Consider the following 72,089-nt stretch of genomic DNA (forward strand, 5'->3'; position numbering starts at 1 on the left):
GTAACTCCTAATTTCAATACATTATCTTCATAATTCCTTGTGAAATGGTAGTTTAATGTCAACAATACATGAACACACACAGTCAACACTAATCTTTAGTTTTAGAAATTACATATTTCGTCTCGTGAAATCTTATATAATGAGAATGATTCTATTTGATAGAAAACAGTACTGTGAACCATGCATGTGCCTTTACAAATACATTTGTGTCAATGTTAGTGCTCTTGAACCTATAGAGATAATATGCAATGATGCGAATTCCCTCAAAATACGACTAAGTCCCAAGGTACATAATGAGGGCCTGGGACTTCCATGAGAACACTTAGCTCCGGAAAAGAATCCTCACTGTATGTCCTCAAACCCAACATTGCCTACTGTTCCATTCATAAATCAGTCATGTCTCTGTAGAGGAAGTTGGCTAAATTGAGGGTCACACTGCTCACAGAGGATCCAGGCCATACTCACTGAGTACTCGTAGTTTATATATGGGAGGACAGGAAGCATTATCCATTATAGAGACACACCAGAATAACAGTGGTTCCTGTTTTCCTCTCTCCAAAAAGCAGAAGGTCCCACCTATCATCTAAAGAAGCCTCCATGTTCTGAACTGAGGAATTTATTGAGTTGGAAAGAATGTGACAAATGTTCAGTGATCATTAAGCTTAGAAATTTTTAGTCTTACATACACTAGGATATGTTTTATTTTGTTTTGCTTTTCAGGAACTTTATTACGTAGTTTCTCCTTTGGAAAACTATTTGTTAAGAAGAGAGAGAGAGAAAAAGAGAGAGGGGGAGACAGAGAAAGAGAGAGAGAGAGAGAGAGAGAGAGAGAGATTCAAATGACTCTATATATCTTCCTTTACAAACATGAGATATACATATTCTAAGAACTTGATACATTCGTCCAAAATCCAGATTTTCAGGGGAACTGTTTAATGTAAACAAATAACTTCCATTGTTTAAATAAACTGCATTGCCAAATTTTCTCAACTTATAAGAAGTCAGCTGATTCATTTTCTTCTCTGCAAATCTCACTCTCTTTCAGGCAGCAGAGCATCTTGCCGTAACCATGTAATTTCCTTTCTTGCTTGGAGTGGCATTTATGGCTACTACCTAGATGTGGCCTCTCTAAGTTCAGCCCACCATTTCCATATTGATATCTTTGTGATTTAGAGTCTGTTTAGTTTTTTTTTCGTTAGAAACAGAAATTGCATTGAGGTGTATACATTTTTCTAGGCTCTTATCACTGACAATGAAATAAGAGACAGACAGATAGACCAGTGGAATAGAACTGAAGACACAGAAATGAACCCACACATTATGGTCACTTGATTTTTGACAAAGGAGCCAAAACCATCCAATGGAAAAAAAGATAACATTTTCAGCAAATGGTGCTGGTTCAACTGGAGGTCAACACGTAGAAGAATGCAGATTGAACCATGCTTATCACCCTATAAAAAGCTTAAGTCCATGTGGATCAAGGACCTACACATCAAACCAGATACACTCAAACTAATAGAAGAAAATGTGGGGAAGCATCTCAAACACATGGGCAATGGAGAAAATTTCCTGAACAAAACACCAATGGCTTATGCTCTAAGATCAAGAATCGACAAATGGGATCTCATAAAACTGCAAAGCTTCTGTAAGGCATAGGACACTGTTCTTAGGACAAAACGGCAACCAACAGATTTGGAAAAGTTCTTTACCAATCCTAAAGGAGACAGAGGGCTCATATCCAAAATATAAAAAGAACTCAAGAAGTTAGACCGCAGGAAGACAAATAACCCTATTCAGAAATGGGGTTCAGAGCTAAACAAAGAATTCACAGCTGAGGAATGCTGAATGGCTGAGAAACACCTAAATGTTCAACATCTTTAGTCATAAGGGAAATGCAAATCAAAGCAAACCTGAGATTTCACCTCACTCCACTGAGAATGGCTAGATCAAAAACTCAGGTGACAGCAAATGCTGGCAATGTGGAGAAAGAGGAACACTTCCCCATTGTTTTGTGGAATTGCAGACTGGTACAACCATTCTGGAAATCAGTCTGGAGGTTCCTCAGAAAATTGGACATTGAACTACCTGAGGACCCAGCTATACCTCTCTTAGGCATATACCCAAAAGATGCCCCAACATATAACAAAGACATATGCTCTACTATGTTCATAGCAGCCTTATTTATAATAGCCAGAAGCTGGAAATTACCCAGATGCCCTTCAACAGAGGAATTGATACTGAAAATGTGGTACATTTACACATTGGAATATTACTCAGCTATCAAAAACAATGACTTTAGGAAATTCATAGGCAAATGGATGGAACTGGAAAATATCATCCTGAGTGAGGTAACCCAATCACAGAAAAACACACATGGTATGCACTCATTGATAAGTAGCTATTAATCCAAATGCTTGAATTACCCTAGATGCACAGAACACATGAAACTCAAGAAGGATGACCAAAATGCGAATGCTTCACTCCTTTTTAAAAGGGGAACAAGAATACCCTTGGCAGGGAATAGGGAGGCAAAGTTTAGAACAGAGGCAGAACCCATTCAGAGCCTGCCCCACATGTGGCCCATAAATATACAGCCACCCAATTAGACAAGATGGATGAAGCAAAGAAGTGCAGGCCGACAGGAATCGGATGTAGATCTCTCCTGAGAGACACAGCCAGAATACAGCAAATACATTGGTGAATGCCATCAGCAAACCACTGAACTGAGAATGGGACCCCCGTTGAAGGAATCTTAGAAAGGACTAGAAGAGCTTGAAGGGGCTCGAGACCCCATATGAACAACAATGCCAAGCAACCAGAGCTTCCACGGACTAAGCCACTACCCAAAGACTGTACATGGACTGACTCTGGGCTCCAACCTCATAGGTAGCAATGAATAGCCTAGTAATAACACCAGTGGAATCGGAAGACCTTGGTCCTGCCAAGACTGAACACCTAGTGAACGTGATTGTTGTGGGGAGAGTGGTAATGGGGGCAGGATGGGGAGAGGATCACCCATATAGAAGGGGAGGGGGAGAGGTTAGGGGGATGTTGGCCTGGAAATCGGGAAGCAGAATAACAATCAAAATGTAAATAAGAAATATTCAAGTTATCAAAGATAAAAAATAAAAGAAATAAGTAACACCTTAGTTAGGGTTACTATTGCTGTGAAGAGAAACTAAGGCAAATCTTATAAAGAGCAACATTTATTGGGGCTAGATTGCAGATTCAGAGATTCACTACATCATCATTATGGTAGGAAGCATAGCAGTATCCAGGCAGGCATGAAACTATATGAGATGACAATTCTACATCTTTTTCCAAAAGCAACAGGTGAAAACTGGATTCCATGTGGCTAGCAGTAAGGTCTCAAAGCCACTCCCCCTACAGAAAAATGCTTTTTTTTTTTTAAACAGGCCACATCAATGTCAGCAATACTGTACCTCGTAACAGTGACATTCTCTGGACAAAGCATAGTCAAGTCAACCTAATCACAGAACAAACAAGTGGGAAATATCAAGGAAGTTTTATTGTACAATGAAAGTATAGTCATGAGGAAGGTCAACTATCTGAAGGTGAGTGGTACACTCCAGTATGATGGATAGATTATCTCAGTAATAAATTTTCAAGAAGTTATTCCCTTTCACAGTTATCCCCTTACACATTCTCCCTCCCCATGCTTCTGTAAGGATGATCCCCTTCCCACCCACCCACTCCCAACTCAACACCCTGTCATTCCCCTACCCTGGGACATCAAATCTTCAAAGTATTCAGGCCTCTCCTTCCACTGATGCCCTACAAGACAATCCTCTACTACATATGAGGCTGCAGCCATGGATTTCTTCCTGTGTACTAATTTGTTGGTGTTTTAGTCCCTGAGATCTCTGAGGTGTCTGTTTGGTGATATTGTTTTTCTTCCTTCAGCTCCTTCAGTCCTTTCTCCTACTCCTCCATTGGGAACACAATTCTCAGTCTAATGGTTGGCTCTGAGCATCAGCCTCTGTATTTGAGAGGCAGAGCCTCTCAGGAGACAACTATATCAGGCTCCTGTCAGAAAGTACTCCTTGGCATCAACCAAGTGACTAGGTTTGGTAACTGCATGCAGTATGGATGCCCAGGGAGGACAGTCTATGGATGTCCTTTCCTTCAATCTCTGCTCAACTATTTGTCCCTATATTTCCTGTTTGAGTATTTGGCTCCTTCTTCTAAGAAGAACTGAAGTATCCATACTTTGGTCTTTCTTCTTCTTGAACATTATATGGTATATGAGTTGTATCTTGTTTATTCTGAGCTTTTGGGCTAATATCCACTTATCAGTGAGTACATAACATGTGTTTTTCTTGTTGTTTTTGTTATTTGTGTGTGTGTGTGTGAGAGAGAGAGAGACAGAGAGAGAGACAGAGAGAGAGAGACAGACAGAGAGAGAGAGAGACAGAGAGAGAGAGAGAGAGAGAGAGAGAGAGAGAGAGAGAATGGGTTACCTCACTCAAAATGATATTTTCTAGTTCCATTCATTTGCCTAAGAATTTCATGTAGTCATTGTTGTTAACAGCTGAGTAGTACTCCATTGCATATATCACAATTTCTCTGTAATACAACTTGAGGTCAGGGATGAAGTTTCCCCAAGAAGTTCTTTTATTGTTGACAATATTTTTTTGCTTTCCTGTGTAATTTTTTTATACCAAATGAATTTTCACATAGTTCTTTCTAACTCTATGAAGAATTGAGTTGGAATTTAATGAGGATTGCATTGAATCTGTACATTGCTTTTAGTAAGAAGGCCGTTTTTACTATATTGACCCTGCCAATCCATGAGCATGGGAAGTCTTTTCCTCTTCCAAAATCTTCAGGTTCTTTGTTCAGATACTTGAAGATCTTGTCGCTTATTTCTTTCACTTGCTTGGCTAGTGACTTTTGTGACTTTTGTGAAGGATGTCCTTTCCCTAATTTCTTTTCAGCCTGTTTATTCTTTGAATAGAGGAAGGTTACTGATTTGTTTATGTTAATTTTATATCCAACCACTTTGCTGAATTTGTTTATCATGTTTAGGAGTTCTGTGGTGGAATTATTGGGCTCACTTAAGTATACTATCATAATCTGCAAATAGTGATATTTTGACTTCTCCCTTTGAACTCTATTTGTTGTGTAATTGCTCTGTCTAGGACTTCAATTGCTATATTGAATAGGTAGGAAGAGAGTGGGTAGCCTTGTCTAGTCTCTAATTTTACTGGGATTGCTTCAAGTTTCTCTCTATTTGGTTTGATTTTGGCTATTAGTTGACTGAATCCTGCTTTTGCTATGTTTAGGTGTAGGCCTTGAATTCCAAGACTTTTATCATGAAGGGGTGCTGAGTTTTTTTTTTTAAATGCTTTTTCATCCTCTAATGAAATGAGCATATGAATTTTTTGAGTTTGTTTATATAGTGGATTACCTTGATGGATTTCTGTTTATGAAACCAACCCTGCATCCCTGGGATGAAGCCTACTTGATCAATGTGGATGATTGCTTTGATGTGTACTTTCATTTGTTGCAAGAAATTTATTGAGTATTTTTGCATCAGTATTCATAAGGAAAATTGGTCTGAAGTTCTCTTTGTCCAGTTCAGGTATAAGCATAATTGTGGCTTCAAAGAATGAACTAAGTAGTGGTCCTTTAGTTTCTATTTTGTGTAATGGTTTGGACAGTATTGGTATGAGGTCTTCTCTGATGATCTTCTATGTAATCTTTGATGGTCGGCTAGAAACCAGCATTAAATAAATTTGTTCCTGGCCTTTCTTTTGGTTGGGAGAGATTTAATGAATGATTCTATTTCTTTAGAAATTATGGGACTATTTGGATGATTTATTTGATCTTGATTTGACTTTCATACCTGTTATCTGTTCAGAAAATTGTCCATTTTATCCACACTTTCCAGTTTTGTTGAGTGTAGGCTTTTGTAGTGGGATCTGATAATTTTTTTTATTTCCTCATTTTCTGTTGTTATGCCTACCTTTTCATTTCTGATTTTGTTAATTTGGATACTGTCTCTGTGTCCTCTGGTTAGTTTGTCTAAGGGTGTTTCTATCTAGTTGACTTTCTTAAAGAACCTGTACCTGGTTTTGTTGACACTTTGTATACTTCTTTTTGCTTTACATGGTTGATTTCATCTATGAGTTGGATTATGTCCTTTATTCTACTCCTTTTGTATGTCTTTCTTTTGTTTTGTTTTAGAGCTTCCAAGTGTTGTCAGGTTCTCACTGTATTCAATCACTAGTTTTTTTGTTTTGTTTGGTTTGGTTTTGGACGCACACACAGCTATGATTTTTCATTTTAGCAATGCTTTCATTGTGTCCCATTACTTTGGGTATGCTGTGCCTTCATTTTCATAAAATTCTAAAGTGTCTATAATTTCTTCCTTTATTTCTTCCTTGACCAAGTTATCAATGAGTAGATTGTTGTTCAGTTTCTAAGTGTATGTGGGCTTTTTGTCATTATTGTTATTATTGAAGACCAGCCTACATCCATGTTGATCCGATATTATGCATAGGATTATTTCAATCATCTTGTATCTGTTGAGGCATGTTTTGAGACCAATTTTATGGTTAACTTTGGAGAATGTATCATGAGGTGCTGAGAAGGTACATTCCTTAATTTTACGATGAAATATTCTATAGGTATTTATGAAAACCATTTGGTTCATAACTTCTGTTACTTTTATTGTGTCTCTGTTTACTTTCTATGTCCATGATCTAGCTGTCCATTAACGAGAGTGAGGTGTTGAAATTTCCCATTACTATTGTGTGAGGTATAATGTATGCTTTGAGTTTTAGTAAATTTTCTTTTATGAATTTTGGTGCTTTTGCATTTTGAGCATATGTGTTCAGAATTGATAGTTCATCTTGGTAAATATACCAATGAGAATTGAGTGTGCTTCCTTTTCTTTTATGAAAACTTTTGGTTGAAATTTGATTTTATTCAATATTAGAATGGCTAATCCAGCATGTTTCTTATGACCATTTGCTTGGAATATTTTTTCAGGCTTTTACTACATGGTAGTGTTTGTCTTTGTCACTGAGGTATGTTTCCTATATGCAGTAAAATGCAAAATGCTGGGTGCTGTTAAAATATCCAGTCTGTTAATCTATGTCTAATTGTTGGGCAGTTGATGCCATTGATTTTAAGTAATATTAAGAAATACTGTGGTTGGGGATTTAGCTCAGCGGTAGAGCGCTTGCCTAGCGAGCGCAAGGCCCTGGGTTCGCTCCCCAGCTCCGAAAAAAAAAAAAAAAAGAAAAAAGAAAAAAAAAAGGAAATACTGACTATTGTTTCCTGTTATTTTTGCTGATAGAGGTGGAATTATGTTTGTGTGGCTGACTTCTTTTGGATTTGTTGAAAGACAATTTTTTTTTTTTTTTTTTTGCTTTTCCTAGGGTATAGTTTCCTTCCTCTTGTTGCAGATTTCCATCTATTATTCTTTGTAGGGCTGGATTTATTGAAGATATTGTGTGTATTTGGTTTTGTCATAGAAAATCTTGGTCTCTCCATCTATAGTAATTAAGACTTTTGTTGGCTATAGTAGTCTCCTCTGGGATTTATGCTCTCAGGGTCTGTGTACAATCTGGTGAATCTTCTAACTTTCATAGTGTCTGTTGATAAGTCTCTTGTAATTGTGATAAGTCTGCCTTTTTATGTTACTTGACATTTTTCCCTTTCCGTTTTTAATATTCTTTCTTTGTTTTTGCTATCTGGTGTTCTGACTATTATGTGAGGGAAGGCATTTCTTTTAGGAAAAATTATTTGGAGATTTGTAAACAACTTGTATATTCATGGGCAGCTCTTTCTTTAGGTTAGGGAAGTTTACTTCTATAATTTTGTTGAAGATATTTAATTGGCCCTTTAAGTGGGGAAAATTGGGTCTCTTCTATACCAATTATTTTTCGATATATTATATTCTACATTATACATACATATATATATATATATATATATATATATATATATAATGTTTTCAATTGGGACCTTTTTGAATTTTGCATTTTCTCTGACTATTGAGTCAATGTTTTCTATGTTATGTTCTGCCCCAGATAATCTCTCTTCTATCTCTTGTATTCTGTTTGTGATGCTTTCATCTATGACTCCTGATCTCTTTCCTAGGTTTTCTATCTCCAAGGTTGTCTGCAACTTTGAATTCTTTATTGTTTCTATTTCCAGTTTATGATCCTGGATTGTTTTTTCAATTTCTTCAGCTGTTTGGTTGGGTTTTCCTGTAATCCTTTAAGGTATATTTGTGTTTCCTCTTTAATGTCTTCTATGTGTTTACCTGTTTTCTCTTGTATTTTTCTAAGGGAATTATTAAAGTCACTCATGACTATCATCATCGTTAGATGTGATTTTAAATCCAAATCTAGCTTTTCTGGTGTTTTAGGGTATCCAAGACTTGCTGTGTTGGCAGAACTGGGTTCTGATGATGCCAAATATCCTTGGTTCCTGTTGCTTAAGATTTTGCACTTGCCTCTTTCCATCTGGTGTTAGTTGGTCTTTCTGTTTTTGACCGGAGCTTGTCCCTCTTGTGGAGCTATGAGCCTATGAACTTAGGGGTAGCACTCCTGGGAGACCATCTTTCTCCAATTACGAATTTCTACAGAATACTGTGGAACAGCATTAGCTCCACGGTACAGATGCAGATGGGAATCTGAGTTATAATATTATTTTCATTTTTTATTGGATATTTTTAGTTTACATTTCAAATGATATCCCCCTTCCTAACCAAACTACCCACCCTTTCCTAACTCCCTGCTCTGACATTCTCCTACACTGGGAGATCCAGGCTTGGCAGGATCAAGGGCTTCTCTTCCCTTTGGTGCTCAAGAAGGCCATTCTCTGCTACATATGGAGTCATGGGTCTGTTCATGTGTACTCTTAGGATGGTGGTTTAATCCCTAGGAGTTCTGGTTGGTTGCTTTTCTTGTTCATATGGGGTTGCAAACTCCTTCAGCTCCTTCAATCCTTTCTCTAACTCCTCCATTGGAGACCCTATTCTCAGTTCACTGGTTGGCTGCAAGCATTTTGCCTCTGTATTTGTCAGGCACTTGCAAAAACTCTGAGAAGACAGTCCTATCAGGATTCTGTCAGCATGTACTTCTTGGCATTAGCACTATTGTATGGGTTTGGTGTCTATATATATATATATATGGGTTGGAAGTCCAAGTGGGGTAGTCCCACAGTCTCTGTTCCAAACTTTGTTTCCATATCTCCTCCTATGAATATTTCTGTTCCCTCTTATAGGAAGGACAGAACCAGCCACACATTGGTCTTCTTTTTCCTTGAGCTTTGTGTGATGTGGGTTTTATCTTGGGTAATTTGAGCTTTTAGGCTAATACACACATTTGAGTGAGTGCATATGTGTTTGTTAATTTTGTGATTGGGTTACCACACTCAAGAGGATATTTTGTGGTTCCATCCATTGTTTTTAATAGCTGAGTAGTACACTATTGTCTAAATATGCCATATTTTCTGTATCCATTTCTCTGTTGAAGGGTATCTAGGTTCTTTACACCTTCTGGCTATTATAAATAAGACTGCGATGGACATATTGGAGCATGTGTCTTTTTTGTATGTTGGAGCATGTTGGGTATATGCACAGGGGTAGTATAGCTGTGTCCCCAGGAAGTACAATGTCCAATTTTCTGAGGAATCTCCAGAATGTTTTCCAGAGTTGTTGTACTAGCTTGCAATCCCACCAACAATGGAGGAGTTCCTCTTTCTCCACATCCTTTCCAGCACCTGCTTTCACCTGAGATTTTTATCTTAGCCTGGTTTGAGGTGGAACCTCAGGGTTGTTTTGATTTGAATTTCCCTGATGACTAAGAATGTTGAACATTTGTTTAGGTACTTCTCAGCAATTCTATATTCCTCTGCTGAGACTTCTTTGTTTAGCTCTGTACCCATTTCTTAATAGGGTTATTTGACTCTCTAGAGTTTAACTTCTTGAATTCTTTTTATAGGTTAGATATTAGCCCTCTATTGGATGAAGGTTGATAAAGATTTTTTTCAAATATGTTGGCTGCTGTTTTGTCCTAATGACATTGTCCTTTGTCCTACAGAAGCTTTCTAATTTTATGAGGTCATATATGTAGATTCTTGATCTTAGAGCATAAGCCTTGGATGTTCTGTTCAGGAAATTTCCCACTGTGCCCATGTGTTCTAGTCTCTACGTCAGTTTTTCCTTCTATAATTTGAGTGTATCTGATTTTATGTGGACATACTTGATCCAATTGTACTTGACCTTTGTACAGTGCTATAAGAATGGATTGATTTGGATTCTTCTGCATGCTGACCTCCAGTTGAACCAGCACCATTTGTTGAAAATGCCATCTTTTTTTCTACTGGATGATTTAATCTCTATCATCAAAAATCAAGTTAAATAGGTGTGTGGGTTCATTTCTGGGTCTTCAATTCTATTCCATTGATCTACCTGTCTGTCTTTTTAACAATATCATACAGTTTTATCACTATTGCTCTGTAATACAGCTTGAGGTCAGACATGGTGACTACCACTGAAGTACATTAATTGTTGAGTATAGTTTTCGCTATCCTGTGTATTTCGTTATTCCAGATGAATTTGCAAATTGCTTTTTATAACACTATGAAGGATTGAGTCAAAATTTTGATGGGGATTACATTGACTCTGTAGATTGCTTTCATCAAGATGGACAGTTTTACTACATTAATCCTGCCAATCCATGAGCATGGGAAATCTTTCCATCTTCTGAGATCTTTTTCAATTTCTTTCCACAGAGACTGGAAGTTCTGGTCATTCAGATCTTTCACTTCTTTGAGTAGAGTCACACTGAAGTGCTTTATGTTATTTGGGACAATTGAGAAGGGCATCATTTCCCTAATTTCTTTCTTAGTCCTTTTATCTTTTGAATAGAGGAAAGCTACTAATATTTTTTGAGTTAATTTTAAATCCAGCCACTTGGCTGAAGTTGTTTATTAGGCTTTGTAGTTCTGTTGGAAATCTTGGTCCCAATTAAGTATACTATGGTATTATCTGCAGATAGTTATATTTTGACTTCTTCCTTTCCAATCTGTACCCCTTTGACTTCTTTTTGTTGTCTGATTGCTCTGGCTAGGACTTCCAGTACTATATTGAATAATAATGGAGAGGGGGTTAGCCGTGTCTAGTCCCTGACTTTAGTGAAATGGCTTCAAGTTTCTCTCCATTTAGTTTGAAGTTGACTACTGGTTTGCTGTATATTGCTTTTACTAAGTTTAGGTATGATCCTTGAATTCCTGATCTTTTTAGAACTTTTATCATGAAGAGTGTTGAATTTTGTCAAATGTTTTCTCAGAATCTAATGAGATGATCATGTGGGTTTTTTTGTTTGTTTGTTTGTTTACATTGTGGAGTACATTGATGGATTTCTGTATATTAAAAAAAATCACTGCATTCCTGCGATGAAGCCTACTTGATCATGATGGATGATCATTTCTATGTGTTCTTTATTCGGTTTGTGAGAATTTTATTAAGTATTTTTGCATTGATATGCATGAGGGAAATTAATTTGAAGTTCTCTCTCTTTTTTTTTTTTTTTTTGGTTGGGTCTTTGTGGTTTAGGTATAAGGCTAATAGTGGCTCATAGAAGGAATAGGGTAGTGCTCCGTCTGTTTCTATTTTGTGGAATAATTTGGACATTATTGGTATGAGGTCTTCTATGAAGGTCTGATAGAATTCGGCACTAAACCCATCTGGTCCTCTGATTTCTTTTGTTCGGAAACTTTTAATATGTGCTTTTATTTCTTTAGGAGTTACAAGATGGTTTATGTGGTTTATGTGATACTAATTTAACTTTGGTGCCTTGTATCTGTCTAGAAAATTGTCCAGTTCATCCAGATAAACTAGTTTTGTTCAATATAGGCTTTTGTGGTTGGATCTGATGATTTTTTGAATTTCCTCAGATTCTGTTGTTATGTCTCCCTTTTCATTTCTGGTTTCATTAATTTGGATACTTTCTCTGTACCCTCTGGTTATTGTGGCTAAGTGTTTGTCTATCTTGTTGATTTTCTCAAAACAAACAAACAAACATATAAAAAACAAAACAAACAAACAAACAAAAAACTGTTCCTGGTTTTGTTCGTTGTTTGTATAGTTCCTTTTGTTTCTACTTGGTTGGTTTCAGCTCTGAGTATGATTATTTCATGCTTCCTACTCCCCTTGAGTGTATCTGCTTCTTCTAGAACTTTTAGCTGTGCTAACAAGCTGCTAGTGTATTTTCTCTCCAGTTTCTTCTGGAGGAACTCACAGCTATGAATTTTCCTCTTTGTACTGCATTCATTGTGTCCCATAATTTGGGATATATTGTGCCTTCATTTTCAATAAATTCTGAAAAATCTTTAATTTCTTTATTTCTTCCTTGACCAAGTTCTTATTAATTTCACATGTGTATGGAAATTCTGTCATTTTACCAGCGTAAGTACGTGGTGATCTTAAAGGATGCATGGGATAATTCCATTCTTCTTGTATCTATTGTGGCCTGTTTTGGAACCGATTACATAATTCATTTTGGAGAAGGTACCATGAACTGCTAAGAAGAAGGTATATTCTTTTGTTTTAGGATATCTATATCTATAGGGTATAGATATAAATATAGATATAGATATAGATATTTATTAAATCCGTTTGGTTCACACTTCTGTTACTTTCTCTGTGCCTCTGTTTAGTTTCTTTTACCATGATCTGTCCATTTATGAGAGTGGGATGTTGAAGTCTCCCACCATTATTGTATGGTTTGCAATGTTTGCTTTGAACTTATTAAGGTGTCTTTTATGAGTGTAGGTGTCCTTGCCTTTGGAGCATGATATTCAGGATTGTGAATTCATTGTGTTGAATTTTTCCTTTGAAAAATATGAAGTGTCCTTCATTATCTTTTCTGATAACTGTTGGTTAAAAGTCAATTTTATTTGATATTAGAATGGCTACTTCTGCTTTTTTCTTAGGACCATTTGTTTGGAAAATGGTTTCCAACCTTTTGCTCTGAGGTAGTGATTGCCTTTATCACTGAGGTGTGTTTCCTCCATGCAGCAAAATCATGGTCCTCTTTAAATATTCCTTCTCTTAGTATATGTCTTTTTATTGGGGAATTGAGTCCATTGATGTTAAGAAATATTAAGGAATAGTGACTGTTGTTTCCTGCTTTTCGGTATTAGACGTGGAATTATGTTTCGGTGGTTCTCTTCTTTGGGTTTGTTGCAAGAAGGTGACATTTTTGCTTTATCTAAAGTGTAGTTTCCCTCCTTGTGTTGGAGTTTTCCATCTATTATCCTTTTTAGGTCTGGATATGTGGAAAGATGTTGTGTAAATTTGGTTTTGTCATGAATATCTTGAGAGTATTGCTGAATATATTAGTCAGGGCTGGCATTTGTGTTCACTTAGGATCTGTGTGACGCCTGCCTAGGATCTTCTGGCTTTCATAGCCTTTGGTGAGAAGTCTGGTGTAATTCTGATAGGTCTACCTTCATATGTTACTTGACCTTTTCCCTTACTGCTTTTAATATTCTTTGTTTTGTGCATTTGCTATTTTGACCATTATGTATTGGGAAGAATTTCTTTTCTGCTCCAATATATTTAGAGTACTGTAGGCTTCTTCTATGTTCATAGGCTCGCTACTTTAGGTTATGTAAGTTTTCTTCTATAAATTTGCTGAAGATATTTACTGGCCTTTTACATTGGGAATCTTGACTCTCTTCTATACCTATTATCCTTAGGTTTGTTCTTCTCATTGTATCCTGGATTTGCTGTATGTTCTGGGTTAGGATCTTTTTGTGTTTTACATTTTATTTCATGGTTATGTCAATGTTTTTGTAATGATCTCTTCTGCACCCGAGAATCTCTCTTCTATATCTTGTATTCTGTTTGTGACACTTGGTTCTATGCCTCCTGATCTCTTTTCCTAGGATTTCTATATCTAGGTTTATCTCCCTTTGTGATTTCTTTATTGTTCCTGTCTCCAATTTTTGATGCTGGATGAATTTGTTCAATTTCTTTACCTGTCTGGTTGTGCTTTCCTGTAATCCTTTAAGGGATTTTTGTGTTTCCTATGTATTTTTTCCTTGTGTTCTCCTGTATTTCTTTAAGGGAGCTATTTATATCCTGCTTAAAATCATCTATCATCATTATCAGATATGATTTTAAGACCAAATCTTGCTTTTCTGGTATGTTAGGATATTCAGTATTTACTTTGGTGTGAGAACTGGGCTCCAATGATGCCAAGCATTCTTGGTTTCCTCTTGACATCTGCTTCCCTCTTGGCATCTGGTGTTAAGTGGTCTTGCTGTCTCTGACAGTGGCTTGACCCTCCTGTAAGCCTGTGTGTCAGGTTTTCACCATGCAGCATCTATGTATAGAGAACTGTGTCACAGGTTCAGCTCCATGCATAGTTGGATACTAGAAGCATCCTGTCCCTGACTGCTCCTTGAACCCTGTGTCCCCAAGGCTCCAGGAGCCCTCCTCTTTGGCCAGGAGTGTGAGAAGAAGTGATCTCCCCTGAGCCAGGATTGCCTGCACTTCTAAGAATCTAGTTCTTTCCCCCACAGGATTGGGAAACAGAGATCTGTAGGACCTGGTAAGTTCCAGCACAGGCAGTAACAGGAATAATGAATTATATTTTTTAACCAAACAGTCCAGAAATTATCTGTGATTTTCATTTAACAGGACATACTTTTATTTACATGTTGTTTTAAATGTCTCATGACATTAGCTGCATAATAAGGACAATTCTGCAGGTTAATGGCGAGCAGAAGACATAATGTATCAATGAGAAGTTTGCTCTTCTTATCAATTTTGGAGTGTTTTTGGATTGTACTTAGTGGTCATATGACAATTGTTTTACTGCAGACTTCTGATTGCCTCAGTCTACACACATTGTATGTTTTCCTCTTTCTTTATTCACTTTTCCTATTTCTGTATGGTCTATGCCAGAAACCATGAATTAATATACTCGACATTACCTTTTCACTGAAAATTTGATGTGCTCATTGTTGAATATGTTTCATGATGCATAGTTATTTGCCCTAAATTGAAACATTTCCTCCTGGAAGAAGATTTAAGGCTCGTAAATCTTGGCATACTAATGAAACTCTTGAGACTCAGGAAGTAAATAAACTAATTAAAAAAGATCTTAAACAATTTCCATTTTCTAAAAGCAGGAAATTATACTGAGACTATCAAGTCTTCATTTTTATTTAAAAAAGAATTCAAAAATTTAAATTGCATGCTTTTTGCATCTTAAACTGTATCACAAGAGAAATTTCTATTTATTAATCAATTTTGACATAGTAATAAGTTTGCTATTCCCCCAAAAAAGAATTTTTCTACATTAATTTTTTTCTTTTCAAAATTAATTTTATTTTATTTACTCTCTTTTCTTTTTAATAGGTTATTTTACTTATTTATATTTCAAATATTATCCCTCTTTTCATTTCCCCTCAGCAACCACCCATCACAACCCCTCTTCCCCTGTTGGGTATTCTACCACCTACCCACACACTGACACAGGACTTAAGACCATAGCATTCCCATATGCTGGGGCATCAAGATTCCACAACATCTAGGGCCTCCCCTCCCACTGATGTCATATAAGGCAGTTCTCTGCTACATATGCAGCTGGAGCCATGGGTCCCTCTATGTGTACTCTTTGGTTGGTGGTTTAATATCTTGGAGCTCAAGGTGAGTCTCCTTGTTAATATTATTGTTCTTCCTATGGGGTTACAAAAAGAGTTCTGGTCCTTCAGTGCTTCCCCTAACTCTTCCATTGTGGTCCTTGTGCTTAGTACCATGATTGGCTGCAAGCATTCACATCTGTATTGGTTACGCTCTAGCAAAACCCCTCAGGGGACAGCTATACCTGGCTCCTGTCAGAAATTCCTTCTTGTCATCAACAAAAAGATGAGGACGGGCAATTCATACTCATCAAAAGCAAAATGTACAAAGATGAACTCTCTTTTATGAACATCTATGCCCCAAAGGCAAGGCATCTACATTTGTAAAATAAACATTACTAAAGCTCAAAGCCAACACTGAACATCACAATAATAGTGAGAGACTTCAGCACCCCACTCTCACCAGTGAACAGATCATGGAAACAGAAAATAAACAGAGATACAGGTAAACAAACAGAGATTATGAACCAAATTAACTTAGCATATTTTATAGCTCATTTCACCCAAAAAACAAAAGAATATAACGTCTTCGCAGCATCTCATGGTACTGTCTCCAAAATTGATCACATCACATGTCAAAAATCAAGTCTCAATGGATAAATGATGAAATGGATGGTTTACTAGAAATAAAACAGGTACCAAAGTTAAATCACGATCAAATAACCAATCTAAACAATCCCATATTTCCTAAAGAAAAAGAAGCAGTCTTGACAAGTCTCACAACAAAAAAAGCAGAGAGAAAAACTTGAAGAAATCCAACTAAAATCAGGGACTAGATACGGCTGCCCACATTCTCCCTACCTATTGAATATAGTACTTGAAGTCCTAGCCAGAGCAATTAGACAGCAAATAGAGGTCAAAGGGATACAAACTTGAAAAGAAGATGTCAATATATCACCATTTGCAGTTGATATGACAGTATATTTGTTTCCCCAAAAAATTATACCAGAGAACTCTTAAACCTAATAAACAACTTCAGCAAAGTAGCTTGATATAAAATTAACTCAAACAAATCAGTAGCTTTCTCTATTTGTGGGATAAACTGGCTGAAAAGAAATTAGGGAAAGGACACCCTTCACAACAGTCACAAATAATGTAAAATATCTTGGTGTGACTCTAACCAAGCAAGGAAAAGATCTATATAACAAGAACTTCAAGTCTCTGAAGAAAGAAATTGAAGAAGATAGAAAGATCTTTCATGCTCATGAATCAGCAGGATTAACAGCAAAAATTGCCATCTTACCAAAAGCAATCTACAGATACGATGCAATCCCCATCCAATTTTCAATGCAGTTATTCATAGAGATTGAAAGAACAATTCTTAAATTCAGCTGGAATGTATTTTTATTTCTTTGTATGAGGATGGTATGTGTATGTGGTCATGAGGACAGAAGATGATATCAGAATCGCTTCAGTTGAGTTACAGGCAGATCCTGATATAGTTTCCTGATATAGGTATGACGATCAGAATTACGGGGACAGAGGGATTCTGGAACAGCAAAAGAATCTCTTCTTCACTGAATCCTCACTGCACCTCCATTAATTTTTTTCTTAAGGTGCTGAGACCTAATTTTTCAGTTTGATTATGAACTAAGCAATTCAATGACATCAAATCTTTGAAATATAATTAAAAAAAAAAAACAGTAATTCCCCTTCTCCTATTTCTCTGGGAGTTCAGCATCCTCGGTAATCAGTCACTCTTCAATACACCCAATGCTGTGACAAATTGGGAAACTTCCTGCTCCTAAGGTATGGTGCATTAAAGGATTCAGGTGTCAAAATTACAACTGACAACTCACAGAGACATTTCAAAGTTCTGCTTGAATTGAGCTTTTACAGAGTGGTACTTGGTGTGTGTCACTCTTGCGTTGAGAAGAGAATTTAAATGAAATCACATCTGTCTGTCTAACCTTGTTGTTTATGTAGCTTGGACAAAAACATAATTCATAAAAAGTGATTGTTTTATATTGTGTTTTCATTCCACTAAAATAAGATTACTCAGAGAAAGTCTTAATGAAAATTTAGATTTCAATAAAAAACTAAAAATTAAGTTTTAATTAAATTATAGACAAATATAAGAGGTATTTGAATTATACTTTCACTACAATAATATCACAACGTTCCTTAAAGCAAAGTAGAAAAAAGTATTCAGCTGAATGTGGTGGTGAAAGTTAACCTTAGCACTGAAATGGAAGGTAGAGGAGGATCTATGTGAAACTGAGGCTAGTCTAATATTTATGTACAAGCTATGGTTCCAGCTAATGAGAGCTACATAAAAGCTCAACAAAGCAAAGAAACAAAGACTTAGTATTTATGTCTTCATTTTTCATCATTCTTCCAATTCTGAAAACTGAGTCACTTTCCTGCTTGACTTTGTCTGCAAGCATGCCAATATCTCAAATTGTCTTAAGCCCAGAGACATTTGCAGTATAAGCCTGATGACCATGAGGTAATACTAATTCAGACCTCTTGTTACCAGCTTTTCCTTTGCCCTGATGGCTATCTTTAAAATGTTCCACAAAATTTCCCATCATTGAGTTTAACCTTTGGTCACAGCCTCTTACTCTAGATAGAATAGAAACTTGTAGACATATAGGTTTTTGAAGAGTTGGCCGACAACCGCAACGATCAATCCACTTGAATCTGTTCAATAATTTTTAGAACTACCTGTAGAAACAGAACAAACCACATTTTAGCACACTCTTTTAAGTATGAATACCTTTTTTCCCTTGCCCCAATTAGTTTTCTTCCACTTAAACTTAAACCTGCTGTCAGTTCCCTAATATTGGCAAGGTGTTCAAATGCCTTTCTCTCTCAACAAAATTATGCTCATTAAAACTTTTTCTTGTTCTTCCTCATTATTTTTCTTTGAGGTGAATGGACAGATTTAGTGTGATTGGATATATACAGTAGGACTTCTTGCTTAATACTTCAGTTATACTGACACAAAATTGTGAGGAACCATTTTTCAAAAGGTTCGAAACCTTAAAATAAATCTAACTGGTATGCAAGGTATAAAGAAAATATAAGCACTAATCATAAAACTGAAACATTATTATGACTAACATTACGTGACATTTTTATGTGACTTGTTGTAAATGGGGATGGAGACATACATTAGTTGATAGTCTGCCTAGCATGTAAAAAATCCTAGGCTTTGATATTTCATACTACATATATTGTGTGTGGTAAGCAGAATGTATTATTCAGTATTCAGGAAGTCAGGGCAAGGTTTCAGAAATTTAAGACCATTCTCAGCTACAATGGAAATTCAATCTGGCGTATATATGTAATGGTAGCTTGACTATGTCTAAATCAAAATAAAACAAAAGAGAAAATTAAAATATGATCCTGTCAGTCATGGCCAAAAGAACTCCTTTTTGTTTTTTTCTAAATTATCAGACTTATAGCATCTGTTTGCCATGATTTTTCATATGCTTTCTATATTGTCATAATGTAGTATACAATGTGATTTCTTAGCCTTCATTTTACACACTACACCTGCATTATAAAATTGAACTCTATTGTTGGTCTATATAATGCATATGAAGCATTGTGATTTAACAGAAAGAAATACAGTAGAAAATCCACTATTTTAATTCTATGATAGTTCTTAGAAATAGCTTAGCCAAAGAACTAAAAGCATTAATAGCTATATATGCAAGTCTTTATTTCTGTACAGTTTATATATTTTCTAAATATATACCCACCCAACTTTCATCTATCTATAATTTATCTATTTATATTTTCTATTAACTTTTGTACCATGCTTCTATATCTGTACATAATACAGATATAAAATCATTGCATGAATCATCAATGTATTTACATTATTATTGAGAAGTATGGTTTTGCTAGTTTCCTTGGATAATGATAAATATGAACTACATTTTTAAATTTGGTAATATGTGAGGCAAATTTGCTGCATCTCTTGTCCAATAATATTCATATATAGAGGAATAAATATTGATTATAAATGCATATATATGCATATATAAATATATACCCTGAAATGGGACAGAAAAGATTAAATAATTTCTTAGAGAATAAAAACTGAATTCTCAAATCCAATATAAAGAAATACTAAAAAAAATTTTCCTGAATTTTTCATTTAAGAAAAAGAATTAAGGACATGTTTGTCCTGTTGTTTATATGTGTCTAATTATCTGCACATTTCCAGGATATTTGTTACTAATATAAATATTTTTATTGATTAATATTTATTCAGACTAGTATATAAATCATAATAATCCCTGATAATTTTCATAAACTGATCTCATTTGTATATTCAGTCTAGAGAAAAAAAAAACAGACCACTATAAGGCTCAACAGAGCTTACTGGTATATAAATATGTTTTCTATCAACATCTGAGGAGGTCGTACTATAAGTAATTCTTTAACAGGCATTGATCCATATACTAACATGTACATTTAATATAAGAAAGCATACATTATACAGCTGATTTACTATATTCTATATTAATACTTCTTCAGAAAATTGTGTAATTTTTTGCTTCTCACTGTTCAGTTATATCTATAAAGTATTTATTTCCTGTTAGTTTAGTTGTCCAGTCCATATATTATAAGGATATGTTTACTTACCTTTGGGCATTTGTGTAACTTTCTTCTGAAGATTAGTCTTTCAGTGGGTTATCAATGTTTAATTTATTTTTCTTTTATTATAATGTCATATATGCCTATCACATTTACATTTTTCTCTGCACTCTACTCCTCATATTTCTGCCATGTGCCTTGACTCTTTCTTAAATTTCTGAATATTTCTTTTATTCTATGGATAGAAAAATATATATCATATATGATGGATATATAGATAATTAAGAAAATACATAAACAAATAGATCTGTAGACAGACAGACAGAAACTACGGAGTCAATTTGACATTGTTTTTATGCACATGGGTTTAGGGCTTAACACTTGGCAGTAGAAAAAGTTTCAGGGGCTTTCCTTTTTGCTTTCTATGAATATGGTATTTGAAAAAAAGATAAAATTTCTAATAAAAGCTTCAGAAATTATTTGTTCTGACCTTTATTGAGATACATATCTATATGACAGGTTTATAAACTGCAGTAATTCCTAATGTATTTCAATGTCTTTTGTTGCCATTTTTTAACCCTTTGTTTTCTCTCTTTTTCCATTTTAGTATTGGTGATTGTAGTCAGGGTCTTGTGTATGCTAGGTAAACTATGTGCACTTAAGTTCAACCAGAATTTCCAAATTTTCTCTGTTATAGTCACTAATAACTTAGTTTCTTTGATAATTAGTTCTGCCATTCATGATTGGATCATGATTATTCTTCTGATAAATTGAATTTCCTAAAAAGATTTGCATCAATACAAAAATAATATACTGAAATGTATCAATTTTTACAACTAATTGAAGCTTATTCTGTATCTTAGCAAAATTCATTTTTTAAAGATATCTTAAATGATGTTAAAGCAAATTGTGTCTGATCATTGGGTGCGATGTTTGACACATGTCAGTAACATCATGTGTGCTGATTTTAGCCTTCTGCTGTTTATCCCAATGTGTATTATGTGAGTTTAGGAGATATTATTTCTCAGTATTTTGTAGAAAAATGCTAAAAATACGTTTGACAATTGTCTTCATTGTTAGTACCAAATATGTCATGATTTTGAGAATGATTATTTCTTCCCTTATCTATTAGAATAATAAATGATAATAACACCATTTAGCTCAGTTTCATGTAGTGACGTCATTGATGAAATTCATTATTTACCTTTAGGTCTTTTCTGTCCTTTCAAAGAATAAATTTTCCATAATTTTATTATTTAACATTTTGTGGATTGGAGAGTTTTAACCAAATTCGTTTCAATATAATTTCTGATAGATTTAACATTAGACTAATTTTAAAAAAGAAAACAATATTAAACATAATTAGACTCTTAAGAACTGTGTGTGTGTGTGTGTGTGTGTGTGTGTGTGTGTGTGACCACAAAGGCTAGAAGATGACATGGGTGGCATCTGAAGCTAGAGTTACAGGTGCCTGTGAGACACGTGATAGTGTTGGGGTAACTGAACATGTGTTCTCTGCAAGACCAGCATATATATTTTAATCAGTGAGCTACCTCCGCAGTCTCTTAATTAAGGTAATATTTCTTATAACATTTTTATTTATTTATTTTATTATTGGATATTTTTATTTACATTTCAAATATTATTCCCTTTCCCAGTTTTCTGGCCATAAGCCCCCTATCTCATCCTCCTCCCCTTCTTCTATAAGGATGCTCCCCCTCCCCAAACATCCCCTCTTCCTGCCTACCCACCCTGACATTTTCCTACACTGAGGAGTCCAGTTTTGGCAGGACCAAGGGCTTCTCCCCCCATTGGTGCCCAACAAGGTCATCCTCTGCTAAATATGGAACTGGAACCATGGGTCAGTCCATGTGTACTCTTCGGGTAGTGGTTGAGGACCTAGGAGCTCTGGTTGGTTGGCATTGTTGTTCTTATGGGGTTGCAAGTTCCTTCAGCTCTTTCAGTCCTTTCTCTAATTCCTCCAACAGTGATCCTGTTCTCAGTTCAATGGTTTGCTGCTAGCATTCGCCTCTGTATTTGACATGCTCTGACTGAGCCTCTCAGGAGACAGTTATATAATGCTCCTGTCAGTCTGCACTTCCTGGCTTCATCAATATTATCTAGTTTTGGTGGCTGTATATATATATGGCCTGTATCTCCAGGTAGGGGAGGCCCTGAATGTCCATACCTTCTGTCTCTGCTCCAAACTTTGTCTCCATATCCCCTCCTATGAATATTTTTGTTTCCCTTTTTAAAAAGGACTGAGGCATTCAACTTTGATTGTCCTTCTTGAACTTATAATTTTTGAGGTCAAAATATAATTACATAGTTTAATTGTTCTCTTTACTCTTTGTAAATACGACTGTGTAACTTTCATTGCTTTCTTTCATACCTATATTGTTTTGTCATTTGTTCTTATATATAAATAAATATATTTCTAAACACTCAAAACAGAACATTTTCAGTCCTTATATTATTATTTGTATGTGTGTTATCAGTGCTAATTTTTTGGTATTGGATGACCAATTCATTTGCTCTTGCTTGGAGAGACTATTTTTACACTCCAAGAATTCATTAGTTACTTATAGTTCTTTCTGTAGGATTAAGGCCTTTGTGATTTCCCTATCTGACAAATATTTCATGGTAGGTCTATCAGTACTGTAGTGTCACATATGCATTGACAATAATAATTCTGAAAATTTATTTAACAACTTATTTAACAAGGAGGTTGTGCCTGCTGAAGGAACAATAGTCAGCAACCCAGGATTAGTGAAGTCATGGATCATTTAAGAGAATCTACAACCATGATTTTATTAATCTAGCATAATTTCTCAATACATTCTAAATATTTCTCTGTATACCAATAGGTAAGTATGGTCTGTGTTCCTCATCAGGGAAACTTCTCATTTTAATATAACGAAACCATTACAGAAAAATATGATCAGAGATGTGGAGCTATCATATACCCATAAAATAACATCTACATTTAAGTCTCCAGAAACATAGCAGAAGAGGAAAACAGAGGTCCTAGGACCATGTTGGTGTTTGGTTAGTTATTTCATTCTGCTTCTTCCATAGTTATGCTCTCAAGGATACATAGTTAAATTATGTCACAGATTAGTTAGTTACAGTTTTTTTTAATATTTATCCTACACATTAAATTTAAATATTTAGCACATTCTTGAGATTTTATTTTTATACAAATTAATCACTTTTTAAAAGTACTTTTGTGTTTAAACTAAAATATCTAAACTTAAAATTTGCATGTTCTAATTCTTATAAGAATACACGATTGATATTTTACATATACAATAGTGACTAGAAATGTAAATATAACTTTTATTTGCTCAGTAAAGGGGATGAGATAAGAGTTTGATCCAATCATTATGAATACATGGCTTGATCTGTGTCCAGAGTATTATAGGCTGCATCATATAGATCTAGACCATCTTTGGATATGTCACTTTGCCAGAAGAGCAATGTTTCTGGTTTAAAATTTATCTATGTGTGACCTTCTTAGAGGGTGGTCCTGTGAAGAAAACATTGTACTGTCTTTATCAATTGCTATAGTTTCACCTTTACTTTCCCAAGAATATTATATTATGTTAGAGAATTTTTCTTCATCCTTTAAAAGTGCAGTATGCCATTTTTTATATGTGAATAGTGTCGTTTTACAGATGCTTTAGTTATTCTTTCCATTAATATTTATACTCCAACCTGGGAGTCATTCAAAATCCTGGCTATTTTGTTCTAATTTTATTAAAATATTCCTCAGTAGGTATTTCCTTTTCTGATACTACTTTGGCTTTAATACATTTTTCTACCTGTTTGGGTTTGTATTACAGATCATCTCAATATTTACTGCTCAAATTAATACAAATTAATAACTATTACGTGTTGCCTGTCAATAGGTTGATTACAATGAAATACAGATATTTTATAGCAGTATTACCTAGGACTTCTGACTTTAATTCACCTAAGGAGGAAGTACAGATTCTACTCCAGTAAGACATCTAATAGCTCAGCTGTTCACAAGTAAGAAGTCTTGTTGTCCTCTGTGAATTCCTTTTCTACCCATGATTAATTGGCTCCCAATGCCTCTTTCCAGGTGGATATCAGGGATTCTTTCATGGTCTCTCATTTATCATTTCATAATGCTGTGAAGAGCTCAATCTCTAAGAATCCTATGACATTTTGGATATGTCTGATTACTGCCCCCCCCCCCGTTATATTCTGAGGCATTAGGAATGGCACTGCTATAGCTCACGGTAAAGTCAGGATAGGTCTATACAGAAAACTAATAGAATATGTGAATTTTCAGTTTTAGATTTGGGGATTGTGATGATAAAGCCCTTCTTCATTTCAACTGTTTCTTGGCCATCATCTCTGTAAGGAAATATATCCTTGTTTCACTCATTGGTTTGGAATAGCTATTAATTCTTTTTCTTAAATTTCTTATATTAGATTGTATATATAGAGTTGACTTTCTAGCTATTTTTAATTTTGGTTATTTTATATTGACATATTCCATACCATTTTTCTGCTGTTGTTCCATTGGCTCCCATATACAACAATTTCTAGATCTTTCCTTTATTTCATTTCATTATACAAATTTTAAGGGTCATAAATGCACTTATCATTTTGTCCTAATTTCATTGCAAGTTATAACTATTTTTATGTAATTCTCTTACTTCCTATCTTTCAAATCTGAAGGTGTTATATGTTTTTCATTTTCTCTGGGGTATGAGAGATATAATTCATTATTACTGTAGTGCAGCATATTTATACTGCAGTCAGACGTAAATCATTCCTACAGCAGTGTAGCACACGTTCTCTACAGGCTAATACATTCATTATCACTGTGGTACAACACAGTTATTCCTTACTGGTTGAGAATTATCCTGTTCTACCATTTTGCCTCCTTTACTGTTATGTTGCCTGCAAAGGAAAATAACTATATTCAAGAATCATCACATCCTCATTTTCTTTTACCAGTCCCAAAAGTCCAAAACAAGCTCTGCTTATTTTTCTCTGCCTATAAGCAGTCCCTTGTAGAGGCATAACCTACATTGTGAGCCTCTTCCTCAAAGGCAGTCAGCAAGTCCCCTCGGGGAAAACATTTCTTGAAGTGTCAGCTTTTTGTTCAGAGGTTGCCTCTCTCTGGAGTTCCTTGGACTCTCATTATTTTCTCGGCTAGTCTCTGATGCTTTGGATTCACTTTTTATATCTTATCAAAATATTCAAATTGATTAATGTAAAGACACGAATCTGGCCCCAATTAGCGCTTTGATCACAAGACTTAAGTGTTACATACTACTGATTGTGTCCCTCAATGAGGTTATAATTGCATGCCCTATAATATAGTAATTACATTGGATAAGATTGATTTCTCCATGCATATTAATAAGAAATGGTTTTAGATTTACTAAATACTTTGCTATTTATATTTGTGTTCATATTGATGTTATTCAATATAAGAATGAGTGATGTATTTTTCTTTAATATATATTTTGCTTAACTTCAATGATTATGAATATATATGAGCTGATAAAACTAAACATAGAAACCACTCTCTCTCTCTCTCTCTCTCTCTCTGTATATATATATATATATATATATATATATATATATATCCTTATAAGCCATGCATTCAAACAAAGTAGATAGATGAAAATTAATAGAATTTTCACAGTGCCTCACAATGTATCTCAAGTTTAGGTTGGACTCACTGTGTATGTCTGGTTATACCCACACGTGTAGATTTTCTGCTGTAGATTCAGGGATGATTTTTGTGCTAGGCTGAGCTATTAGCCCTTCTCAGTAACCCTTGCAATATTGAATATCAAAATCAGGGCAATGTACAGGCTATGCAAATTTTGGCTATTGAGCTACATATCTCTAGTCCTTAAAACCTTAAAACAAATTATAAAAGAAAAAAACCAAGGAAGCATTTCTTCTTTATATTCCCAAATAACTGTGTGGTAATATTTGGTGTCTCCTGAATATTTCCACATACAAGAAGAATTCAAACCTTGTGAGATATTTGATTTGATTTGATTGAAGATACATACAGATTTATAACATACAAAATTATAAACAACATGAATATATTCATGTAAATATGGTATTGATATATGTATCAAATTATTTGTTGTATTGCACAAACAAAAGTATATGTAAGCATTTAGTAATTGTCAGAACACATCCATAAGCCTATAAAAAATAATATACAAATAATGCAATTATTAAACCCAAGCATTTTTACTTATGAATCTTGGAGAAGAGTTTCAAAACTGATTTTAGTTGTTCAATTAGAGTACTTAATCCATATGTAGAAAATAATAAGCAAATGAAGATGCATTTCCAAATATTCTTCAATTTTTAATACAATGTCTTTTTTTTCTGCCTTTCTGAAATAAAACAAGGATCAACTTTATAACGGATGGAAGAAACATTTTTGTTAGATAGGTATGGCCACAGCTTTTAAGACTTACCTAGCTGGAAACTTTATATTTATGAGTGCATTATTACCCTTTATATAACATGTCTTATGGAGTGGAAGAACAGTGCTTTTTACTTCCTCATAAACCTTTAGATATTGATTTAGGATTTATTATGTTAAGCTTTTATCTAGCTGTTTGCATCAGGTCTTATTTCACATATTTCTTGTAAGTGTACTACTAGGTACATGTTCTCTGTAAGAGCATACACTTTTCAAATACACAAATAAAATGTCGTTATCTTTTCATCTTTATTTGTTGGGTAATATTGCTTCAATTCCTATGTAAGCTTGTAAAGAATTAGCTAATGTTTAACTCATCTGCCTCTAAGTTCTGCTAAAATACATTCAAAGTTAATATGACAGATATGATTTAGTGAAAAAACCTAAGACAATGAAGCAAACATTGCTTGAAACATGCCTTACACCTCTAGTTTTCAAATGAGAATAAAAGTACAGGATTTGTCCTCCAAAGCTTGCATTTTATCTTTTTATATTAAAAATATTTTGCTCTTGCTTTATATGAATGTGAATAATTTCTATCAGGTTGGGAAAAACTATCTTTACATACAATGTTTGACAATCAGACTATGGCAAGTGTTTGAATGTTGATAAATTAAAAGCAGGAAGTGTTTAAAAACAGGCTAGTATGCCTTAGATTGTAAAGCCCAACTATTATTGTATGTTCATAATTAGTTCTAATTTGAAATGTGCAGCATATTCCTTACCTTAAAATTGTCTGTTTCAGACTCAGAAGAATTTCAAATTTAATAGAAATTTAACATTTAACACTTCGTTCAATCAAAGACTTAGCAGAAAAGAAATTTAGTACTAGGGATATTAATTTTTACATATTCATGAACCAAAGGCAGAGGCTCACATTCTCATCCCTGCTCTTGCAACTTAACTTCTGCTTCATTGAGTTTTGTGCACATCTTTTTTTCAAGGACAGTCAAATAGAGAGGATAATTATGATGATCTGCTCATTTGTCTATACAGTGCTGCTCAGGACAACTTGTAACTAAACAGCCATGTCCTCAAATCATTTTCACAAAGGTCATCTAATCACTCTAGAGCAAAATTATCAGCCGTATGTATAAGAACTGCGCTGCCACATTACAGCTTTGAATATATCACCCTGAGCAAATGTGTAGACTTGGAATCACTCTCTGTTTTCAGGGAATATACTGGTCCCTCAAGAGGGCGCCAATTTAACTAACGATAGCACTCTGAAATTTCTAGTGATTTATTACTTCCAAGTCTGAGTACGTTCTCTCACATTGCCAAGGAAGTTCTTTAAAAAACCTTAGGTGTAATGTATGATTAGCTGCTTCAAAGGCAACCCATTGCCCCAAGACAAAAAAAAATCGTATTTGTACATTTTTGTTTCTTTTAATATGTTTTAAAATATGAATTTAAACTTAATTAAATCATATATTGAGGCATGTATGACTAAAATTTTGTATTATCACATTCCTTGTTCAATTACTTAACTTTTTAGTTATATTATCAGCAGCCTTACTTTTATCAATAAATTATAACCCTATAAATGATCATTAGACATGCAATAAATTTCTCCATGTGTACATATAACTGCACATGTGTGCAGTAAGTGGAACCATGTCAACAGACAGAAAACCTTGTAAAGTCAAGTAGATTAATGAACTCCAGAAACTCTCATATTTAAGAACTTTCTATGTTAGGGATTTCTGCTATGACAGACACCATTACAAAGGCAGCTTTATAAGGATAACATTTAATTTAGGCTAGCTTATGTGTTCAAAGTTCCAGTTCATTATCATCAAGGTGGGAGAATAGGAGGGTTCAGGCAGACATAGTTCAGGAAGACCTAATAGTTCTGTATCTTCATCTGAAGGCAGTAAGGCAAAGACTGGCTCCAAAGGGGTTAAGATCAGTTTCTTAAAACCTACACCTTATTTATAATAGCCAGAAGCTGGAAAGAACCCAGATGTTCCTCAATAGAGGAATGGCTACAGGAAATGTGAAACATTTATACAATGGAGTACTACTCAGTTAAAAAAAATAACAATAACTTCATGAAATTTTTAGGCAAATGGATGGAACTACAAAATATCATCCAGAGTGAGGTAACACAATCCCCCCAAAACACATATTGCATGCAGTCACTGGTAAGTGAGCACATAACCACAATATGTCACAAAGGTGAACCTGTCAACCAGTCATGTAGCTCTTACAGTCTAGAGTTCTCCATGTTAATGAGGTATCTAGATGGGTCTTGCAGGTTAGCCAATAAGCTTCCAGTCCCACGAATCCCTTCCGGCAAATGATATTTAACCTCTGGTCCACCCCGAGTTATTCATATGCATCAAATTCTACCATGAGAAAAAAATTTACAAGGACTGCCTACTTTTGTCAAGTGCCATTGTGGGGAAAGGCCTTCTTCATACAGAGCTGCGCCTATGTCTCCAAGAGAAGGCATCTCCACACTTCTGGCATGCACCCTGTGCTAAGGCAGATAAATACACTCCCTGTCCCAGGCTCATCCAAAACCTACTGTTTCCCACTCACAACTCTTTGAGTCTTCATACCTAGGAGTTTGAGAACCACAGCCTCGGTCTCAGCCACTGTTTTTTCTCACCTGGAGAAGTACAGACCGGGACCCATACTTTAGGCTGTGTTTCAGGTCCCCTGAGCAGTTTGTTGATGTCTCAAGAGCTCAGCATCCCAACCAAAGAATGGAATGTAGCCAGGTGCTCTCTACTCCCCATCTCAAGTTGTGTCTTGAAGGCAGTGAAGCAAAATACAGAACCACAAACAAGTGTACTCATGTACAAATATACACACACTTTATTTAGCTATGCTTTTTGGAGTATATGGGAATATCCCACATGCTTTTTTCTTTATCTTCTTTCACCTGGGAGTATTATGGTTGATTTTTATGATACAACATGTGTAGTGTCAGTTATTTCTACTTAGCACATGGAAATGTTGACTCTCTTTCCAGTGGGCTCAGGGACAAATGCATTGTACCAGATTGAGTTTTTTCTCTGTGTGTTATTTATTTATTTATTTATTTTGGTTCTTTTTTTCGGAGCTGGGGACCGAACCCCGGGCCTTGCGCTTCCTAGGCAAGCGCTCTACCACTGAGCTAAATCCCAACCCCTGTGTGTGTTATTTTATATCAAAGTTTGTCTTTCATGTTAGAAATTTGAGTGTAATGTATGTCACATTGGGCTTTTTTGTCAATTCCTGGTTGTGTTTTTCTCAGTTTCTTTAATGTATATTTTATTGTATTTCAACAGCTTTTTGTCATTATCTGTGGGAAGCTTCCTCTAGTTATAGGTTTGAGCATGTGTGTGTAAACATACATACATACACACACACACACACACATCTCTTTATTTATGTGTATGCTAAGGTGAGGGGGATACATGTCTGTAGGCAATCATAGATATCAAAAGCAGAGAGCCATAGCTATTGACAGTTGCAAGATCTGTCACAACTGATATTGGTTCTTGAAATTAGGCATAACGGTTTCTCTATAAAAGCCATATACATTCAAGCATTGAGCCATTTCTGCAGCCTCTATCTGAGTACTTTTATAGTTAGTGTCTTTCATATCTTCTTTCTGAACAGTACCATCTTTTTTTTTATTATAGCTTGCCAACCTAATTTAGTTTATGTTTGTTCAAACTAAATAATTTCAAATTTTATATATTTGGCATATTATATTCAACTGATTGTATATATTCACAAATGTTCTGTTCAATACTTCTCATTGTTTCTACATGCATCTATTAGTTTCTAAATTTAATCTTTCTCTTCTCTGTCTCTCTCCCTGTCTCTCTCTGTCTCTCTCTGTCTCTCTCTGTCTCTCTGACTCTCTGTCTCTCTCTCTGTCTGTGTCTCTGTGTCTCTGTGTCTCTGTGTCTCTGTGTCTCTGTGTCTCTGTGCCTGTCTCTGTCTCTGTCTCTCTCTCTCTCTCTCTCTCTCTCTCTCTCTCTCTCTCTCTCTCTCTGTGCGTTATGTATATGCAGGAGCATTCACCTTTGTGTTTGCACTGAGGCTAGAGAAGGATGCATGTGCTCTATTGTGTTCAGTCTTTTTCCTTGAGACAAAGATTCTCACTGAACTCAGACTTCCCAGCTTGCTCCCGTGATCTTCCTGTTTCCACTGGGATGACAGGCATGTAGTCACACCCAACTATTCCTGTGGATATTGGAAGCTCAACCCACTGTATCTTGGGATTCTAAATCTTTCATTTGATTTTTTTATATCTTTCATTTTCTTATTAAGATTTTGTATTTGTTACTAAGACATTCTGTACTTTTACTCATCTGTTATGTTTTGATTCTTGAGACAGTTTTCTTTATAAAGTTTGTTTTAAAATTTGTCAGATGATTCTAACATTTTCATTATCTCAGAGTAGACGATCATCAACTATCTCCTCTGCATTCAAGTAGAAGTTATAAAACAAAAATACGTTTTTAAAGGAAATAGTGATGTTTTAGTCATTATGTTATGTAAATAATATTTAAACCTGTCATTTAAAATATATTCCTTTAACTCAGTCTGAACAGGATATGGGGAGATTTAGCCTCAATAGATAAAAGTTCCGACTTCTCTAGCCTTCATCAAAACTGGGAGGTGCCCGCCTCTCTTAGAGATACATTCACGATTACAGCTTATAAAGAGGGGTGCACATTTTCATGACGTATCATTCTTTGAGGTCACTGCTACATTAAATAACCCTTCAACTATACGCTTATTCACACGTTCAATAAACTCACAGGTTCTCAAATTTCTACATGAGTAGTTGGATGTGTGCATACATGTATCTGTGAATATGTGTGTGTGTGTGTGTGTGTGTGTGTGTGTGTGTTCCTCTTTATAAATTTCGTGGTTACATGATGGCAGGTTAGAAAAAAATCCTTCTGAAGCAGAGAGCATATTCCATGAAACCTCTTTCCTACTACTCTTGTTTGAAAGATTGTGAAAGAAATATGCCAAAAAATTACCTAAAGTGACTCTAAAGTACAGAATTAATTCAGAAAAATCCATAACCTAATGCCACTATTTTAAAAAGTTCAATATTGTAATTATTGAGAAATTAAATATTTATCTTTAGTTTCTAAGCTATGCCATGTATGGGTACATGGTTATGTATACACTCATGTACCTGTAGGTTTAATGGTTATATGGGATATAAGTGTGTATTATAAAAACAAAAATTCCTGTGATAAAGTCAGTTTTGTATGTTCACTCTGTCACATTTCTTAAATTGATTTCGACATAGTAAATATACATATTTTAATTAAATCTAACCTTAAATCTTTATGCCTGGGTGATAACATTTCTTTTAAAATGATCTTGACATATGACTTCTTCAAATTAGTGATTAAGTGTTTTAAAATATACTAATTAATGTAATCTTAATATTTTAATTTACATAATTACATTACAGAAATAAATCCTTTATGAAAAATCATAAGATGTGTTATAATACTGTTTATTTACAGTAGTCAGTTTTACTGAAGCATCCTAATTAACTCAGAATTTGTCATACATAGCTAGAATTACATGTAGTAATTACCTCACATTGTCACATAACCATGGGCATAGATGATGTACACTTAAATATTTAACTCTTAATAAAATAAACTCATCATTTTGTTGACTTTCAATAGCATGTGGATATAAAAAATTCTAATCAGAATGCATTAAATGTTTGAGACATTTTGAAATTATTCAGTCATCAAGAAAAGACTCTATTTTATAAATACTATGTTTTATAATATTCTGTGACCAGAAATGCTACCCAAATATTTATGTATCTAAACATCCTGAATGAAAACCAATTTAATGCAGAGTGGCTCTCAACTTTTCTCCTGCCATTTTCCTGTTGGATTGATGTCTTACCTTGTTGAACCCTTGACTGCTTTGCTATAATGGGTTGTTAACAGAGACAGATTATGGAGTAAAAGGAGTTCTCCTATTGCAGGCCAGTGTGTAATACAGAGCAATCACACTGCAGATACAAGAGGAATCCTTACATAAGGAGAGAGGAGATATATTTGCCATTTTCACATTCATACCAAAAGGACAATAGCTTTTGAATTTCAGAGAAACAGTTTGGAGTTAGTATTTTTGACATATCATACATCAATGTAAGGTACCATTAACTGTTGCTATTACACAGTTTACTGAAATATAAAACATCTTAAAGACATGCTGATTAGAAGACAAATACCTTCTGTTTTCACAGATGCTAAGCACCTACTAATTTAGTTATACCTGCTAATGGTCATTACGTACTAAAAAATTGTGCCCACAACACCATAAATCATTCTGATGCTGAAGCATTGATAAAGCACCTATGAGCACAGAAAAGCATTTATTGCAAGCAGATGAGGTAAATCCTGTACAATTATGAACATGTGGAGGTTGTGGGGACACAGTGCTAATGGGATGCAGAGATAGATGATGGCCTGCTACAGTTTCCACCTTTCCCCACCGTTAGTGAAAGAAGGCCTCATATGTTCTATTCCTTTAACATTGTCTCTATTCTCTGCATTTCATAACTCATATGATTAATTATATCTGTTTCACCTCTGCTGTGCTTTCTTATCTCTTCAACCACAGAAAACATTGCTTTACCCCCTAAAGTCTGCTTGCTTTTTTCTCACTCTACCTAAAGAAGTAACACCTTCCTCACCAATAATTAAAGTGATTTGATCCCCAAAGATGGGAAGAAGGAAAGCTCTCATGACATTTCTTCTTTGTGATGAACTGTTGAAAACTCTTGTCCAGAAAAATAACATATTTGTGTGTGTGTGTGTGTGTGTGTGTGTATGTTTTCATATATTTGTGAGTACATCAGCCATGTCATGTCTGTTGTTTTGTTCTTGCTGTGTTGTTACTGCTGTTGCCCTTGTTGCTGTTTTGTCTTTTGAATTGGCTTTGCTTTGTTTTTGTTGGTTATGTTTTTGTTTTAACAAAGATCTTCATGATTTACCTCTTCAACTCTTACCCTCTCCTTTATGAAGTTCTCTGGGTCTTGGAAGCGGTGATATGGATGAAGTAGTTAGAACCAAGCTACTTGCTCCTCTTGTTACCAGCTCTTCAATCAGTTCTATAAGACTCTTAATTAACTGATGACCACCGCAATCAAAACCTTCTCTCGTGAAGGCTGGGAGAAGAAGTAATCCATGAATATAATCATCAGTGTTTAAAGGGCGGTTTTATTGTCTCTACCTTTAGCAAAATTATAGTAATGGGCTCCTATTTGTTATGAGTCTGTTGGCCAAAAGTTATTCACCACATTGATAGTACCATGTATAATTCTTTCCGAAAAAATCTACTCAAATCAATTAGAAAATCAGTAGTTAAACTCATGACATTTATGACATTATTGCCCTAATTATGAAAATCTTGTCAAGACAAGATTATTGTGGCAGGTTATAAATATAATGATCTCTGATATAGAATTATCCTAATGTACCTTCTGTATGGTGTCACATCAAAGTTTTATATGTTTTTAACCATCTTGCATATCCAAAGAGAACAGTTTAGATATAAATACATTTTATTTTTGACCTTTTTAATAATCTAGAAAAAAATGGACTGAGCTCTGAAAGTAAAACATGAATTTCATTTTTTTACTTTAATATTTTAATTTTATTACTTTACATCTCAACCTCAGTTTCCTTTCTCCTTCCCTTCTCTCCCCTGTGGGGCGCTGAGTTGCAAAAGGTAACTTGATTCCTAGTCAAGACAGGTTGAATCCTGCGGAGACCGTAAAAGGGATGGCAGACACATTCCCAGCCTTCCAGATCAGGGCCTCATAGCTGCAGCCACTACCCTCCCACACAAACACACAAACTCCTATACAGGTTTGAGACAGGCCAGTCATATACAGTCATGCCCCGAGCCCCTCCTCCATAGGTGAGGACATGAACCCAGGTCAGTCATAAAAACAGGACCATGCCCCCATATATGTAGATGAGGTCTGACCCATCCAAAAAATCTATCTTGTTCAGAATTAAAGGTGTGCAGGAATTATTCCATCTGCGGGCTTCTGTCCTAAGAGCTGTAACACCACTGCTTGGAGCAGAGATCTGCTCTCCCTGACAGCTAGTAAGTTTTCTACTGGCTCAGCCTGGTCAAGCAACCGAAGTTGCAGGCAGCAGGCACACAGGAGAAGGACCAGCAGCAGGGAGCAGTGAAAGCTGTTCCCACTCCCTGTTCGAGTTCTTTCCACCTCACTGGAACCTGAGCCCCTAGCGAAGCGAGAGATCTCCTTGGGAGAGCACCCCAGAGCTAGAGACTTACACTTCCCCACCCCTTCTCTTGAATCTAGAAACCACTACTCTTCTGATTCTCTTCAGATAAGGCCCAGCCTCAGTAGATATTAACCACTCCTGCAATAACGAGTTGCACAAGACTTGCTATCTCCTTCAGAAAAGGCTAAACACTTCAAATTGACTGTCAACTGACGATTAAAGCAAATTATATGATAGAATATTATGCTCTTTCTTCTTCATCTTAAAATAAAAAACAATACCAGCAATAAATGTTCCATGTTCATTCATTTAAATGTTGACTTAACTGTAAAGTGTTTTGACATTTTAAGGACCAGTTTTCTGAAATGAAGAAGTGTATATTCTTAGAGAAGCATTAACATAAATTGATAATGTGACAGTAATCAGCAAGTTGTACTAATAAGTATACTTATTTACCAGATTATCAGGTATAAGCATTGAACATTATTCCTGAGGACTTGGGTTTCCTTCTTTTTTTTTTTTTCCGGAGCTGGGGACCGAACCCAGGGCCTTGCATTTGCTAGGCAAGCGCTCTACCTCTGAGCTAAATCCCCAACCCCCTTGGGTTTCCTTCTTATCACTTAAAATTACATATAACTACTGTTTCATAGGACCTGATGTTCTATTTTGGCCGCCATTTGTATCAGGCACTAAGGTAGAATACAACCCTACATGCAAGTATATGCATGTATAAAAATATAATAAAACAAATTTAAAATCTATAGGATTCTAAGATACTTTCTATACAGAATGTGGAATGTGCTGAATTGTAAAATGGTTATAATGAGTTTATGGAGTTGCTTGATCATTTGTTTGACATTATCTTGAGAGAGATATCTAAATTTACAATGCAGACATAGAGGTCTACAGAATAGATGGGAATGTTTTACTTGGTAGTAAGATACCCATAAAAAGCATATTATTTTTAAGGCAAGTGCTTGTGTGTGTGTGTGTGTGTGTGTGTGTGTGTGTGTGTGTGTTTGTGTGTCAATATGAGTCTGCATCTGTTTAGTAAATGTTTGTTCTTTGTAGTTTGTATTGCTGAGGACTGACGAAAAGGACCCTTGAATTTTCAACACTGTGGCACATCTCCAGTACAAATAATCTATTTTATATAGATATGTTTATGTGACCAATATATTCATTTTCAGAATCCCAAACAATAGACAAGCTGGTTTCTTTTCATTAAAAAATGAACATAAGATAAGTTTTTGATATATTCCTCTCTTGAAAGAAAAGGAGTTTCAGATATTTATATAAAAAATGTTATAACACATACCTATATACAGGTATATAAGTAAATTTTGAGTGATCACATCTGAAGTAAATTAGAAATATTTACAAAAAGGTACTAATCTTATCACAAAATATTACCACAAATCAAGTAATTTATAATTCTTTTTTGATAAAACCAATTAAGTTTACTGGATACGCCATTTTTGTCCTTTGTGCCCTCTCTTAAAGTGTACTGTTTCTATTGAAATGCCCTTTTTAAACATTACCAGGTTAGTGTGAGGTCATGTTTTCCAATGTGCTTCCTCAATAAGGGGAACATCAACATCTATTTTATTAGCTTCAAAATAAAAAATTATATTATTGAGACACATTTGAAATAGATTTTGAAGTATTTCAAGGTATTATTTGAATTTATATGTGTCAATAATGCTTCAGAGTCTTGTTTATTTTCCATAACCTCAATCCTTGCAATTTCACGCAATTTATCACAATTTATCTTTATAACAGCAAATTTACTGTAATTTTTTTGGTCATTCATTAATTACACTCAATTTTCTCTCTGGGAATCTTGTAGATATTTTATTTGGATTCTGTATATCTCCTTACTCTATGTGCCTTGTTTCCAATTGAAATTATTGTCCTTTTACTAGGATAAGATCCTGTTTCTCTTCTTGTCTTGTTGCAAAATTTATTTTGCAATTAATGCTTCCTTGAAATGAGTATATTGACATCTATCCTCCTTATTTCTTCTTCTTTCAGTCACTTTGTTTTACAATCTGTCTAATTGAGCTTGCATTTTGACAATATGCTGTCTTGGAAGCATTGCTCTGTTTATGCCCCCGTTTAAAATTTCACAGAAATTATCCCCTGTTTACCCAGAATTGCTCCCTAAATATATCACAATGCATTATAACTATATATTACTGCTTTACAGCGTTCTTCTCGTCTTAGTCCAAGTGCCCAAATTCTGTCATCTGAGGCCTCTATATTACTGATCATGGTACCTCACTTTATTCTTATCTCTGCCAGAATATGTGATGAGTTGGCTCAATGTAGATAAATGGATATATTTTAAATAATTTGAGAATTTGACAAATAGTAGACTTTTCAATAAGTTTTTCAATATATATATATACATATATATATATATATATATATAATAACTCTGCCTATATGCCCATCCTACTCTTAACTATAAATCCATCCATACTTCACGTTGAAAAAATGATTTATAAGCAAATGTTTTCAACCTCAGTATGAAACAATGGTCAAGTGAATTATAAGTACACCGAGTGTATTTCAATGATGAAATACATTTTAAAACAAAAGGCAAAATTTTAGAGAAATTGTCCCAAAACAAATGATGAAAAAAACAAGCTAGTGGAAATATATGATACTTGGTTTTTAAAAGGAAAATGGCGAAAATTGTAGGAAAATGAGAGGGTTATCTCAAATGTTCAGAAAGATATTGTATAATTTAGGTCACATGAAAAATAATATTTCTTCCTATTTTTATTTTTAACTATTTAAATTTAACCACTTTAAATTATATTCAAATTTAAATATATATTTGATCATCTTCACCTCCACAACGCTTGTCCTTATCTTGTCCTCCTTCCTAAGCACTCAACTTTATGTGCTTCCTCAAAAAAGGGAATAAAAAAACCCATCACAAGGGTTAAAAGAGAAAACAAAGAAACAAAGATATCTGCCAAACTTTAAAGAGATAAAAACACATCACCAGAAAAAAACAAACCAAATCAAACTAAAACCAAACAACAACAACAACAACAACAGCAGCAACAACACAAAATAAAAAAGCAAAAGAAAATAAAAATCCCTGCAAACCAAATCAAACAAACACACAAACAAACAAACAAATAAACATGGAGTCTGTTATTTGCCTTGCTTAACTATTCTTCAACAAGAAGTCTGCTCTGAAATGGTTTATATACCCAGTGTCATTCCATGGAAAAAACTGATTATCCTACACCCATAGGATATAACAACAGGTTTTTTTTTAAATAAACTTCTTTAAATTTTTTTATGAAAAATTAAGTCACAAGAAACCAAGAAAAACAAAAAATCATTTAAAAGAAAATAAAACTGAAAAACATTCACAACCCTTATAGGGATTTTCAGAGCTGAGAAAATGAGATATAAGGAATCATAAAAATCTGGTTTTGTTCGGATCTCAAATAGAGGAGTTAAACTATAACAATTTTAACATTTAATATGTAATTATTTAATTTTGAAGATTTTCTTAGGTCTGGAGAAGGAAAATCTAATCATTATTTGGTATTGTTGGATGTTGTCATATAATATAGGAATTTAGACATTATCTAGTCCATATATGTCAAAAAATGTGGATAATTACTGATTAACATTTCATAAATTAATTGGGTAGTGCTAAATCCCAAATCATTTACTGATGATTGCACAAAGCAAAATAAAATGTAACTATACAATCTAATACAATATAACAATATCTGTCAATGAAAGTTAAAAATTGATCTAAAAATCATGATGACTTTTAACCAAAATCCCGATGTTAAAAGAATACAATTAAGGTGAATTTTTCCAGATCTATATATATATCATATGGATATGATATATATTCATATATATACATGAATTTGACATTGAAATAATTGCAGAATACCAGGAATAAACTAAAGAAACTTTTTGTGACAGTTAAGTATTTATATTATAGGTTTTGAATGCTATGTCACTTAGTAGAAAAGTGTTCAAATTTATTATGTTCTCGCCTTCCACAAGCAAACTTTAAGCAAATTAAGGACAGCTAAGTTACACAGAACACTTTAAGCATTTCTTGGGAATGAAAGTTTGATTTCCAAATATTTACTGTCATCACATCACATGCTGCATGAGATGTATTACAGGATGCATTAACTGAATTAGTTCAAGCTTAACACTATGTAATTACCTCGCTAGTATTTTATTGTTATTTTCAACATACATGTCTATATCTAACTATTTCTGTATTTGCTAGCATTACATCTGGTTGGCAATGTTCATACCTTGTGTTATTCTATGTGTTATTCATATGTGCCAGTATGAGATTATATCCTGTTGATATTTCTTCAAATTTCTCCCAAATACAAACTTGGGTCCTACTATACCTGTTTTACATGTAATGGTGCCACATTTTATTGATAGTTACTATTTTTAAAATACAATATTCGTTAAGTTATTTTCTAAACATTTATTTTTACTTATATTCATATAGGTATATCTGTGTAAATGTATGATACACATGCACAATGTATGTGGAAGAAACAAGTGGGTGTAAGATCCCTAGACATTCAGTTACAGGAAGTTATAAGCTGCATATCAGAGGTTCTGGAAACTTATGTGCGTCCTCTGAAAGTGCAGCAGGCATTCTTAACCACTGAACCATTAGTCCAGGCTTATTTTTGTTGGTTTTTTGGCTTTATTAATATCAAATCTTGAATGTTTCAGTAATTAACACTTTAATCGTTAGAATTCATGTAAAAATATTATCATGTATTGTTACCAATAATGTTAATAAAGGACATTGATTCTACTTTGCTTAGAATATCTTAGTTCTAGATTCAGAAAACTCATTTGACCTTGGAAATGGATTCCTTCTTGTGTGCCTCTTTGCAGAATAGGATAACATCAAGTTCCCAGGAAGTAATGGTAATGTCAAAAATTACAGCCTCATAAAAGCTTTAATTCTCACCATAAAAATAATATATATGAAGTAGGGAACTATAAGGTGCTTCACAGCTTGCAATGTCAGGTTTAGGAGCAGCCCTATAAAATTTATAACACCTATCTATTTGATTGTGGATAAAACACAGGAAAGTGTTGCTTAAATGTAGCTAGGTTATAAACAAGTGAATGCTCTCGGAAGAAAGATCGGGTCAACATTTAATCAAATAAATGTTAAAGACTGATGTTTTGAGGGTTTTCTTTAGATGTACCTGTAAAGCATTTCCTTAATAAAGCACAGCGAGTGGAAGTTAAGTAAAGATTAAGCTGCATTGTATGACTATATGAAGTTGTGAGAGTTGTAATTAAATGAAGACAAAATACTGAAAAACAGAAAAATCACAAACTAAATATCCATGAGGACCACAATAAAAACCCAAAGACTGGACAATTCAACATCTGGAATCTCAGCGTGTACATCCTAAATTAGCCCTGCTTAGCCAGCGTTTATGCCTAAAATGTCAGGATGCTATACATTCTGTTACACAAGGGTAACTTTTCAACTGTAGGAATTCGTATCTGGTGTATATTTTTGAGATATTATTTGAATTACCAAAACATGAGCCTAGAATTTGAAATAGAAAATATGAGTAAGTCAAATTGTATTTTCCTCTTATTGCCTTTAGATGGTCTCATTTCCTTCAAGTGGAACTTGAAACTTCTAAAAACTTTTTGGTAGTTTTTTTCCCTAAGGACAAAATATTTGTCAAATGCAGGGAAATATTTGTCATTGATTTTTGTCACACTAATATATTTTTTCCTACACAAAATACAAAACTTAATTTTTTCTTTAGGTCATTTATATGGAGTTTCTTTTTATGTTCAAAACTTATTAAACCTCTTTCCTTTTTCTTATGGTTTTTGAAAGCCATGTTTCAGTGTATGGCCCATTCAGACCTTTAATATACAGTTATTCTCCTGAGACCATCACACCAGTATCAGAACTGTATATGTCAAGCTACAACACTAAATTTCACTTTGTTTTTATTCATAACACAAATTGTAAATTTTTCTATACCTCTGAATCTATATTATTGTGTATGCTACTATGAAATTACTCATGATTTACTAATGTACTCATTTGACCTGTATGCCTTAGTATACCTTAGTATACCCATAACTTTTATCTGAGAAGCAGTATGTGTACAACAATGAATTGACTATAGCATGTGAAATCTGTTGCAGAAAAGGGTGAATTTTTGAACACAAACATAAAACAAAAGTCTTATGTTCTTTATTCCTCCAGAGCTCTAAGAACTAAACAAAAGAGCACACAGGGCTCCACCTGCTTATGAAGCAGAGGATTGTCTTTTCTAGCATCAGTGGGAGGGGAGGCCCTTGCTCCTGTGAAGGCTTGATGCCCTAATGTAAGGAATGCCAGGGCAGTGAGATAGAAGTGGGTGGGTAGGTAGAGGAGCACCTGCAAAGAAGAAGGGAGAAAGGGATTAGGTAAGGGTTGTGGAAGAGAAACCAGGAAGGAGGATAAGATTTAAGATGTAAATAAATAAAACAACCGATAAAATATTTTTAAAAATATTTTAAATCTTCAAAAATTATTTTAAGGATGAAAATCTGTGTTCCCAGGGAGGTTTGCTAGTGTTTCTCAAACGTTTTGGGGTTATTTTTCACCATTTTTTCAAGAATGTCTTGTCATTTCTTCCTTCATCCAACAGAGGGGTACTTGAATTTCAGGTTGCTTGAGTTTAACATACAACTAATACACTAAACATTGGCTAAAGATGAAACCAATGTATAGAAACAAATGTTCTCCCACAAGCAACTGAGTCCTTATGTCTTCCACTGGGCCACTTGATCAATGGTGACTCATGTCTCCTTTAGTGCTCTAGGTTCTGCTATGCAAAAAAATTGACCTTCTCATTTAAATCTACTTTTAATGTGAATGTGTTACTTGTTTTGAAAGTATATTATTTGACAGATATATGTTCATTTTACCTTCAATTTCATCACTAATTAACTAAATATTTTTTCTGTTTTTTTAGTTGCCTATTTCATTTACATTTCAAATGTTGTGCCCCTTCCTGGTTTCCGATGCACAAAACACTTACCCCATCTCCCCTCTCCTCTGCCCCTATGATCCCCACCTACTCACCCACTCCTACATCAAGTCTCAACAAGACCAAGGACCTCTCCTTCCATTGATGCCCAACAAGGCCATCCTCTGCTACATGTATATCTGGAGCCATGAGTGCCTCCATGTATTCTCTTTGGTTGGTGGTTTATTTCCTGGGAGCTCTGAGTGGTCTGGTTAATTGCTATTGTTCTTCCTATGGTGTTGCAATTCCTGTCAGCTCCTTCAGTCTTTTCCTTAGCTCTTCCATTTGGGTCCCTAAGCTTAGTCCTGTAGTTGGCTGTGAGAATCTGCATCTACATTGGTCATGCACTGGCAGGGCCTCTCAGAGGACAGGTAGAACTAATAATTAAATCATCATACATATCTTTCATTAAAAAGAAACTTTATGGGGTTGGAGATTTAGCTCAGTGGTATAGCGCTTGCCTAGCAAGCACAAGGCCCTGGGTTCGGTCCCCAGTTCCAAAAAAAAAAAAAAAAGAGAAACTTTACTTCAAACACTTCAATGGCTTTTCTTTCATATGATCGATTTTCTGGGCTAGGTTTTGATATTTATGCTGTTTTGATGCTATAAACTGTACTAACATGGGGTTATGTTGTTGTTATATTCTGTTATCTAGCATCCTAGTATTAATACTTTCTCAATATATCATGTTGACATTGACTGGGTATTTAATTCAGTGAAAATATTTTTCACGTTTTTAAATATATTTTACTTCAGGTATTTGTAAAAATTTTCTACGTGGACCAGAGCTCATTGAGGTATAGCAGTTCTTTCTCCTATAAGCTTAGAGTTTAAAAAAATGATGTCAGAATTTCTGAATGTCACCATCATCATAAAGTTGGAATACAAGCTTATTGGTTGCCAGAGTAACACAGCATTAAAAATATTTCACAGAAAATTTTGAATGAATAAATAATTAAATAATTAAATAAATATTTTAACCAATTAATAGTACTACTATGCAATAAGAAAAAGATCTTCAATGCAAAACTTAGTGCATATAAAAAAAAGTGAGAGAAATGCTAACATGCTGGTCTACTCAAATATCTAGGTAATCTACTTGCTTGGTCAAAAGCCGTGATGGGCATGTAAAGTAGCCCCTTTCCATGTGCACCATGCATAGGTATAGTGTGTCATCAAATCACGTTTTGCACAGGAAAGCGTTCATGAAATGCATGCTATAAGGAACATCTGCTTTCTAACCACATGAATATTTTTGAACATTGCAAAAATAGGCGACGAGTAGGTGCAGATACAATTATTGCTTCAGATTTATAATTTTCAAAGCAAAATTGCAGCTATCATTACTGCTCTCTAAATTTAGACAAATGAATGCAAAATCAGCAAGTGAATTTTTGATGTTATATGTGTATAAATTAAGAGTTTGCATCAGAATCTGTGCCTCCAGTTTTGTGCCTTTTTTTGTCTATTTTAAATAACCTTTCCAGAGGATGGAGATTAAATAATGAGTTCTGAAAGTTTGTAACTTATACTTTGTTCCTGTGATATAGTTTATTTTGTTATTTTATATCTAAAAAGTAAAATAATTATGTACTAGCTATGGAAGCAGTTCAGAAATTAGAAACCATAATAAGAACAAATTGTATAAAAAAATCTATTTGTATTTAAATTTCTCTGCTGGAACAGGTGCTCTCATGTGACCATGAGAAGATTATAAGTACCAAAGAAGCTCTTACTCAAAACGAAACATGCATACACTATCTTGAATACAATTTTAATGTGTTATGGGTTGTTTATACGTCCCTCCAAATTACAAAGCCAGTAAAAGTAAAGATGTATATTAATCAATTCAATGATCCTGATTACTGAAGAACATTTTGTTACTTTATCAAAAAAGTCCACTTTGTTTTAAAACTAATTTATGGCTTATGTAAATGTTTGGTAGAAAAGATAGTGTTCCCTTACGTCACTTATATCTTCCAATTAGATGTTTTATTATTAATGTCTCATTAATGTGATACATTTATTTTATATTGTATTCTTTTTAGTTAGTTTAATTTTTGAGATTGTAATAATTTCATTCCTACCTTCCCTTTCTCTTTGTTTATGTTTACTCATTTTACCCTACACGGGTGTGTCTATCATCAATCAGTCTATAATCTCCTGATTCTAAGGAGAAACAAGTATTCAGATAAGTAAAGACCCAAGAAGCCTCATCTATCAAGAAGGTAGGCAGGATTTTAATGATTTGATCTTACTACCCATACTAAAACCATTTTATGTCACAAAATTTTGCATTAATAAATGTGTAGTTAAATATGTAGTTGATAGAAAGAGGGATATAAGTAATTCAGTGTAGCATCAAGAAGTGTGGGGTGAGATTGAAAGGCAATCCAGAGACTTCCCTTCATGGGGATGCATCCCATATACAGCCACCAAACCCAGACAATATTGTGGATGACAAGAAGTGCATGCTGACTGGAGCCTGATAGAACTGACTGCTGAGAAGCTCTGCCAGAGCCTGAAAAATACAGAGGCGGATGCTTGCAGCCAGCCATTGAACTGGTAGCAGGGACTCCAATGGAGGAGTTTGAGAAAAAGACTGAAGTAGCTGAAGGGGTTTGCAACCCCCTAAGAAGAACACAGTATCAACCAACCAGAATCCCCAGAGATCCCAGGGACAAAACCACCATCCAAAGAGAACACAGGAATGGACCTATGGCTCCATCCACATATGTAGCAGAGGATGGCTTTGTCGGGGATCAATGGAAGGAGAGGCCCTTGGTCCTGTCAAGGCTAGATATCCCAGTATAGGGGAATGTTAGGGAGGGGAGGTAGGAGGAAATCGGTGGGTGGGTAAGGGAGCACCCTCATAGCAGCAAGGAAGGGGTGGGATAGTAGGTTTCTGGAGGGAAAACCAGGAAACGTGATAACATTTAAAATGTAAATAAAAATGCAATTAAAAAAGTTAAGAGTTGAATAAAGGGAGAAAAAGAAATTACTTGGATGTTGTTTCTATAGGAGACATGAGCCAACTCCTTTTCTCCAGAAGATGTAGAATTTAAACAAATTGATTTCAAGGTACAGTACTATACTTAAATTAATCTTCTGGTCTTGTGCAGTTAAATAGATTCAATAAAGATACTTTAAAACATATGTACATATATTTTGTTCTATTTTCCTATGTCCTTCACTACCTTCCATATATATCCTTCCTTCCCTGTGACTGGTCTTCTCTCTCAGATCCTCAATTTTCATGTGTTGTCTCATGTATTCTTAACATAAGGGTTCTATCACATTTTTTTTCTTTCCCTCTCCTTCAAAATCTTTGGTCTTCTCTTGGAAACAAATGCCTGTCCTGTTTAGAATATGTGAACTTGAAGATTATTGATTTCCGGGATAATGGCTAGAGTGGTGTAATTGTTCCCCTTGTTGTAATTCTGAACCTTCCCCTGTTCCACTGCTTAGATTTCATAATGGTGATGATGTTACTGTTAAGTTAGAAGTTGAAATGTCATTGATCACCCTGGAGGTTCTAGTAAGTAGAAGTTTATATAATTTGGAGCCAAGAATGTTACTTAATAATGCATAGTGGGTACCTTGCTGTTAGAAGAGGATGCGGTGGGTGCAAGTGTAAGCTGCAGAATGCAAAGATGGAAGGGATACGGACTGTGGAGGAAACAGAAGAGGGGCAGGAGATGTGTGGGCTGCCGTTTCTTTTTCATAATTTGTAAAAGTGCATTGATGTCAAATGTTTGAAAAGTTAAACAGCAAAACTCACTTTACTATTATCTTATATAGCTTCTTTTTCCTCTAAGAAGATAGCTTTGCTTATTCCGTTGAAAACTGACTTTTGTTTTTGTTAGTGCTTTCTCCATGTCAACTGCAAAATAACATTTTTTTTTACCAGTACTAGCTAAAGGAGACAACTGCAGTAGTTCCAAAGAATATATCTACATTAACAGTTTCTGCTGGGAGAAGATGGATATCAGAGCTAATGTGCACAGACAGCTAAAATTCCCCATAGGCCAAATATAAAATATTAGTTATAAACTAGGTTTTTGAACAGCATAATTGTATAGTGGCAGGAAAATGTGAATATATGAAACAAATCTACTACCATAATGCCTTTATTTTCTATAATGCAATTCAGGTGAAATAAGGCAGAAAAGTGAACAGAAACTGTTTGACTGACACGAGTTATATTGCTCTATTTTCTTATCTTAATTTATGATTTAACCATGATATAAAAGAATATGAATCTTTTAGGGAGTGCAGTTTGGTTTGGCTAAACCCATAACTTCTGTAAATTAAAGTTTAACCATGCTACAACATACATTTCCCATCTCATCTGAATTCACGTGTTAATTTCTGTAGAAAGTATTGTTCAGACAATAATTAAGTAAAATAGTTATAGTTTTCATGGTGATCAAGACTGTTGGAAGTCTTAAATTTGCTCTGAGGGTGATCTATTCATTAGATTATAGAAAAACGAATTTCCTTTTCAAAAGTAAAAATAAACATAAAAGAGTTTGAGAAAAGAATAAATGTAGCAACTTGATAAACTAACTCAAGAATACAATTTTATTCTGAAGGTTAAAAGAATTAAGTAGTTGATATTTGAAGTGAAATATTAAAAATAAATGAAGAAAATAATTATTACATCTCCTCTGGCAAATATGTATCATGCAGAAGAAATGCTCACTATCTATTCATTGAGATTTGAGTAATCTTGAATGTGCAAGCAAGAAGAAAGATAGGTTTCATGACATACTTTCGACCTCAGTAAGTCCAATGTGGACTGCATAGTAAACTGAAAAGTCATTATTTATCCCAATCCTGTTTCCAAATAACAATAAACAGAAAAACATAACCACACTAGAGACAGCATAAATTGTGTAAGAAAGTTTTAATATAAGTGTTACAGAGTTGGGAAGAGTGAGCCGGTACAAAGGGACATTTAAGCACCCAGTAAAGCAAGCAGAGTAATGACTGTACAGAGTGTTCTAGCGATATTATATTTGACTTTACATAATGGGTGGCAAAAAAAAATCCTCAAGTGGGAAAGAAAAATCTTCTGAACATATTTTGAAAGCATGATAATCCTGTTTAAGGAAGATGAGTATTTGCTGATGAGTAAACGTTTGTAAGCAGTTCATGGCAAACATCTTGAACACTTATGACACTGTCAAGTGAGCAGAAGGTTTAACAATTCTAACTTGCTATCTGATAAGATTACATTTCTCTTGACCCTATTTGCTTTTAAAGTTAAATAGAGCTCAAGAAATCAACAAAAAGTAATTTTTTTTAAGTTGAAGACTTTTACACAGTGTGTTACCGCAGAATAAAAGTCAAATTTCTTTCAACAGATGGAAATCATTATTGATTCTTGCTATGGATTCAGTGAAGATGATGGAGAGGATGAAGGGAGAAGTTAATGGGACACTAATGTTCTTGAGCAAATAGCTCTGGCAGGAATTGCACTTTTCTCAGATTCCTTCCCTTTTGATAAAAACGGATACATTACATACCAAAATCAGTCACCTTGTTGGCCAAGTGTTGAAGTCTAGCTATTAAAATTCTCTTTGGTTCACCTAATGAACATGCACAATCAAAGCTAAACAACTCAATCTAATATCGTTTTTTCCATTTACCTGTGGACCACATGGGTCTCTTCAGTATTCAGAGGGAGCCCTTTGCCCTTCAGAGTAAATGCCTGTTCTCTCTCCTTTGCTCCCTTTCTTTCCTCTCCCTTGTTCACTTTTCTTTCTTCCTCTTCTTCTATGACCTGATTTTGTTCCTTATCCCTGCTCTGTCTCTAGATGGTAAATAAATCTCCTTTGTGCTGAGAACATGGTTGTGAAGTGCCTTGAGCAGACTTTGAGGTTCCCTACAGAAATGGTTACAGATTTCTAACACCATTAGTATGCTGGGTTGCTTTATGTTTGTTTTTTGTTTGTTTAGGTTTATTTTCTTTTGCTTTGCTAACTTGACATAGCTAGAGTCATCAGGAAAGATGGAAACTCAATTTGGGTCCATCAGATTGCCTGTAGGGAGAGAATCTTGATTAATGATTCAGATGGGAGGGCCCAAGTTAATATGGGTGGTGCTGGCTTATATATAGCAAAGTGATTGGATATAAAATTAATTCTAACAAATCAGTAGCCTTCCTCTACTAAAAGAAAAAAAATGGGTTGAGAAAGAAATTAGGGAAATAACACCTTTCACAACAGTCACAAACAATACAAAATATCTTGCTGTGACTCTAACCAAGCCAGGGAAATATCTGTATGACAAGAACTTCAAGTCTCTGAAGAAAGAAATTGAAGGAGACCTCAGAAGATGGAACTGTTTGGGAACAACTGAAGCATTTAGCTTTCTATTTGCTTTAACCACTGCAGTTCCTCCGCTATTCTCATACATATCTGTCATTACACGGCCCATGACACAGTGACATCTTAGCTGATGTTAATAATTCACACTTATCTAAAACAAATTTTTTTCTCTTCTCCCTTTACCTCACCTCCTCTTTATTCTCTTTCTTTGTCTCTTTTTTTCTAAGATAGGATTTTGCTCAGTAACCCAGGCTGGTCTCAAATTTGCTAATTCATTCTCTCAGGCTTATTAGTAGTTATGTAGCACCATGACTAGAAATCATTGTTTTTTCTATGATCATATTTGAAAAAGGTTATATATCCAATTTGATTTGAATTAAATGTGTGTGTGTGTGTGTGTGTGTGCAACATTAGTGATATAATACTTACAAGAGAACATCCACATATTGAAGGGTAAACAATGGAATCTGTATGTCATTAAGATAAGGCTGTTTCTGGTTTAATATTTTTTATTTGACTACCAATTCTTTCTTTTTAGATTGAGTACTGCAGGGCATTCTTTTGTTGTACAGCATAAATGATGAGCTCATAAAAGCATCACTTGTCCTAATTATATGCACTGACTAAGACAGCACTGATATAGTATAACTTAATGAAAGTTTATGTAATGAGAACCGATGATGTGTACAAACATTCTAAGAAAGACCAACTACAGTGAAGAATCTATGTAAAACTCCTTGGTGAATGTCAAATTTACTTTTTAAATGATATGAATATACTGATGATAATCTGTTCCTATCTAACTGTGGCAAAACGAAGCTCTTAGTTCTTTGAAGTTTGCATTTTGTATTTCACCCTGGCAAAAGATCAGTTAAAAATTTAAACACAATACGCAGATTACTCATTTTGCCAGTAGCCCATTTGTTTCTCCATCCATATTTGAGATATTTCACTAGGTTCCAATTATCCCACTTCAGGGAACTGTGTAGAACTTTCAATTTTTAATGCCTAACTTCTGTAGGTTCCATAGGAAGATCTGTCGTTTGCAAAACATAAGAATATACTGACTAAAAAGGCACAGTTTTATAAGGTAGTAAAATACGTAGCATTTCTGTATATTGACATTTCACTGCATGTTGTATTATTAAAGGTACAGGTGCTCCATACCCCATTTCACAGTTCTTTGGATACAAGTGAATATTTTGTCTATTTGTGTTTACTCTTCCTTGTGATGGAATTTAAACTGATAACTCTTGAGCATATTTAGTTTTAAACATTTCATTCCTTTGTAAACTACTCTCCTAAATTATTCATTAAGATGGTTAATTAGCTTTTGATTACTCTGTTACAAGGATTATATAGTCTTTTGCCTTTTTAGTTCTATAGTGTACTGAAAATCTAAGAAAATAATCATTTTTATATTATTATGAAATTACTCTAATAATGAATGCTGAGCTACTGGCATGAAAGCTGTTCCCACTGACTTTGTGTTTGTTATTGTCTCAATTATTGGTGTGTGAATGAATCGACACAAAGTGAAATGCTATAGTTATGTTTGCTTTCATGTGTTTTAATGTAATACCAGATTTATTTGCTAGAAGTTTTATTATGTCCTTACCAGAGAGTAGTTATCAAATCACCTGATGAATCTTTAATTAACTTGAAAAATACAGGCCATTAAGTTATGAGTTTGAACTTGAAGTCATAGGTGATGCTGAACTATTCCTGATGCTCCAAGAAAAGGAACATGAAAAATGAAAGACAAAATAATGTAGCCTTCTAGCAGTGTTTTATAAGACTCATAAAAACATTATCAAATTTCAGTGTGGGAAAGTCCCCTTCCGGCTCAGCATCTCCAGAGGTAACGTTAGAAGAACAAAACCATGTGCATGGAGAATATGTGACACCTTCGCAGAATCAAAAGTACAGAATTGTGTAACACTGTACTCATCAAGTCTGAGAAAGTGTACCAAGAGATAAATCTGTAAAGCCTGGCTAGGAAAGGATTATGAAAAACTATTATATGAGAATAAAGATATGAAAAGTACCCTGCAGGCAATAGAAATCCATTAATTGGTCCTGAACAAAGAATATAACATTTACCAAGACTTTGAGATTATGAATAACCAGCAGTGGGGAAATTAATTTAATGGCTGTCACAATAGAAGGGAGTGAAGGAACCACACATGAATTTCCACATAGTTTCAGGAAGAAAGGATGTGAACTGGGCAAACCACAAAGACCTTGAGGGAAACCAGATAGAAGATTACACAAAAGGTAAAAATTTGTGTGTCAAGAAGATGTCTGAAACAGGACATTAATATTCTAAACTGATGGGTGTTGCAGTATGAATATGGTGGGAACATCAATAGAAGCACAAATATATTCTGAAGAAGCCTTGCAAACCACTTGGGCCGACAGCTTCAGGCATCCTCTAACACATATGAATTGCAAGGAAATGGAAAAAATGTTCTTATTTTGTTATGAGAAGAACAAATTTCTATATGAAGTATACAATAGCTGAAGTTTTCAAAGTGTTGAAATTAGCAAAAATAATTACATGAAGATAAATGAGCTCGCTAAAAGCAGTCCCACTAGAGTTCTTGTGCTTCCTCTTGCAGGAAGATCAGTGAAAGTCAACACACTGAAGGGATCATGTTAATAATGATGAAGTACCCAGTACTTGCTCTCTCTGACTCTCTGTATTTACCTCCCTTCCAAATGTAAGTGGGACTTTTGACACTGTATCTTCATGTATCCACAGATTTGTATGTGTATACATGCAAACGTATGCATGAAGAAATAATAGGACAACCTCACGTGTGTGTGTGTGTGTGTGTGTGTGTTGGTGTGTTCACCTAGAATTTGCAAGTATTCTACCCAAGTAAGCCAGTGATTCTCCAAGGGTTGCATGTTTCACCCTTCCAACTGTGATTTCAGATACATGTCACTTATGTGTAGCATTTCTTTTTCATTTTTTTTTCAGCATGATTACTTTGTAAATTAAATTTATATATCTAATTTTAAAGTTGATAATTTTAAAAAGAATATAAAGCCTCAACAAGTAATGTAGTATTATTTTCTGTGTAGATACAAATCACAATAGAAGGATATGAAATAAACATGTGTTTTACAGCAGCTGAAAATATAGGTAAAATTTTCCCTCTTATTGTTGAAGTATGGTATATGACTTAAGGAATGGAGCAAAATATGATTATAAGTAAAAATACTTAAAAGATATTTATATAAATCAGTCTCTTTTAGATGGGATGATAAACCAATTTAAATAAAATTGCGGTCTTTTAAGGAACCTTTACAATGATTTCCATAGTGACTATACCAATTAGTATTCTCACCAGTAATGATTAAGTACGTCTCTTTCCACATATCCTCATCTGTCTTTTATTTGTTCAATTAATATTGGTTGCTCTGAGAGGGCTAAGATATAATGTCATAATAGTTTTAATTTTCATTTTGCAAATAGGTAAGGATGTTGAATGTTCTTTCAAGGTTATTTTGTCTTTTGAGAACTCTGTTTATTATTATACACCATTTTAAACTAGATTATTCATTGATTTAATGTCTTTCTTTTCTTATTACAGAGATGTAAGGAAGGTGTGATATACATAAATCAATAATGTTAATTCATCACACATATAGACTAAAAGAGAAAAAATTATCTCAGTAGATACAGAAAGGACCTTTGATAATATATAAATTTTTTCATGATAAAAGTTCTGGAGAGAGCATGTAAACAAAGAACATACCTTAATACAATACAGACAATTTACACTCAAAACACATATAACATCAACCTAAACAAAAAGAAAACCTATGCATTTTCAATAAATCCACAAAAATAGCAGTAAATTTCCCCTTTTTATATCCAATTTAATATAGAATTTGAAGTTTCAGCTAGAATAGTATGAAGGAGATCAAGCTTATACAAGTAGGGCAGGAAAAATTCCAAGTTTATGTGCAGATGATATGGTGTTGCAAATGAAAATCACAGACCCCAGCAGATTAAATTTATATATCTAAATTTAAAGTTGGTAATTTCAAAAATAATATAAAACCTCAGCAAGTAATATTATTTTCTAGGTAGATACAAATCACAGTACACTGGTACGGAATAAACATGTGATTTATAGCAGCTGAAAATATAGGTAAATTTTTCCATCTTATTGTTGAAGTATGGTATATGACTTAAGGAATGGAGCAAAATATGATTATAAGCAAATTCTATAGTTGATACACAAAGTAGCAGAATATAAAGTTAACACACAAAATTAGTAATCTTCATTTATAAAAATTGACAAAGACATTGAGAAAATATCAGAAAAATCACAATAATTTCACAAAAAAATACTTAGGAAAAGTTTAATGAATCAAGAGAAAAAAGGTATAAGACAGAAATTTAAGTCATTGGAGACTACATAAGGAGATGAAAAATCTTGCTTATTGATAAATAGAATTAATTTTGTAAATTGTTCTATCAAAAGCAAGCTGAAGAGTCTATAAAATACCTGTCAAGACTTTTATACGATTCTTCACCTAAATTGAAGAAACAGTGTCTTAGTCATTGTTCTATCACTGTAAAGTGATACCATGACCATACCAACTGTTATACAGGAAAACATGTAATTAGGGCTAGATTACTATTTCAGAAATTTAGAACATTATCATCATGGTGGGAAACATGGTAACATGCAGTCACACATTGTACTGGAGAAGGACCTTGGCAAGTCTATGTCAGGTTCCACTGGCAGCAGAAAGAGTGAGAAAGATAATAAGCCTGGTTTGAGCATTGAAACCTCAAAACACTCCTCTAGTGATACACTTCATTCAACAAGGCCACACATTTCAAGAAAGCCACATCTCCCAGTAGTGTAACTTCTTATTGACCAAGCATTCAAGTCTATGAGTCTATGGGGACCTTCCTTTTCAAATCTCCACAGACTGACTTCATTTTCATTTGAAAATACATATTTGGACACAATTCAAGTTTGCTAAAACAAAAGTGTGGGTGGGGAGAAACTGCTGCAGATATCACAAACCCAGATTTCAAATTATATAGCAGAAAATAGGACATGGTATTAGCACAAATACAGCCAGATTAGAATTACAATTCCAAGTAACTGCCTATACAAGATATGTGACAAAGAAGCCAAAAATTCACACGAGGAAAAAAAAGAGAGCATCTTCAAGAAACTTTGATGCTCACATAGGATATCTCTATGTAGAAAAATTCAAAAATGTCCGATCAATCAGTCTTCAAAATTGAACGTTTAATGATTCAAAGACTGTCACATAAGATATAAAGAAATTAGCTCAAACTCGTGATCCTCAGAGTGGTCTTTCTGAATTGAATCCCAATATCATAGGCAGTAAGATCAAAAATTAATGAATAGGACTTGGGAGCTAAAATTTCTGTACAGCCACAGAAACCACAATTTGAACAAAGTGGCAATGTATGGGGTTTGGAAAATACTTTTACAAATTATATGTCTGATAGAGGGTTGGAGTTTAAAATATATAGAATATATATATGTATTATATATATATAAATTCTAAATATAAATATAAATATATATATAAATTCTAAATATAAATATATATAAATTCTAAATATAAATATATATATAAATATATATATATATAAAATGCTCAGATTCTTTTATGTGTTCTGATTATTGGTCATTGGCAGTTCCTTGTTCTTTCAAAGCAAGCACTTTACTGATTGAAAAATCCTTAAATTTCACTCTTTCAAATAGAAGATGCAGCAAACATGATAGATTTTCCATGCATAATGACATTTCTATTATCTTTAAATATTGTTGACAATGCTAACCTGGTTGTAGTCTCCTGAAAGTGCACACATGATCCTACTGGTACATTTAAAATGAGATTTTAATAAAGTCTATTGTTGCATGCTAAGGTCAGTTTCTTAATAAAAGCTGTATGATGATACAACTAAAAGAAACTGACCTGATTACAATTGCATCAGTTTGGGAAAGTGAATCTTTTGTGCATTTGAGCATGTGATATTTTACTATACATAGTAGATTGTGTCCTTTAGCTAAGGTCATTGGACAGAGAGATGGGTAGAGAAATGCCTTCATAAATGAGAGTATGTTTGTATGTAAGGACAGATCTCACTTTGTAGTACAACCTTAACTAAATTATAAACTATCCTTCTGCCTAGTTTGTTTAGAGTTCAAATTATTGGTATGTAGATCATTAAGTAGTTAAAAAATGAGTTTAATTCATGCTAATACTAACTTAAGTTTCAAATGGGCATATACTAAATGTTAAGAGCTGGTGATATTTGGAACTCATGATTATAAACGCAATTGTAGATACCTCAGTATATTTAATTAATTACTAAATTCTAGATAATAGCTTAATATTGGTATTATATTTTGGTGTCATAATGAAGTGATCAAAATTATTCAAAATGCTCTGTGTCTTCAATGAGATGTTCCTAATCACAATAATATTTTTAGGATTAACTTGAATTATTCTAGTAATGCTGTGTATCTATCCATGACGATTTAAAAATAAAATTGTGATTATTGGCCAGATTCTTTCTCATGAATGTATACATAGAGTTACATATAAATAGCTATATATACATAATTCTACACATAGGTGTCAGGTAAATCGATCAAATAATGATATTAAAATGTTTAGAAGAGGGGTTGGGGATTTAGCTCAGTGATAGAGCGCTTGCCTAGCAAGCACAAGGCCCTGGTTTTGGTCCCCAGCTCCGAAAAAAAAAAAAGAAAAAATATGTTTAAAGGAACTGCAAAAGCCAAGAATAATTAGAAAAGGATGCTTATGGAAAAATATGCTTTTTTAATTTGTTATTTTATAAATACATTTATTTTAATTTTATTCTTTAATCTTATTTTACACTCCAGACTTTATCTCCCTCCTGGTCTACCCTCCAACTATATCAGATCCCATACTTTTTACCCCATGTCTAAGAAGATGTACCTGCCCCACCTCCCAACTCCACCAGATCTTCCCACTATCTGGTGCTCCAAGTCTCTCGAGGATTACGTGAATCTTCTCTGATTGAGTCCAGACCTGGCAGTCTTCTGGTGTATATGTGTTGGGGGCATCATATTAGCTGTTGCCTGGTTGGTGGCTCAATGTCTGAGATAAGCCAGGGTTCGGGTTAGTTGAAAGTGTTGGCCTTCCTCTAGGGTCTTCTTTCTCCTCAGGTTCTTCCATATTTTACCTAATTCAACCACAAGGGTCACCTGCTTTTGTTCATTGGTTGGTTGTAAATATCTGCATCTGGCTCTTTAAGATGCTTGTTGACCCTTCTGGATGGGAAGTAATGATAGATCTCTTTTTGGAAGCAGACCATAGCAGCAATAACAGTGTGAGGTACTGGGGACTCTTCCTGACCTAGATCCCAATCTAGGCCTATCATTGGATTTCCTTTTTCTCAGGCCATTCTCCATTTTCTCCCTGCAGTTCCTTCAGACAGTCTGGATCAGAGATTTTTACTGTGATATGACAACACCATCCCTCCAATTGATGTCCTGTCTTTCTACTGGAGGAAGACCCTACAAATTCCCTCTGTAGGGCATTTCATCTAAGGTCCCTCCCATTGAGACTGGAGAGTGTCTCATCTCCCAGTTCTTTGATATAATCTAGAGGGTTGCCCCACTACCTACCTCCTGAGGTTGCCTGATTCCATTCTTTCTGCTGGCCCTCAGGGCTTCAGTCCTGCTCCCCTGCAGTACCTGATCATGTTCCCCCTTTCTCACAGAGGTCCTTTGGTTCCTCGAGACCTCCTCTGATTGTTTCCTTTTCCCTCTCAAGATGGCTTGAGGCATCCTGAATTAGGCCTTTGCCTTGTTAGCATCCTTGATTTCTGTGGGTTATATAATTTCTTTTCTGTACTTTTTGCCTAATATCCACTTATTAGTGAGTACATACCATGCTTATCCTTTTGGTTCTGAATAACCTCACTCAGGATGATATTTTCTACTTCCTTCCATTTGCCTGCAGAACTCATGATGTCCTCATTCTTTAAAAAATTAGCATAGTAAAAATGCCTATCCTACCAAAAAAATGTATAGATCCAACACAATTCCCACACAAATCCCAACACAATTTTTCAAAGACATCAAACAAGCAATTCTCAAATTCATATGGAAAAGGAAAAACTGAGAATATCAAAACAATTGTTAACAATAAAGAACTTCTAGGGTAATCACCATGCCTTTGCATCAAGCTCCACTGCAGAGCAATTGTGATAAAAAAAAACAAAAAAAAAAAAAAAAAAAAAAAAAAAAAACCCAAAAAAAAAAAAAAAAAAAAAAAAAAAAAACCCCCCCCCCAAAAAAAAAAACAAAAAAAAAAAAAAAAAAAAAAAACTGCATGGTCTGGGTACAGAGATAGACATGTTGAAAAATGGAATTGAATTGAAGACCCAGAAATAAAGCCACACACTTAAGGACACTTGATCTTTGATGAAGAAGCCAAATATATACAATGGAAAAAAGAAAGCAACCCTGATAAATGGTGCTGGCCTAATTGGCAGTATTTTAAAAAAATCAAAATAGATCCACATTTGTCACCTTGTGCAAAGTTCAAGTGTAAGAGAATCAGGGACCTCAGCATAAAACTAGATACACTAAACCTAATAGAAGAGAAAGTGGGAAAGAGCCTCAAACTCATTGACACAGGGGGAATTTTCCTAAAGATATGTCCTATGTCTTAGACTATGAGATCAAAGATTGATAAATGGAACCTCACAAAACTGAAAAACGTGTGGAAGGCAAAGAACCTAACCAATAGGACAAATTGGTAACCTAGAGATTAGAAAATTTTTTTTACTAACCCCACATCTGATAGAGGGCTAAGATTCAGAATACATAAACAACTGAAAAACTAACTGCCAAGAAACAAACAACCCAACCAAAACCTGGGGTATAGAATAAAACAGAGAATTCACAACACAGAAATCTCTAATGACTGCAAAACACTTAAATAATCATTAGTATTTTGGTCATCCTTCTTGAGTTTCATGTGTTCTGTGCATCTAGGGTAATTTGGGCTAATATCCACTTATAAATGAGTGCATACCATGTGAGTATTTCTGTGATTGGGTTGCCTCACTCAGGATGATATTTTCCAGTTCCAATCATTTGCCTATGAATTTCATAAAGTCATTGTTTGTGATAGCTGAGTAATATTCCACTGTGTAGATGTACCACATTTTCTGTATCCATTGCTCTGTCGAAAGGCATTTGGGTTCTTTCCAGCTTCTGGCTATTATAAATAAGGCTGCTATGAACATAGTGGACCATGTGTCTTTGTTATATATTGGGCCATCTTTTGGGTAAATGCCCAAGAGAGGTATAGCAGGGTCCTCAGGTAGTTCAATGTCCAATTTTCTGAGGAACCCCCAGACTGATTTCCAGAATGGTTGTACCAGTCTGCAATCCCACCAACAATGGAGGAGTGTTCCTTTTTCTCCACATCCTCGCCACCATTTGCTGTCACCTGAGTTTTTGATCTTAGCCATTCTCACTGCTGTGAGGCGAAATCTCAGGGTTGTTTTGATTTGCATTTCCCTTATGACTAAAGATGTCGAACATTTCTTTAGGTGTTTCTCAGCCATTCGGCATTCCTCAGCTGTGAATTGTTTGTTTAGCTCTGAACCCCATTTTTAATAGGGTTATTTGGCTCCCTGCAGTCTAACTTCTTGAGTTCTTTGTGTATTTTGGATATAAGCCCTCTATCAATTGTAGGATTGGTAAAGATCTTTTCCCAATCTGTTGGTTGCTGTTTTGTCCTAACAATAGTGTCCTTTGCCTTACAAAAGCATTGCAGTTTTATGATATCCCATTTGTCAATTCTTGATCTTAGAGTATGGCCATTGGTGTTTTGTTCAGGAAATTTTCTCCAGTGCCTATATGTTCGAGATGCTTCCCCACTTTTTCTTCTATTAGTTTGAGTGCATCTGGTTTGATGTGAAGGTCCTTGGCCCACTTGGACTTAAGCTTTGTACAGGGTGATAAGCATGGATTGATCTGCATTCTTCTACATGCTGACCTCCAGTTGAACCAGCACCATTTGCTGAAAGTGCTATCTTTTTTCCATTGGATGGATTTGGCTCATTTGTCAAAAATCAAGTGACCATAGGTGAGTGGGTTCATTTCTGGGTCTTCAATTCTATTCCACTTTCTATCTGTCTGTCTCCATACCAATAAATACCATGCAGTTTTTAATCACTATTGCTCTGTAATACTGCTTGAGTTCAGGGATAGTGATTCCCCCGGAAGTCCCTTTATTTTTGAGGATAGTTTTAGCTATCCTGGGTTTTTTGTTATTCCAGATGAATTTGGAAATTCTTCTGTCTAACTCTATGAAGAATTGGGTTGGAATTTTGATGGGAATTGCATTGAATCTGTAGATAGCTTTTTGTAAATTGGCCATTTTTACTATATTAATCCTGCCAGTCCATGAGCATGGGAGATCTTTCCATCTTCTGAGATCTTCCTCAATTTATTTCTTCAGAAGCTTGAAGAGGCTTGACCAAAATGCGAATGCTTCCCTACTTCTTTAAAAGTGGAACAAGAATACCCTTGGGAGGGAATAGGTCGGCAAAATTTAGAACAAAAGCAGAAGGAACACCCATTCAGAGCCTGCCCCACCCGTGGCCCATACGTATACAGCCACCAAACTAGATAAGATGTATGAAGCAAAGAAGTGCAGGCCTATATGAACCGGATGTAGATCTCTTCTGAGAGACACAGCCAGAATACAGCAAATACATAGGCAAATGCCCTCATTAAACAACTACATTGAGAACGGGACCTCGTTGAAGGACTCTTAGAAAGGACTGAAACAGTTTGAAGGGGCTTAAGACCCCATATGAACAACAATGTCAACCAACCAGAGCTTCCAGGGACTAAGCCACTACCCAAAGACCATACATGGACTGACCCTGGTCTCCAAACTCATAGGTAGCAATGAATAGCCTGGTTAGAGCACCAGTGGAAGGGGAAGCCCCTGGTCCTGCCAAGACTGAACATCCAGTGAATGTGATTGTCGGGGAGAGGGTGGTAATGGGGGGAGGATGGGGAGGGAAACACCCATAGAGAAGGGGAGTGGGAGGGGTTAGGGGGATGCTGACCTAGAAACCCGGAAAGGGAATAACAATCGAAATGTAAATAAGAAATACCCAAGTTAATAAAGATAAAAAAAAAGAGAAGTATTCAAAGTCCTTAGTCATCAGGAAAATGCAAATCAAAATGACCTGATGTTTTACCTCACAACAGTCAGAATGACTAAGATAATAATCTCAGGTGACAGCATATGAAGACCAGGAGGAGGAGAAAGAGAAATACCCCTCCATTGATTTTGAGTTTGCAAAATGGTACAACCATTCTGGAAATCAATCTCCAGGTTCCTCAGAAAACTGAAAATAGATCTACTTGGAGATTTACCCAAAAGATGCCCCATCCTGCCACAAGGGTACATGTTTTACTGTACATATACAGCCTCATTTGTGATAGCCAGACGCTGGAAACAACCCACGTGTCCCCCAAATGAAGAATGGACTACCAAAAATGTAGTTAATTTATGAATACATTTAATGTGCCTATAATAATGTACTTTAAAATACTATTCAAATAATAGGCTAAAAGTACCAGAAAAGATATACACAAATGGGAAAATCACCCTACATTATGTTGGGAGAGTGGAAAGTGTACAATAAAATGAATTAGTCACATGGTCCTGAGTCGTGAGAATGAATTAACTGGGGTATTTTATTTGGTAATATAAGGGAGGGAGAGAAAAATGTATCACTCATAGACTTTACAAACTGCCATGAAAACTCTTTTAAAACCAATAATGTTGTTTCCATATTTTTTTTCTTTACTTTGAGGAAAACCGTTATTCACTGAGGAGCACACAGTGAAACTCAAAACCACGCTAATCTTTTAGTAGAGGTAAAACCTAAGAAGATCATAGAATGATAAAGGAGTGTTTGCCTTATGAATGGTGTGTAACCAAGATACATTGCATACAAATATACCTTTTCTTGTTTGCTTTGTATTTTTATTTTCCTGTTAATTAAGTAACTACTTAACTAATTCACTTTACGTCCATGTTGATTCCCCACTCCAAGTCTGTCACTCACCAATGTCCTTCTCACTGGAATAGGGGCTATCCCTAAAGGTGTTGTTTGTTTGTGGAATCTATTTCTCTGTCTGAGCTTCCATGTCTGGCCTCAGAGGGAGAGATGTGCCTACTTCAGTAATATCTTTTATTCTGTTCTCTTATGCTTTCTCTCTGATCTTTTTATTATTATTGCTGTTATTTTCTTCTTCTGGGATCCCTTCTACAAAATCTCAGGGGTCCTATCATGTTACTCAGTCTGTACTTTTTGATTTACTACTTGGTTATAAAAATCATCCTGTAGCATTTTAGTACAATTTCCCAGACTCCAGGAGACTATGCAGGATCTGTGCTGAAATACAATTTAGCCCAGCATCTCCTTCTTATTTGTTAATTGAATGTGGGTTTTTATAGTGGTTAAAATAATATATTTCATGTTGTGAGCCAATGTATTTGTTCAGCGAAAGAAAATGTCTACTATCATGGTAAGATGTGCACCTTTGTTCATCCAGTTGAACAATATTAAGATAAAAATTGTACAAGCAGGATCTAGATGACTCTCTGTGGTGCTTATAACTAACTAATAGAGAAATGTTTAAATATCTCTTAGAATTGTAACCTACCAATCAACAATTTTCATTCTCTAGTCTATTCTTTGTCTTTGCAGGTAAAACATATATGAAATTTCTGATTTGTTGTTCAAATTCTTTCAACAGCTTCAAATTTACATCCTTTTCTATAGTTTTGTACTACACATTATGTTGACTACATTTCTTTCAACAATATATTGTTGAATACTGATTATAAAGAAATCTTTTATTTGGAAGCATGGTCTGTTGTTCCCTGTACTAGTATATATCTAAAGAGCACACGTACTAAATTAGGCCTGTTAATACATATAAAGAAAACCAGTGAAGACTCTGTCACTTGCTTTGTTCATTTTTTTTAAATGTTTCTTGACTAAATGAACTTTAAACCTTGATTCTCACAGAGATGACCACCTAGTCATCTCCAACACTTAGTCTTTTAAGATTAGGATAGTCCACTGTCTTCATTTATATTCAAACCCTGGGAGAAATAGAATTACAAAGAATTTGTTTCATTATCTCTCATTTCAGAGTTGTTCTCTTTGTGAAGAAAAATAATACACTTCTGAACTGTGCTGGCTACTTTTCCATCAAGTTGAAATAAACTAGAATCATCAGAATGAAAGGAGACCCAAGTGAGAAAATTTCTCCACGAGATGCCTGAAGTAGGCAAGCCTGTGGGACAGTTTATTTATTAGTGACTCATGGAGGAGTGCCAAGCCCATTGCAGGTGAGGTTCACCCTGGGTCTTAGACCTGGGTTATATAAGAAAGACAGTTCAGCAAGCAAGCTATGAATAGCAAGTCAGTGTACAGCGCTCCTTCATGGTTAGTACAACAGTTTCTCCCTCCATATTCCTACCCTTCAAGAATTCCTGTCCTCCCTGTTTTTTATGGTCCTGTGTGGGAAATATAACCTTTCTTCCTCATGTTTCTTTTGATCATGCTTGTTTCATCACAGCGGTAGTAACCTAAGATATAAACTGATTTCTTACAAGTGTAAAGTATCCAGCCATCCCCTGTCAACTGTTAACTCTTAAAGTCCTGTCTGGTTCACACTGAGATAGACAGTGAGTCCCAGCTTTGATGAGCACTGTTCTCCTGTAACATGGATGCATGTTTCTTGGTTTTTTAAATCCCCACTGCTTTTAGTGTTAATATGCATGCTTTTAATGTTAAAGCATCTGGGTAAGAGACACTGTGCTTTGCACCTTCCTATGCTCATGATGACTAAAAAAGTAGTCCATATTAAGGTAAAATGTATGAGCAGCTTCATGAAAATTGCATGGTTTCTTTTTAGATTTCCTGACTCAGGACTGTACCCTTTGACGTTGAAGAAATTTCTCTGAAATACTTCAACTCTTGCTGTCAAGCATATTATGAGGGCATTGATATCAAAATACATATAGAATTAGTATTTATACAAATCAAATTAAAATATATTTTGTAAAATGTAAAAATCAGGACATATTTCCTAGAAAGAAAAGATACATAAAATTAGACTGAAGAAAATTATGATGGTGATTAGAAACAGACATGGAGTAGGCGAACAAGTACAATGAAATGCTGAGAAAATTGTTTTTCGTCTGAGTCTTTCTTTTATATCCAGATCAGAAGGTTACTTCTGAAAAATCTATGATACTTAGCTTAGAAATAATTTTAACTGATCCTTTAAAACTACTGTTAAATAGAACGTTTCTTTTAGTGAGTATGACAGCACTAACTTAATGCTGAAATAGCATTGTTTAGTTTGCTTTGTGATTTATCTCATGGAGAGATTGTAGGAAAATTACTTAAAGTTATTAAATTAGTTAATTTAATTAAAGTTATTAATTAAAGATTAAACAGAGAAGGAGCTTGTTCCACTTTTTCTTAATTTTATTTATTTATTTATTTATTTATTTATTTATTTATTATTTTTTGTTATTCACTTTACATACTGCTCACTGCCCTCTTTCAGTCATCCCCTCCCAAAATCTTTACCTACCAACCTACCTTTCCTTTCTCCTCTGAGCAAGTGGGGTCCCTCTTGATATCCCCCTGCCGCTACCCTTGCACATCAAGTCTCTGTGAGGATAGGACATCCTCCCCCACTGTGACCAGACAAGGCATCTGAGCTACAAGTACATGTTCTACATACAGGCAATAACTTTTGGGATAGACCCTAATCCAGTTATCCCACATAAAGACCAAGCTGTACATGTGATACATGTTTGTAGGGAGGCCTAGGTCTAGCCTATGCATTCTTTAGTTAGTGATTCAGTCTCTGAGAACCCCAGGTATCCAGGCCATTTGACCTTGTGGATATTTCTGTGGAGTTCCTATCCCCTTAAGCAATGCAATCCTTTCCCATATTCTTCTGTAAGGATCCCCAAGCTGTATCCACTATTAGGTTGTATCCCTCTGAGTCAGCAGCTGCATGGAACATCTCAGAGGACAGCCATCCTAGTCTCCTGTTTGCAAGTGTAACAGCGTATGAATAGTGTTGGGAATTGGTGCTTGCCCATAGGATGAATCTCAATTTGGACTGTTTATTCATTGGCCATTAGATCAGTCTATGCTCTATTCCTTTTCCCTGCATATCTTGTAGACAGGGTAAATAATGGGTTGAAAGTTTTGTAGATAGGCTGGTAGCCCTATCTCTCCATTGAGGTTCCTGTATTGCTACAGGACGTGGCCTCTTCAGGTTCCATATACCCACGGCTGTGAGTCACAGCTAAGGACACACCCATTGATTCTTGGCCACTTTCCTTATCCCAGGTCTCTGTCTCTTCCTGCAAATGATGCCTACTTCTACCAAGCTGCCTCACTCCATCTGCCTTTTATGATTTTTTTTCCTGCTTCTAAGTGATATTCAAGGATCCTCACTTTAGGCTTCTTTTTTAGCTTCTTTATATCTGTGAAGTATAACATAGCAAGAAATTAGATACAACCTAGATCTAGATCTTCCTCAACTGAAGAATAGATAAAGAACTTGTGGTACATCTACATAGTGGACTTTGTTCCATTTTATGGACAGACCACAGCATATTCTGATTGATGAATGTCTGCAGATGCCAGTGAAACCATGAGTGATCCATGATACAAGAGTGATTTCTAGTATTATTTTCAATGTTATATGTTATTTCTTTGAGATTTACTTTTAATTTTCATGTAATAAGTGAGTGAATTTCCTTCCAAATTCCTACAAGCATATTGTATTTATAAAGGTAAGGGTTGCCTTCTCTTTACTCAGTATTGTACATGTGATAACAAGTCTGCATACTTTAACTAGGAGAAAATGCCAAATTTATCATGTCTGACTCTGGTGTTTCTCTAAGCTTCTGTTTGCATTCCTGTTTGTATTTAAGAAGTAGTGTCCATTAAAAGGAGTCTCATTTTTTTAAAGGTTCTAAAGAGAATGTTGTAACTATTTCAATGAATGATTAGTCCCTAGCAAAAGAAAATTAAGAGGATGCAAATTAACAGATGAAATTAAAGAAAAAAAAGTGTTACTTGGTGAAGTAGCAGATGTTGAGTATTACACAGTGTCCCTGAACCCAGTTGTAGGGCTGTAGGAAGGCAAGTGAGTCACGTGTTTATCCAGCCCCTGTGACATTTGATCAATGTTCAAGTGGCAGACAAGCCTCATTATCATCATGTCCTGCAGGTGTGGGTATTCAGATGATGGCTGACATTAAAGTATTTTGCTAGTGTGTGCTAATTACATTTCTCATTTCTATGCAGCAACCTTTTCATGGCTGTGACATTTGTCGTTCTGGAACCAGGTAGTCTAAGTGCATTGAAAGATAAATTTGTGTCTTTGTGGTCACATAGAGCTCTGCCGGAATACTGGAAAAGATATGACAGGAAGACCTATCCTTTTTTTTTTTTTTTTTTTTTTTGGTCCCATCTTCCCCATCTTCCATTAGAAAATAGAGTTAAGTCAGATGAAAAGCCAAAATATGGGAGCCATCAAAGCACATATCTTTTGTACTGGTGTGTAAGGTATGTCATAATGGATTTAACTGTTATGCATACATTGTGTTTATTACTTAAATTACAGCAAATAATTTAGTTTTAGCCTATTGTAAAACTATACAAAAAGTATGTGTGTAAACTGCTTTACTAAATTCTAAGACGAGGTTATAACTTTCTTCATGAGGTTCAAACTCAGAAAGTTGAATGATGCATGCATAAACAGAGTTGCAGAGCAGACCCACAATTTCAGTCAAGACATTGGGTTCTAAAATATAAAACATACTGTGACTACCCACAGTGCGTCCTTTAGCTCACTACTCAGACCTTAAATTGAAATAAATAAATAGAAAGCATTAAGGAAGAAATGGAGCAGTATAAAGCTTTGTGAAATGTAATTGGATTTGCACTGTGCACATCGTCAATACTCAATTTGTTTTATTAGTACTCAATTTGCTCTGCAATCAGTTTTATGAACCACTCTATTCGTTTTTAGATACAACAAAAAAGTCAAATGTCCAAACAGCTATAAGCGACATGACCTTAAATTTTAGATCATTACCTACTAAGCATATTCTTCTCTCCTACCTAAGTTCCTAAGAAGAGGGAATTAATTAAATTGTGCTTTCTCCAAAAGTATTACTTTGAAGAAATGGAATTTGTATATATAATTTGAAGAATAAATGCTGTTTAGTACAATTTTAAATAAAGATTTTCCTTTATATTTCCTAATTTTATACCATTTTGTAAATTTCATTATATATATTTTTCAAAAATTTTCCAATTAACTCTGTTATCATTATAATCAAAGATATATACATATAGAATATATATGTACATATACATATATATATACATACTCATTTAGGAAAATCTATGTAAAACTAAAATAATAGCTTTTTAATTTCTTAATTAAATAATAAGCAGAACATATTAGAATTATTTCCCCTCCATGCTTTTTAGTGGCTTATCTTTTTTACTGATATTATCAAAGAATTGATATGCTAGAACTAGCCATTAGCTCACAAGAGGAAAACAAACGAGGCATAACAAAAATTTTAGTCCTTTTTCTTTTAAAATGTGTTCTCTGTTGAAGACAGTTTTTTGTCTAAACTACAGCTGTGTTTCTTCAGTTATCAAATCAAAACACTTAAGACTCTTTCTACAAATGCTTTACATTCTAATATTGGTATCATACTGTATATCCCAATATCGAATTTGTCCTGTTGCTTTGATGTGTGTGGGGCGGGTGTGGGAGGAAACAAGGCATGCATGAAGAAAATCTCTAGAAAGCAAAGGAGGAACTTGGCAGCTCTAAATATAGTCTCTTTTCAGGGGATTTTAGTATAAGTGTCTGTGAGACATTGTCTTCCTCCAAGGAAGGGTTAGTGAGTGTGAACAGGGAAGCTGATAAGACCCAAACACTGGGGTAATTATGTCCTTGTTGGTCAGGATAGTTAATTATCAGGGGTCTCTGTTGGCTGGAACAAAAGCCTGCTAGGACTTTCTAATTTTTTCTTAGCTCATAATTATGAGAAGAAAGCTTCAAGATAGCCCTTTAATGACAATGTGAATCCCTGTAACCTGCTATGTGAGAGAGACAGCATTTTATGACATAAGGAGTAAGATAATGTTGGCTTAATTTTTAATAAGAGTATATGTAAGAAAGTAGTTCATATGGTGTTGCCCTTATATAAAGATAACAGGAAAGAAAAAAAACTCATGATAGTTTCCATCATAGTCATTAACAACCTAGGTGTGTGTGTGGGGGGGGGCACCATTGTCCACTATAAGATATATACCATAAAAAGTGGTTACTTTAGTTCAACAGATCAAGAGACTCTTTCCTGTATTGAATAAGTTCAGAGGTTGTTCATTGAGTTTGCTTCATTATAAACTAATGAGGGACACTTAGGGAGGATGTTAATGAAGAAAATTCCTCAACATAAAGAGACATATAAGTCCTTGTAAGCATAGATTAGCCTTAGGCAAAGATACGTGTTAAATATTTAGGATTGTTTCTTCAAAGGGAGAAATGTGTAAACTATTCTATCCCCACCCCAGATATCTGGGAGTGAAAGTGATTAATAGCCTGGTACCCTCTGTGTTATCTGGCTGGTCAGTGTACACTGGCTATATCAGACCATTATCTTGTGGCTGTTTATCTCAGTCAATCTACATTGCTATGCTCCCACAGAGCCTTATCACAAATTCTGTTTGCCTTTTGCCTGCATTAATTAATCTATAGAACTTAACTTTATGGAAGATGCCACTTGCATTTTACAAGACTTTCAATGTAATCATTAAGCTTTGTTGTAGACAGGTGAATTAGTTAATTATTACCATAAAACATTTTCCCAAATTTGTTCTGTGCTTAATTATGCCTAGAATAACCCATCCTGTATCAGACACTTAGAGTTTGTCCTGAGTCCTGGTGAATAACACCAATGGCGGTGGTGTCTTGTTGGACTTTCCTCTTACCTCTGGGGCATCACCTCTCTTCTGCCATTGGTGTCTACAAAGAACTTCCAAAATAAATACTTGTTGTTTTATAACAAGTCTAAATAAAACATATCTTTCATTACTATTTCTAAAAGAATAATTGTGCTTTATTTTTTTCTTATGAAACAACCTCAGCTTTGTAATATTCATATTATCAATTGGAAAATAAACCTTAGTTTTACATTCTAATTATGGAAACCATAGGTTAAATGTATAAAATACTTCTATCTTCTACTTGTTATGTTAGTATTATTTTGAAAAATACATATGATTATTACAGTTTCTCGTTTCCCAAAATGAGTATGTCATTTTTTGTTTAAGTTCTAATGGCTACATCTTAAAAAAGTATGGGAGACTATCCTTTCTTGCTTATTATCCTAAGTGCATAAAAATGTTAAAACTCAAATCTACTTTTTCTTACTCATCTCAAATACCTGTTTACATAAACATCAAGAATATGGTAAATTAAACTATCTTCTAGGTTTATCTTCATATGGAACATTCCAGTCTAACACTCACAATTGATACTATCTACGTTCTTGAAACTAATTTTGAGAAAATCCTAAATGTATTGCAAAATGAGGTAACTGTAATTTCCCAATTGGAAATGATTTTCATAGAAATAAGGGCTTAAAAGTCAACCAACTGGAATGAGTCATGCAGCAGGATTTGAGTCCTTCTGAAGGATACACAAAACCTTCTATCCACTGGATTTAGATAATTTTTATTTGAGAGGAAACTTAGCATTTGAGAAAACAAAATAAAAGTTCCATTTAAAAATAACTCCTTCTTTAAAAGGGGAACAAGAATACCATTGGCAGGGAATAGAGAGGCAAAGATTAAAACAGAGACAGAAGGAACACCCATTCAGAGCCTGCCTCACAGGTGGCCCATACATATACAGCTACCCAATTAGACAAGATGGATGAAGCAAAGAAGTTCAGGCCGACAGGAACCTGATGTAGATCTCTCCTGAGAGACACAGCCAGAATACAGCAAATACAAAGGCGAATGCCAGCACCAAACCACTGAACTGAGATCAGGACCCCCAATGAAAGAATCAGAGAAAGGACTGGAAGAGCTTGAAGGGGCTCGAGACCCCGTATGAACAACAATGCCAAGCAACCAGAGCTTCCAGGGACTAAGCCACTACCCAAAGACTATACATGGACTGACCCTGGACTGTAACCTCATAGGTAGAAATGACTAGCCTAGTAACATCACCAGTGGAAGGGGAAGCCCTTGGTCCTGCTAAGACTGAATCCCCAGTGAACGTAATTTTTGGGGGGAGGGCGGTAATGGGGGGAGGATGGGAAGGGGAACACCCATAAAGAAGGGGAGGGCGAGGGGTTAGGGGGATGTTGGCCCAGAAACCGGGAAAGGGAATAACATTCGAAATGTAAATAGGAAATACTCAAGTTAATAAAAAAAAAAAAAGAAAGAAAGAAACTCCTGTGTAATTATTTCTACAATTTTTTATATTATACCCTATAAATTTAAAGATAACTTCTCAGCATAGTATCAGTTATCAGTTCACCCCAGAAGACTGTTCTATAATTTATTATCACAGGATTCACCATGAGATACCATTTCTGTTCTTCTTTGTCTTTTCCATTTCTATCAATAGGGTCCTCTGGAAATTCACATCTATTCACTTGTTTCTTTTTTCCACATTTTTCACGAGGCCACCACAGTGTCTCTTAATCCACCTCCTTTCAATTAACTCTAATTTCTGTTCACTTGCACTTGTCCCTGAGACATTCTCCCACGCTGGCAATACTTTGTGCATGACTATCTTTTTCTTGTCCACTCCTATTCAAAAAATGCATTCTTTTTTCCAGGATCTGATGACTTCTATTCCATTTTTAATTTTTACAATTCCTAGTACGAACTTGATTCTTGTATTTACATGTGGATACATGTGAGTATGCATGTATGTATACTTATGCAGCATTAGCATACATCAGGTAGTCTGTGTCCCTTAATTCCTCATAGATAACTCATACAATGATAAGGGTTCCTAAGAAGCTTTTGCCTAAATTTACCCTGTTAATGTAGAATATACAATCGATTCTTTTTGGCAATAGGATGTATTATAGTTGGCAAAATATCAAACAAACAAACAAACAAACAAATAGATGCTTGAGTGGAGACAATGTTGTTCCTACATATATTAAAATATTGATCTTTTAATTTGCTATGCAGGAAATTCTGATGGTGTTTTAAAGTTGCAAAATACATAAATTTGAGGAAATTTTCTAATTAAATATTCATTAGCTATTCTCAAATTTCTTCAATTTCTGTCTGATCTAATTCATATTTTATTTTTCTGAAGACCCCTCAGCCTGCCAAATTGCTTCATTTCGTTTTACATTATATTATTGCTTTGCTTTTGTCAAGAGCAAGGCTATGGAATTAAGACAATATTCTCATAACTTCTTACTAATATGGGTGTCTTCTCACTCACAAGCTATGTAGCTAAAAAGCACTTCAGATTTATATGTGTGTTAGATGATTTAAGTCCTGTATTTTACTTTAGTTACAATGCTGATTTCCACTTCTTGCATTCACTGAGATAATTTTTTGTATATTTATGCTACACATTTACGGGACACCGAAACATATGTGCATTCAAAAAATAAAAGAACCTTCACTGAGTGGAATTTATGTGATAGGAGATAATGTTAGATTTTACAAAAAATAATTTACCATGATAGAATAACTAAGAATATGAGGTATGCCTGAGGTTATTGTCATTTATGAATTTCTTCTAAATTGAAATGTTGCTTTCTACATGGAATAGTGAGACTCATAAGAATCAAGAAATTTTAAACCTATCAGGTTTCAGAATCGCAGAGACAGAAGGAACACACATTCAGAGCCTGCCCCACATGTGGCCCATACATATACAGCCACCAAACTAGATAAGATGTGCAGGCTGACAGGAACTGGATGCAGCTCTCTCCAGTGACACAGCCAGAATACAGCAAATACATAGGTGAAGGCCAGCAGCACACCACTGAACTGAGAACAGGACCCCCGTTGAAGGAATCAGAGAAAGGACTGGATGAGCTTGAATGGGCTAGAGACCCCATATGAACAACAATGCCAACCAACCAGAGCTTCCAAGGACTAAGCCACTACCCAAAGACTATACATGGACTGACCCTGGTCTCCAACTGCATAGGTAGCAATGAATAGCCTAGTTGGGGCACCAGTGGAAGGGGAAGCCCTAGGTCCTGCCAAGCTGGACCCCCGGGAAACGGGATTGTTGGGGGGAGGGCGGTAATGGGGGGAAGATTGGGAGGGAAACACGTGTAGAGAAGGGAGGGAGAAAGGTTAGGGGGATCTTGGCGCGGAAACAGGGAACAGAAATAACATTTGAAATGTAAATAAGAAATACCCAATTTAATAAAGATGAAAAAAATCGCAGAAATTCGCAAAGCCTCTTTTCATTGTTTATGTAAGAAGAAACTATGTCAGGCTGGGACTGGGCTATGGGAACTTTTACTGAAACTCCATGGATGAAAGTAACCTGACTGGGCTGCTCATCGATACAGCTTTCTCTGATTCACCCATGTTCTTTTAACAAACCCAATAAATCTTACAAGCACAGCACTCTAGAACTCAGTGGATTTACTTCTTTGCTCCGTTGTCAGTGCACAGTATGAGATGGATAGATAAAAGTTCACATCTCCACATGGGATACCCCTTACCAGCAGGAAGATTAGTACTTTTGTCTGAAAAGTAATTGATCAGACTTGTGAGACAGAACAGCAGGTTAAGCCACTTACTACCAAGCCCAATGATATAAGTTCTTTCCCAAAACTGTAAGAAAGAGAGAATTGAATCAGTTATTTTCTGACCTCTACAAACAAGATGTGTCATGCATCACACACACACACACACACACACACACACACACACACCCCACTTTTAAAATACAAATTAAAAAGAACAGAGAGTATTTTTTTTGACAACTCGTGTAATAAAGTTGGAATGATGCAGAAAATATTATCTGGGTGTAAGGTCAGTGTGCACAGTGAAAAATTGGTGAAGCATTTCACGTTTTATAAAAGGCTAAAAACTGTAAATTACAGAAAATCATTTTTAGGATTGCAGTATGTAGAGCACTAAATGCCCTAATTGTAATATTTAAGGTTAGTTCTACTAACGCAATAACAGAAATTATATATTTTTTTTGGTTCTTTTTTTTTCCCCCGGAGCTGGGGACCGAACCCAGGGCCTTGCGCTTCCTAGGCAAGCGCTCTACCACTGAGCTAAATCCCCAACCCCCAGAAATTATATTTTTAAAGCCAGTAACTTAAACGCATGAAACATCTTGTTGAGATTATCATAGTAATGTATTCAGAGTAAGTAGAACAAAACTTTTGTCTTTAACTTGGTTGGGTTTTTTGTTTGTTTCTTTGTTTGTTTGTTTGTTTTGTTCTG

The sequence above is a fragment of the Rattus rattus genome, chromosome 10, assembly GCF_011064425.1.
Source record: "Rattus rattus isolate New Zealand chromosome 10, Rrattus_CSIRO_v1, whole genome shotgun sequence".
Classification (NCBI taxonomy): Eukaryota; Metazoa; Chordata; class Mammalia; order Rodentia; family Muridae; genus Rattus; species Rattus rattus.